Consider the following 60,062-nt stretch of genomic DNA (forward strand, 5'->3'; position numbering starts at 1 on the left):
ACTCCGGCGGCTGGACAGACGATTCCGCTGGGTGTGCTGGGCCGTCCTCCCTACCGCCGGGCTGGGACAAACCTGCAGCCTGGCAGCCGGTGCCGCCGCAGCTCCGGGGCAGCCGCTCCGCCCGGGTCGCCGCGGAAGGGCGGGGGCGCGCGTCGGGGGCGGGACGGGGGGCGAGAGCTCCGCCTGTCATTGGTGGGATGTGCCCCAGGGGGAAGTGACGCCGCGTTCTGATTGGTGCTCTCGCCACGGGGCGCGGTGCGGGGTTCGCTCTCGCGGGAACTGGGTGCAGAGCGGGAAATTCCTCCCGCGGCTCCGCTGACGTGCGGCCCAGGCCGGCCGGGATGGGGCTGCGGGACGGCGCCGAGCCCGAGACAGCGCGGCGGGGCCGGCGGCCAGGCGGGCCCTGGGAGCCGGCGGACGGCGCGGGCTCCGGCCGTGACGATGCTCCCGCGCTGTCTGCGCTCAAGCGCCTAGAGCGGGCACAGCGCACGGACCGGCTGGACGCCCTGTTCGGCTTCGAGCGGCCCACGGAGCCCGGTGAGCGGACGGGCTGGCTCATCAACATGCACCCGGTACGGGCCGGCGCGGCGGGAGGCGAGCAGGCAACAGATGGGGCACGGGGAGGTCCCTTGGGGAGACCCCTGATAGGGCCTGAAGAGGGGTTTCCCGCAGAGACATCCCAGCCGTACCAGGGATGGTAGTCCCACGGAGTTATCGCCGGTAGGGCTGGGGGCAGGGGTCCTATGGGGAGGCCCCCTATACAGCCCGGGGTGTAGAAGGAGTCCCACGGAGATACCCCCCATAAGGCGTGGGGAAGGGAGTCCCCTGGGGAGACCCACGGTAGGGCCGAGCGAGGAGGTTCCCACAGATAGACCCCGACCCGACTCGGGGGTGAAGGCCCAATGTCCCTACTGGGCCTCCCATGTTTCCCTGGCCCTACGGGGAGGGAAGTCCCGCACAGAGACCTCCGGTAAGCCCCGGGCAGAAAGGGTCCCATGGTGGGGTCCCGGGGGAGTCCCATGGAGGGACCTTGCTGAGTCCTCGTGCCCATGGGCAGACGGAAGTGCTGGATGAGGACCGGCGGTCGGTGAGCGCAGTGGACTACTACTTCATCCAGGAGGATGGGAGCCGCTTCAAGGTTGGTACCGGGAGGGACCAAGTGGGTTCGGTGTTCCAGGAAGGGAATCTGTCACCATCGTCTGTGTGCTTCTTCCTAGGTGGCCCTACCCTACAAGCCCTACTTCTACATCGCCACCCAGAAGGTGAGGAGGGGCAGGGCTGAGCTCCCCAGGGAAGGAGACAGTATCTTGGGGAGCTCAAGACCGCCTGGGCAGGTTGCTTGGGGATGATCTCCTCCCAAGGACAGGGACGCACTGCTCAGCCCCCGGCTCTCTTGACAGGGCTGTGAGCGGGAAGTGTCCTCCTTCCTCTCCAAGAAGTTCCAAGGGAAGATTGCAAAGCTGGAAACTGTCCCCAAAGAGGACTTGGACCTGGTCTGTATCCCTCTGTGGGGGTTTTTTGGACCTTGCACAGCTCTAGTGATGTAGGAAGGGATGAGCAGGGAGAGAAAGCAGCATGCTTAAGTCTCCTGGTGCTGCTGTGGCATCTCAGAAATGTGTTTATTATGGCTAATTGCTTATCAGCAGTAATTACATTCCTCTCCTTGAACATATCAGCTGTTTCAGACAATGTGTTCAGGACATTAATTTCTGGAATTAAAGTGGTTGGAGGAAGAAGCATACTGCAGGAGGGGGATGCTGCTCATGTTTGATCCATTCTTCATCTTTTTCCCTGGGTAAATCCCACTTGTGGGTGCCTGCACAAGCAGTAGGGCTAGCTGGGCTCTTGCTGTGCTGCTCTTGTGCTCTTGATACACCCACCAGAATCTCTCCTCGGTGCTTTACTGTCCCACCCATCAGCACCTCTTTTTTGGCCAATCCTTCCACCTCCATCAGTCTTGTTGGCCTTCCATCCCTCTCTCATGGTGCCCATCCCTGAGCTGCCATTCTCCTGCTGCTTTGCAGCCAAACCACTTGGTGGGCCTGAAGAGGAACTACATCAAGCTGTCCTTCAACACAGTGGAGGACTTGGTGAAGGTGCGGAAGGAGATCTCTCCTGCTGTGAGGAAAAACAGGGAGCAGGACCAGGCGAGTGACGTCTACACAGCCATGCTGTCAAGGTGGGAGCTCCCCGTAGGGGATTCAGTCAGTCTCTCATGTTAATAATTCATAGAACCATGGAATAGTTTGGGTTGGAAGGGACCTCTAAAGGCCATCTAGTCCAACCTACCTGCGGACACCTTCGTCTTGACCAGGTTGCTCCAAGCCATGTCCAGTCTGGCTTTGAACACTTCCAGGGATGCGGCAGCCACAGTTTCTCTGGGCAATCTGTGCCAGTGCCTCACCACCCACTTAATAATTAGACCCTCTTGATTATTTCCCAGCTGGCCTCAGAGGTGTTATCCTGCCTGCGTCTGACCCCAGCTCTGCCTCTCTGTCACCCATCTTCAGGGTGGTCCTTCCAGCTCTGTGGTGTACATCAAGAGGTCCCAGAGCTGATGGGATGGGATGTGGTGGTATCTCTGGCTGCCTGTCAAATAGTTTACCTGTTCCCTGTGAAAGGATCCAGAGAGGCAATGGGCAACCTTACTTCTAGTTGTGATCAAGACAAAAATAATCCAACGTTTTCTGTTTCTCTCCTGTCCCTGACTCCTGCTGCCGGTGTCACCAGTGCCACTGGGCGTCCTGGGAGACGGACACGTGGGTAAGGCAGCTGCTTCCCTCTGCTCTTCCAGTGCTCTGAGTGGGGGCAGTCTAAGCACAGACGAGCAAGGAGCCTCCAGAAAAATTGCCAACCAGATGGACAACATTGTGGATATGCGGGAGTATGATGTGCCCTACCATGTTCGCCTTTCCATCGACCTGAAGATCCATGTGGTGAGTAGAGAAGAGCTTTGCTTTCCAAGTCACACTCCTGAAATGCAGAAGAGTTTTTTCTCTCCAACACCTTTACAAAAGTATTGATGACAATGAGCTCATGTCTAGAGCTCAGTTCTGTTCTCCTGGGCTTCTCCTTAGTTAATGGCACACAGAAAAGCTAACTGATTAATGCATGGCCATAGTTGGAGCCTTTCTTCTGGGCGGCCTGTGATTGCCACAGTTCCATCCCCAGCAGCTGGACAGTGACATGGGGATGTGGCCCTGTCATAAGGCACTGCCCACCCTCATCTCTCCACAGGCTCACTGGTACAACGTGCGATACTGGGGCAACACCTACCCCCCTGAAATCATCCGCCGAGATGACCTTGTGGAGCGGCCGGTGAGCATTGGGCCAGCAAGTGTCCTCTGTGCAGATGTGTACCCCCCACCACTGGTTTCTGACACACTGCCAGTGTAAAACCATGGTGGCAGGGGGAACACTGGGCTTGGGTAGTGATTTTTGGGTTGATAAAGCACTAAAATGATTAATGGGGAGGTTCTAGTTCACTTACTGGGCCAACACTGGGTTTTATGGGAACCACCCTTCAAGTCAGTTCTGGAATATTTTCTAATGGATTTGGTCCTGCCCAGGATCCTGTTGTTCTTGCCTTTGATATTGAAACAACCAAACTCCCTTTGAAGTTTCCTGATGCAGACACAGACCAGATCATGATGATCTCCTACATGATTGATGGGCAGGTAAGGATACCAGGGTGGTTTCCTTCAGGCTTGGGCAGTAAAGCCAGGAAGCAGCCTAGCATTCTCCTCCAATCCTGCTGGCTCCAGGCTTGCCATGCTGCCAGCTGTATGATGTGTGGCTGTGGGAATGGCATTAAAGTCTGGGTGATGCACAGGAAACCGAATTTTGTGGAACCCAGCCCAGGTTGCTGGTGCTTCTCTGTGGGAGAGAGACAACACTGGTATCCCATGTTGTCTCTCCATGGCCTCCATTTCTGATAGTCAATGATGCTTCAATGGATGACTCCCAAAATGTTGTTCCTCCTTGACAGAAGCTCTGGCTTTCAAGAGGAAAGCATCCCATTGTTTGGACAGCATTTTTGAGTTGCCTGTTACCCCAGTCCTCCTCACTGCCTCCTTATCATCTCCTCAGGGCTACTTGATCACAAACAGGGAGATTGTCTCAGAGGACATTGAAGACTTTGAGTTTACTCCCAAGCCAGAGTATGAGGGTCCATTTTGTGTCTTCAATGAACCAGATGAGGTAAGTCAGTTCTGCTCTGCAGAGTTTTACCTGCCTGGAGCTTTTCTTGGCCAGAGAGCTCATTCCCTGGCAGATTGCCTTCCTGGGGAACATGGTAAATCCAGCAGGGCTGCTTGTGCTTTCATTTTTTGGGAATAAGGGTAAGAGAAGTCAGGTTCAGACTAGGTGCAGAGGAAGGGGGAAGGGTGGAACAAACTGTGTGGTGGTATCCACCGCCTCTCTGTGGAGGAAATGAAGTTCCTTAAAATACATGTCTTTTCTGTTTCATCCCAGGCTCATTTAATCCAGAGATGGTTTGAACATGTCCAGGAGACCAAACCCACCATCATTGTCACATACAACGGAGACTTCTTTGACTGGTAAGATCAGGGATGATGACTAAACTGTCAAGGTGTCACCTGAGCTAGAGGGCAGGGTCAGGTCCCATCCTCAACATCCTTCCATAGTTCAGACAGTATGGGGAAGCCATGTGGCCACATGCGGAGTGGCCATGTCCTGCACCTCACCAAATCCTGTGATCATTGGCTTGGCAGTAGGACTTTCTGAAGAATCCCATCCACTTGTGTGAGCTGCTTTTAAACCCTTGGCAATGTGGGAATGTCAGCATATGGATGAGCCCAGTTGTGGGAGAGCAGGGAGAGTGTCAAAAGAGACATGGAGGATATTGGAAGAGGTGTGAAGACAAGCCTGGGGAAGCAGGGGGAGAGAGACCACATGCCTCCCCCTACAGATGCAGGATACAAGCAAGCAGGTTTGCCTCTTGAACCACAAAATGGTTTGGGTTGGAAGAGACCTTAAAAATCATCTTGCTCCAACCCGCTGCCGTGACCAGAGACACCTTCCAATAGACCAGGTTGTTTCAAGTCCCACCTGGCCTTGAACACTTCCAGGAATGATGTGTCTACTTGTCCTGCAGGAAGTGTTCCCTGTGACCAGATACACAGATAAATCACAAGAAAAATTCTTTAGGCAGTTTGTAACAAAGTGGTCATGGAACCATTGTTGGAATGCAGGAAAATGGCTGTTCTGATCTTTCTCTTCACACTGCCTTTTTCCCCAGGCCCTTTGTGGAAGCAAGAGCAGCAGCTCATGGAATTAATATGTATCAGGAAATTGGGTTTCAGAAGGATAGCCAGGGAGAGTACAAGGCATCCCAGTGTATCCACATGGACTGTCTGAGGTACCGAATGCTGCCCCTCTACCACATAGCTTTGTCTTTATCTCTTCAGTTCAGACGAAATACCTACGGTTGTATTTGAATACTGTTATTACATTCTGTCTGTTGGAAGCTTTGTGTCACCTTCTTCAGCTGTGCAATAATCCATTTCTGTGTTGTCTTCTTCCCCTTGGCATGCTGCATCCCACAGGAGGTGCCAAGTCTTCTCCTGAAGGGCTCCCAGTGCTGACTCTTGTCCTGCAGCCTTGGGTGTTTGATCACTGATTTGGGAGGACAGAGAAAGGGAGAGGGAGTGGGTTAAGATCTAGCCATTGGAGCAGGGAAGGGGACTATAGCCTCCACCTACCAGCCTCCTGACACAGATGGAAGAGGAAAGGACACATGGGAAAAGAGAGAACTTTGGAGTTTTATGTGGATTTTTTTATATATTTAGTTTATATATTTATATATAGTTTATATATTTAAACTCAGCCCCCTGGAGCAGTCTGGGCTCTGGAGCACAGCTGGATGTCCCTGCAGTTCTGGTGGGGTCTTCTCCAGTGGTGAAATATTTATCTTAAAGCCACTGAGGGAGCTGGAAGGTGGAAACTATGAGCAGTGGTGGTGGGATGGACAGTGGGGTTTGTTCTGGTTGGGCTAGCTGAAGTTGGACAGCCTTGTACCCCACTGTTCTTGGATGCTGAGCTGTCCTTAGTGAGAGGTCCCTGTGGTAGCTGAGGTCCCCTTCCCAATCTTGAGCCTGTTTTGAAGGTGAGGGCTGGTTTTTCTGCACAAACTGATATTTTCCTGATTTGGTCCAGGTGGGTGAAGAGAGACAGTTACCTCCCAGTGGGAAGTCACAACCTGAAAGCAGCAGCTAAAGCAAAACTGGGTTACGATCCAGTGGAGCTGGACCCTGAGGAGATGTGCCGGATGGCCACAGAGGAGCCTCAGGTATTCCCTCCCTGTGCTCTATGCAGAAACAAGCCTAGAGCAGCTGCACTATGACTGAGTCTGTAAGTTAAAGTGGATTTTGAGAAATTAACTGAATCTGTCTCTCCAGACTTCCAATGCCTTAGAGCTCACAGGGAGAAGGAACAGGATTCCCCTGAAGTGTTTCTGGCCCTGGCATTTCACTGTACATTCTCTGTATTTATTTACATCAGTGTGGGGTGAAAAACACCACTGAAATCAGAAACACCACAAAGAACTGAGACCTGCTGGGGGAACAGGAGAGGGTTAGTGCTCCGGGTGTCACAGGCAGGAGGTTCTGCTGAGGCCTCTAGCAGCTTCCTGAGACCCAAACTGGGTGGATTCTTTGCCTTCAGCTCATCTTCCCTGTTCCTTGTCAGTTAGAGCTGACATGTTGCTGTTTGATTAGAGCTAAAGCAGGATGACCTCGGAAGCAAACACATTATTCTTTACAACCTAGGCTATGGAGAAATACACCTTTTCCTGCTTCCTGCTGATATGAGAATGTCCAGCAGGAAGCAATGAAAGATCATTGTTATTGAGCCACTCTGTCACATGGGATTGGGATTAATTTGCTTCTCTCGTTCCTTGACAGACCCTGGCCACCTACTCAGTGTCTGATGCCGTTGCTACTTACTACATGTATATGAAGTATGTGCATCCCTTCATTTTTGCCTTGTGTACCATCATTCCCATGGAGCCTGATGAGGTGCGGGCTTTCCCAAAATGATGATCTCTTTGCTGGGTGAAGTGCCATGTCTCCCATGCTGCAGGGATGCTCTGGCCACAGATCTGATTCCCACTGCCTAGACACTCTGCATGTGTGGCAGGGAGGAAAGGAGGGTGGATTTAGAAGCTACTCCTTTCACCTACAGCTGTGGGGTGTTTGGAGACAGGTTTTTCTATAAGAAGAAGATACCTGAGATTTGGCAGTGCAGGGCTGGAGCACAAAAGGATGGCTGATGTGCCATGCTCAGCCAAGTTCACTTGCAGTCATGGCCATGCAAAGCTGGGTCTCCTGATGGCTGTTGTCAGCTGTAGGGAGGATGGCTGGGAAGTTGTTGATGCTAAGCATGTAGAAACTGTTCCCACCTGGTTGAGCTGACTAAGGCACTTGACGGTGGAGTGGTGTTGCAGATGTGTCACCAACTGAAGCTGTCCAGCTCATTTTGTGACAGTCCAGTCTTGCCAGTGCTGGGACAGCACTTCTGCTGAATCACAGACTGGTTTGGGTTGGAAGGGATCTTAAAGATAATCTCGTCCACCCTCCTGTCAAGGGCAGGGACACCTTCCACTAGACCAGATTGCTCCAAGCCCCATCCAGCCTGGCCTCGAACACTTCCAGGAATGGGGCCGCCACAGCTTCTCTGTGCCAGTCCAGTGCCTCACCACCCTCACAGGGAAGAATTTCCTCCTAATATCTAAATCTACTATTTTTGAATTTTAAACCAGCTTTGGTTTCTCTTGTGCAGGTGTTAAGAAAAGGATCTGGTACACTGTGTGAGGCACTGCTGATGGTTCAGGCCTACCATGCCAACATCATCTTCCCCAATAAGCAGGAGCAGGAATTCAACAAACTTACAGAAGATGGACATGTGCTGGACTCGGAGACCTACGTGGGAGGCCACGTGGAAGCACTGGAATCTGGGGTTTTCCGCAGCGACATTCCCTGCCGCTTCAAAATGGTAATGGGTCAGCAGCCAGGCCCTGTCCTCATGGAGCACCATGGTGGGGAGGGATGACTCTTCCACTGTTGTTGGCATCTCCAGTGTGTCCCTGCTGGGCTTGGGCAGCACCTAGAATCACAGAATCAGTAAGGTCAGAAAAGCCCTTTGATGTTGCCAAGTCCAGCTGTTAACCCAGCATTGCCAAGGCCACCATTAAACCATGTCCCCAAGTGCCACATCTGCATGTTTTCTGGACACTTCCAGGGATGGTGATTTCACCATTGGCTCAACAGCCTGTTCCAATGCTTGGCAAACTCCAAGAGACCCTTGCTACCTGAAGCTGGGCTGGGCTGGGCTGGGCTGGGCTGGGCTGGGCTGGGATGGGATGGGATGGGATGGGATGGGATGGGATGGGATGGGATGGGATGGGATGGGAGGAGGTCTCTAAGTGGCCATCTGTGCTGCACTGGGAGAGCAAGTGTCACATACTGGAAGCATGCCAGAGCTTGTTGACAGCAGGGGATGGTAGTGAAATGGGGTTTTGGGCTAGTTTTTCAGCCAGTGGTTCTTGGAAGTTATGCCTCTGTAGCTTGGGGTCCTGTCCTCTCTTCCAAACTGAGCTTCTTCTGAAGCCTTCCTGAGGGTCTTTTACCTGTTTCTGGATTTGACTGCTAACCTCTATCACCTCCCCCAGTGCCTCAACATGTCCCTTACAGCCTAGAGATTCCCAAGCCAAGCAGGGACAGGGGTGCAGGGTAGGACCTGCCAGCCTGCAGCCAGGGACAGCTACCTATGGCCTCACTGCCATCTCCATGTCCCTGTAGAATCCTGCTGCCTTTGACTTCCTGGTGCAGCACGTGGAGAAGACCCTGCAGCACGCCATCGAGGAGGAGGAGGGTCTGCCCTTGAATCAGGTCACCAACTTCCAGGAGGTAGAGCACCCACAGCACAGCTGACCTGGGCAGGAAACTGGGACTGCAGCTCTGAAAGTCTTGTTTGGGTTTGGTTTATGCTCAACAAAGAGAGACTAAGAAGCCCATCTACAGGCTGAGTCCTGCAGCCCAGCCTGGGGATGAGAGTCTCTGCCCCATCTGAGGAATGCAGCTCCTGCTTTTCCCATCACAGGTTCAACCAGGAGCAAAGCTCTGAGAGAGCTGGGAAGGAATTTAGGGAGAAGGCAGACCCCTCAGATATCCCAAACACTCTTGTTCCTCTTGTTCCCCACTTCTTATCAGCTACAAAAGTGCAGGTTGCCCCTCTCCAAATCAAAGTTTGGAGTTTCTTGGAGGGCAGCACTAGACTGGGAACCTGTGGTCTTTGCCATTGTCTCCATTAACCCATTTGCACTGAAAAGGTCCTTGATCAAGTCATATTTAGGAAGCAGCTGCTCCTACTTTCCAGGTATCCCTACAGAAAAGCTTGCCCTGGAGGTTCAAATCAAAACCTAAAGCACCAGTGGTCAAGGAGTCCTTCATCTGCTCTTTTGATCCTTTAGATCCATCCCCAGAGCCTGTGGCAGGTGTCCCTGTGAAGAAGAACCAAATTTAACAAGTATTTGGCTCATTAACTCCTTCCTGCCCTAGTTTCACTTCTCTTTATTTCACCACAGGTTTGTGATGAAATCAAGGTCAAACTGAATTCCCTGAAGGATGTTCCCAACAGAATTGAGTGTCCTCTTATCTATCATCTGGATGTGGGGGCCATGTACCCCAACATCATCCTGACCAACAGGTTGCAGGTGGGTAATATCAATCTTGTCTCTCCTAATCTGACTTCCAGATGACCTTGATGGTTCCTCTGGATCCCCTTAACAGCAAGGGCTGAGCTTTCTGCACAGGGCAGGGGAAGCAGATAAGGCTGGGTGTGAAATTTGGTCAAGCTGCCATGGAATTGTGGAATCACAGAATTATTTTGGTTGGAAAAGCCCTGTAAGACCATTGAGTCCAACCACTCTGCCAGCATTGCCAAACCACCACTAACCCATGTGCCCAAGTGGCACATCCACATGGCTTAATCCTTTCAGAAGAATGCCACTCTGGGCAGCCTGTGCCAACGTCTGATCACCCTTCCAGTGAAGGATTTTCCCCTAATATCCAACCTAAACATCTTCTGGCACAACTTGAGGCTGTTTCCTCACTTGTTCCCTGGGAGCAGAGCCTGACCCCCACCTGGATCCACCCTCCTGTCAGGGAGTTGTAGGAGCAAGAATGTCCTCCCTGAGCCTCCTTTTCTCCAGGTTGAGCCCCCCAGCTTCTTCAGCTGCTCCTCATCAGACTTGTGCTCCAGCCGCTTCCCCAGCTCTATTGTCCTTCTGTGGATGCACAGGTCTTCATAGACTCAGCTACAGCTTTAGCTAGAACTCTTCCCAAAAACCCAGCTGTTGTTTTGAGGGGTGTGTGCTCCTGAAAGGCTCTGGAAAGGGGAACTCACTGAGTACCATCTCTGATGTTCACACCTGTGCTCTCCTGCCACTCAGCACCTGTTCTGGCATGAGTTCTCATTTGGGGACCTGTCCCTTCTAACACCTGTGTGTCTGTTACCGCATCCAGCCCTCGGCCATGGTGGATGAGGCCACATGTGCTGCCTGTGATTTCAACAAGCCGGGTGCCAACTGCCAGCGCCGGATGACATGGCAGTGGAGAGGAGAGTTCAGTAAGTACAGGAAGGACCATGTAGTCCAGCCCACAGAGATTAAGCCAAATTCCTGCTTCTCCCCTGGGAGACTGATCACTGCTCTTCTCTGCAGTGCCTGCCAGCCGCAGCGAGTATCACCGTATCCAGCAGCAGCTGGAGTCAGAGAAGTTCCCTCCCTTGTTCGCTGATGGACCACCCCGTGCCTTCCATGAGCTCTCCCAGGAAGAACAAGCCAAGTATGAGAAAAAGCGCCTGGCAGGTAAAAAAAACAAATCAAGGTCATGATCCTGGCAATGTTTTGCAACCTGGACTGTGAGTGGTGTTCAGCAGTAGTGACCCCTCCTAGGGCTGTGGGGTGAGGTCAGGCTGGTCTCAGAACTTCTCCAGGATCCCAACAGACTCATGCGTGCTTCCTAAGAGGAGCCAGGCACTGCTACCTCTGTCAGTGTTTCCCTTTGTCTTGGAGAGCCACAGATTTGAGCTGAAATATGAATGGCTCAATTTTTTGTAAGGTTGCTAATTAAAGCCAGTTAATGAAAGGGAAACATCACATTATCCTATCACCTGGAGGGATGCTGTCCAGCAGAACCACCCAGTTGGCTGGAGGCAAAGCCTGGGTTTGTAGGTGGGCCATATGATTAGTTTGTTTTCCCCCTTGCCCTCCACCTCCATGAAGAGGTGCTGCTTCTTTCCATACTGGGATCTTCCTCCCCCTTTGCAGTAGGACTCTCCCCCGCTTACCCATGCCTTATGCTTAGCTGCCTGCCTCCCTATCCCTACTGTGCCCATCCCTCTGTAGCAGGGCACCCATCCCTGAGAACCTCCCTCTTCCTCCTCCCTTAACCAGATTACTGCCGCAAGGCATACAAGAAGATCCATGTTACCAAGGTGGAGGAGCGAGTCACCACCATCTGCCAACGAGAGAACTCTTTCTATGTGGACACAGTGCGAGCATTCCGGGACCGCCGATATGAGTTCAAGGGGCTGCACAAGGTATCAAGCTTGGGTGCTGGTCAAATTTTCTTGCCAAGCCTGGACACCTCTTGTGCCTTGCTGAAAACCTCAGAGAATTACTCTGTTGGCTTCGCAGTGGTAGAGAGCAGGGTTGTATTAGTTATTGGGAAGAAACTCTTCCCTGTGACGGAGGTAAGGCGCCGGTTGACCAGAGAAGCTGTGGCTGCCCCATCCCTCAAAGTGTCCAAGGCCAGGTTGGATGGGACTTAGAGCAGCCTCGTCTAGTAGAAGGTGTTCATGCCCAAGGCAGGAGGTGGGATGAGATGCGTTTAAGATCCCTTCCAACCCAAACCATTCTAGGAGGCCCTGGGGCTCTGTGTCTGGCAGAGTTAATTAAAGAGCCTGTTGCTTTGCAGTTCCTCCCAGCTGCCTCTTTTGCCATGATTCCCAGGGCTAGCAGAGAGGCTTTTTCTACACTGGTGGTTCTGCTGTTAGCCAGGCATCATGGATTGCAGCAGACAGTGTATTGCGTTCTTCCCTGCACACATATGGTGCAGCACAGCTGATGCTGGTTGAATTCTGATCAATGGTGGAAGCTACAAGTCTTTTCTGACAAGTGACAGAGCACCTCTGGCCAACCCCTCCCGTGCTGCAAAAGAAAATGGGATGTTCGACTCATGATGCTGATCTTCAGCAAAGATACTCCTGTAGAGCTGCAATGCTATACTGGGCCTGACTGGAAACCAGTTGGGTGCTACCAGTAGTGATATGTGGAATTGTCCTGACTCTGCCCTTGGCATGCAGGTGTGGAAGAAGAAGCTATCTGCAGCAGTGGAGGTGGGAGATGCCTCTGAAGTGAAACGCTGCAAGAACATGGAGATCCTCTATGACTCCCTGCAGCTGGCCCACAAGTGCATCCTCAACTCCTTCTATGGATATGTCATGCGGAAGGGGTAAGTCTCCCCTGGGCCATCCAGGGTCCTCTAGAGAGGACCCTTGTAAACCAGGATTGTCCTGGTGAGGTAGTCGCTTCCTGAAACACCAAGATGAGAGTAGGTCCTGCCTGTAACACTCTCCTCTTGCTTCTACCCATTACTTCTCATCCTGAAGACTCTTACCAGACATTAAATGATGGGAATCTTGTCTGTTAGTGGGTTTTCAGCTTTTCTGGAGCATCGTAAGTAGAGGACTTCATAGGAGAACAATGTTCCAAGGCCCAGTGTTGATGTGTTTCTTGCCCTCCTTCCCCTAGAGATCCTCCTGCCCTTCCATAGCTGGGTTTTGGAGGGATCATGTAATGATCTTAACTGTAACTCCTCTGCTCACAGAGCTCGCTGGTACTCCATGGAAATGGCTGGCATTGTCTGCTTCACAGGGGCAAATATCATCACCCAGGCCAGAGAGTTGATCGAGCAGATTGGGTGAGTGTGTGCTGAGCTGGGGAAGGTCTGTCTGCTTCTAGGACAGGTGTGGGAACATGTTAAACACTCGAGTATTGAGAGGGATGGAACACATTTCCTATGAGGAAGGGCTGAGAAAGCTGGGGATTTTCATCCTGAAGAAGAGAAGGCTCCAGGGAGACCTTAGAGCTCCTTTAAGTGCTTAAAGGGATTCCCAAGAGAGCTGGAGACAGGCTTTGGGCAATGGCCAGGAGTGGTGGGACAAGGGGGAATGGCTTCCCACTGGCAGACGGCAGGGTTAGATGGGATATTCGGAAGGAATTCTTCCCTGCACAAGTTGCCCAGAGAAGCTGTTGCTGCCCTGTCCCTGGAAGGGTTTCAAGGCCAGGTTGGACAGGGCTTGGAGTAACCTGGTCTAGGGGAAGTTGTCCATGCCCATGGCAAGGAGTTGTTGGATTGACATGAGCTTTAAAGTCCCTTCCAATCTCAAGCGCTCTGTGATTCTTTGATTCTAGGAGCATTCAGATTCCTGACACTGCTGTATTGAATTTGAGGGTTTGCTTTGCAGAAGGGAACAGAGTAGATGCAACAGGCTGCTACTGTCTTCATGGGGGAACACAGAGCTGATCCTCATCTCTCATCCACTCTGCTCCTGACAGTAGCCTTCCTTCCTTAGGAGACCTCTGGAACTGGATACCGATGGGATTTGGTGTGTCCTTCCCAACAGCTTCCCAGAGAACTTCGTCATCAAGTCAACCAATATCAAGAAGCCAAAAGTGACCATCTCTTACCCAGGTGCCATGCTGAACATCCTGGTGAAGGTGAGTCTGGCACCTGTCTAGGCCAGCTCTGCAGCCTGGGAAAAGGAGGTAGAGAGCTGATGACTGGGGAGAGCCCCTTTTCCATCTCCACTTCCCTTGTAGTGAGTGAGATGTCGGGGATGATGGCCCTGGAGAGCATCTGAGTGGAGAAAGAGGTTTGATATGCCCCATCAGAGAGGGGGTCTGTAAGAGGCCAGGTTAGGTGCATGCTTACTTGTGCAGGTAGGGAGTCCAGAGCAAGGTCTAAACCTATCCTCTGCTCACTCCAGGCTCTCTAAGACAAGAAAATATCATTTTAGGGTCCAAAGACTTTCTTCTCAGCAGGCAGGACAGGTGTTTTGACTTTTGAGTCCTAACTTGTGCTGCAGCTCTCAGAGGGGTGCTCAGGGGTCCCTTTGGGCAGGGTGTGTCCCAGGGGCTTCCCCTTGTGTGACCAGACAGCTGTGGATTGAAGCTGTTCTTCTGGGGCTGTGCCACAGGAAGGCTTCACAAATGACCAGTACCAAGAACTGCAGGATCCAGCCTCACTCACATACATCACGCGCTCAGAGAACAGCATCTTTTTTGAAGTGGATGGTCCATACTTGGCCATGATCCTTCCAGCCTCCAAAGAGGAGGGCAAGAAGCTGAAGAAAAGGTGAGATTTCAAAGCTTGAAATACTGTCTCTTTCCCTGAGCTAACAGACTAAGGATCTCGTTGCCTTTGCGCATGTGGGGCATGTTGGTCCTTGCCCCTAGAGCCAGCAGCACTTGACTCACTGGCTTTAAATGGCAAGTTCCTTACATCAGATCATCTTCAAATCCAGCTACTATGGCAGTAAATTTTAGCAGATAACAGCAACATGACATTTCTCCGACCTGGTGCCCAGACATCTCCCTGTTTGGCTCTGAGGTGTGCAGGAGAACTTTGACTTTCCTTCTGAGGATTTCTAATACTGCTTGTATTCAATCTAATCTGTTTAAACTTAGCAGTTCCTACCTTCCTATCTCAGGAGTTAAAAGACTTCCAGTAACACTTCTCCTATGTGTTTCCCCTTCCTTCTCTGTCTGTAAGTAGGACTGGGTTCTGCCATTACCGTCAAATTATAGGATAGTTTACCCAAACTGTAGTGATTTCTCAATGACCACCTCCTAACCATGAACATGAGCTAGAGCAGTAGCATCCATTATTTTGGGGGGCAGACCTGGATATGACTCAAAAAAATGCTGTTGTTATCCCCAGCACCCTCTGTCCTCACAATTCTGGACTTTTTTGTGCTTAATCCCTGACAGAAGGAGGTTCAGCACACACCATTCCCTTCCAGTGCCCCTCCCCAAGCAGTCAATGCCTTCTTCAGGAGTCAAAGTGTTGCCCAACTCTGAGTGGGCTGTGCTCGTAGGACTCCCCTCAGGTCCTCTGGATTCCTATAGTTTGGGGATGTTAGAAAGGGCATTTATTTCCTGGCCACTCTCCAAGCACAACAACCTGGAGGTGGCTGCAGGCACCATGGTTGGTGGAGGAAGGAAAGGCTGTGCTGATGGGAATGTGGGCAGGTGGGAGAAGGGCTGGCCAAGCAGGTTTGAGTATCCCCTCTCCTCACTGATCATTCCCACAGTGGTGGTTTGGGGTTTTTTTGAGACATACAGGTAATTTTCAGGGCTGTGAAAGGCAAAACAATGCAAGAGAAAAGGCAAGAGGGAGGAATGATCCCTTAGGTGTGTCATGGCTGCATCCAGTTTCAACCCCTCTGCCAGCAATGGTGTTTACAGTTTCCTTCTTTCTAAATCTCTTCCTAATATCTTCATTTCCCCGCTTGGGCTCTCATCTCCCCCCCTTACTTATATGCAGTTAAGGTCACTCCTCCACCAGTTAAGGTCACTCCTTACCCTCAGTGCTGCATCAAGGTTTGGCACGCTCAGCACAAGAAAACGTGGAGCTGCAGGATTGAGTCCAGAGGAGGCCACGGAGATGCTCCAAGGGCTGTAGCCCCTCTGCTCTGGAGCCAGGCTGGGAGAGCTGGGGGTGCTCACCTGGAGAGGAGAAGGTTCCAGGGAGACCTTAGAGCCCCTTCCAGGGCCTAAAGGGGCTTCAGGAGAGCTGGAGGAGGACTCTGGACAAGGGCTGGGAGGGACAGGACAAGGGGGAATGGCTTCAGACTGCCAAAGGGCAGGGATAGATGGGATATTGGGAAGGAATTCTTGGCTGTGATGGTGGTGAGACCCTGGCACAGGTTGCCCAGAGAAGCTGTGGCTGCCCCACTGTGTTCCACGCCAGGCTGGACAGGGCTCGGAGCAACCTGGTCTAGTGGAAGGTGTCCCTGCCCATGGCAGGGGTGTGGGACTGGATAATCTTTAAGGTCCCTTCCCCTGTGGTTTGATGAGTCAGTGTAGATGAGCTGGTGCAAGAGCTGATGTCCTTTTCCAGACCAAGGTAAAATGGTTGCTAGAGAAGCTGTAGATACTTGAGATTATCCAGGTGCTGCTGTGGCTCTTTTGAACGTGCTGGATGGTGGCACAGTGGCATGGGGAGAAGCACCCTGCAGGAGGGACACCACCGGCACCCTGGGGGACATGTCCTTTGGTGCAGGCCAGGTTTATTCATGCTCTCTCCTAGGTACGCTGTGTTCAACGAGGACGGGTCCCTGGCTGAGCTGAAGGGGTTTGAGGTGAAACGCCGGGGAGAGCTGCAGCTGGTGAAGATATTCCAGTCGTCTGTGTTCGAAGCCTTTCTGAAAGGCAGCACCCTGGAGGAGGTCTACGCTTCTGTGGCCAAGGTGGCTGATTACTGGCTGGATGTGCTCTACAGCAAGGTAGGCACAGCTCAGCACATCTGTGCTCTGAGGTGGAGCCTGGGGAGGAGCATCCAAGCTGGTCGGGCACTGTGGGAGGGTGGACTTTGCTTGCAGAGTCAGTAGTCCCCTGTACTTCTTTCACCCTCAGTCACTTCACAGATGACACTGAGCTGGGTGGGAGTGTGGATCTGCTGGAGGGCAGGAAGCTCTGCAGAGGGATCTGGACAGTCTGGATCCATGGACTGAGGCCAGTGGTGTGAGGTTCAACAAGGTCAACTGTTGGGTCCTGCACAGGAGTCACAACAACCCCACGGAATGCTCCAGGCTGGGGACAAAGGGTCTGGAAAGGCACCTGACAGGAAAGGACCTGGGGGTGTTGATCAGCAGTGACTAAACACGTGCCCAGGTAGACAAGAAGGGCAATGGCACCTGGCCTGTACCACCCATAGCATGGCCAACAGGACCAGGGCAGTGACCATCCCTCCAGTGCTGGACACTGGTGAGGCACCTTGAACCCTGGGGTCAGTTTTTGTCCCCTCATGACAGGAAAGACATTGAAGGGCTGGAGCATGTCCAGAGAAGGGAACAGAGCTGGAGAAGTGGCTGGAGCACAAGTCTGATGAGGAGCAGCTGTGGGGGCTCAGCCTGGAGAAAAGGAGGATCAGGGAGACATTCTTACTCTACAATTCCCTGACAGGAGGGTGGAACCAGGTGGGAGTTGGGCACTTCTTCCAGGGAACAAGTGACAGGATGAGAGGAAATGGCCTCAAATTGCAGCAGGGGAGGTTTAGGTTGAGTAACAGAGAAAATTTCATCTCCAGAAAGACTGTCCAGCTCTGGCACAGGCTGCCCACGGCAGTGGTAGAGTCCCAATCCCTGGAGAAATTTAAAAGCTGTGTGGATGTGGCACAGGAGTACATGGGTTAGTGGTGGTTTTGGCAATGCTGGGGGAATGGTTGGACTCGGTGATATTAGAGAGCTTTTCAACCCAAATGATTCTGTGATTTTATGAGACAAGGGGGTGGGAGGGAACAAGAGTCTGACTGGGTCCTTGTCATGATTTACTGGTCAGGTTGAACAAAGACACCAATCACGTGTCAGGAACTCTTACATTTTATTGTACAGTTGCTGTAACTCCAGCAACCAGCCCACTGCTTAGACTCAAAAGGTGCTGGCCAACAAGCCAATTCTTACAATAGACTTCCACAAGAGTGGAAGCAAGCGAGCCCTTAATTTTGTACAGAACACTTCAAGAAGTTCTCAACTCCCACCACAAGCTCCTCAAAAGGCACTGGCTCACAAGCTGCAATAGACCACCAATATTCAAGGGCACTGGCTAACAAGCTGCAACACACCATCACACAAAGGTGCTGGCACATGAGTCAAAACTACTGCTACTCAAAGGTCCTGGCTAACAAGCCACAACACACCTTTACACAAGCTCCCCACTCCCACAACAGGGTTCAGTACAAAGTAAGAAGTAGAATATGATGGCCCTGCTTTGCTCAGGCAAAGCAAGGGAACAAAACAAATAGTATCACCAGTCCTTAGATCTGTGTTGGTGTTGCTTTGGTCATGCCACATGGATGGTCCAGAGCTAGGGCAAACAATGAGACAAAGTGGAAGAGAGAGGAGAAAAAGAAAAGAGAGAGAGGGGACCTATTTTCTCCCTTTCATGCACAGCCAGCCCTTCTGGATGTAAGCTGGAGAGGGGACTAAGCATAAGTCTTAAGGCACAGCAGGGAATTGGCTCAGAACAGCACTGCCACACCTCCGCGGGACCCTCTCCTTCAATCACACCTTTCCTGTAGCAATACTCAGAATGTTTGAGACAAAACATGCTTAGTTCTGGTCCTCTACAGTCCTTCATTTTGTGATGCTGTTTTACAACACATTCTTGGTGAGCCCAACTTTGTGTGCACAACACAAAGCTGTGCTGCCACAGCCCAGCCATGGCACAAACTGGTGCCAGCCTGAAACCCAAGCGCCCTCTTTTCTATAGATCCCACTGGCAGCTGTAACAGGAAGCAATTCCCAGGCTCCCTGTGAAGAGACATCAGCTGTGTGTGGTGCTCCCTGTTCCTGACAGCAGCAAAGTTTGATCATTAGTTCTTGCTAACTTTGGGCTTTTCCCTGTCTTTCAGGCTGCCAACATGCCCGATTCAGAGCTGTTTGAGCTCATCTCAGAGAACCGGTCCATGTCACGCAAACTGGAAGACTACGGGGAGCAGAAGTCCACCTCCATCAGCACTGCCAAGCGCCTGGCAGAGTTTTTGGGGGACCAGATGGTGAAGGACGCAGGACTGAGCTGTCGCTTCATCATTTCCAAGAAACCAGAAGGGTCTCCAGTCACCGAGAGGTAACCCCACCTGGAGGGGCCAGGGCTTCTGGCAGTGTGGGAGAAACCAAGAGGGGATGGGCAGGTAGCAGGAAGGGAGGGAGCTGAAATACGTGGCCAGGTGATCACCTGTGTCTGGCACAGGCCATGAGCAGGGCAATGGGTTACACTGTACAGCCTAATGGCCTTGCAGGGGTTGAGAAGAAGCCTGGAGGATCTCCACAGGCTGGGAGAATGGATCGTGGGGTGCTAGGACATTGATTCCCTGCCTTCCCCAGGGCCATCCCCCTTGCCATCTTCCAAGCCGAGCCCAGCGTGCGCAAACACTACCTCCGAAAATGGCTGAAGAGCCCATCGCTGCAGGACTTCAACATCCGTGCAGTGAGTGAGGCATCCCTGCAGATGGCCCTGCATCTGGGACAGGGGCTCAACCTTTTGGAGGCACAACCTGGGCAGTGGCTTCCTGTGCTCACAAAGCAGGGGGCTGGGGTGCTACTGGGATGTTTGATCCTGTGTCTGGGGGCCCTTCTGCTTGGCTTTCTTCACTGCCCATGCTCTGTCCTCTTCCCAGATCCTGGACTGGGACTACTACATCGAGAGACTGGGCAGCACCATCCAGAAAATCATCACCATTCCTGCAGCCCTGCAGCAGGTACAGAGCAGTGGGGGGCTGGACAGGAGGAAGGATTTGGGCAGGGGACTTGGTGTGATTTTGAGCTACTCTGCAGGTGAAGAACCCAGTGCCACGGGTCCGACACCCAGACTGGCTTCACAAGAAACTCCTGGAGAAGAATGATGTGTACAAACAGAAAAAAATCAATGAGCTCTTTGTTTCAGAAGGCAAGAGACAGGTAAAGAGGGTGAGGGGAAGGTGCTGGCAGTGCCAGTGTGACTTTTCTCTTGCAGCCCACATCCTCCTGCTCTCCTTGCTCCCTCAGGTTCTTGCCTGCCAGCCTGCAGAGGGGACACCCAACTCACAGGTGGGTGACATAGAAGACTTTGGGGCTGTCAAGATCCCTCAGCCACTGGTTCCCATTGCAAATAAGCGGAAGCGCATCCCTGCAGCAGAGGAAAGCCAACAGCTGTCCCAGGACCTGGAGCTGTCCCAGTCCTGGCGGGAGATCCTGGGCCCACCTCCACCCCTTGGCACCACCAAGGTAGGTGAAGCAGACTGGGCAGGGGATGCCCCAGGACTGTACTCATCCATCCAAGCAGGTTGGGTGCTTCCAGGAGCAAGCTGTGTGTTTCCCAAAACACTCTGCACACACATGGCTCAGGGATACAAGGAGAAATATAACCAGCAGACATAAATGCAACCACTGGTAGAGAAAAGGGGGGTGGTGGCTTCACAGCTGGGGAAGGAACATGGTGTGGGATTGGGGCCTGGAGGGCTAGGCTGTATGGTGTGATGCTGTGGGGCTGGGAAGCTTTTGCTGGTTTCATGCTTGCTGTCACCCCACTCAGGAAGAGCGTCTGGTCTGGCTGCGCTTCCACCAGAAGAAGTGGGAGCTGCAGGCTCGGCAGCGGCAGGAGCGGCGGAAGAGGCGACGGCTGGAAGATGGTGGGGTGGTGGCAGGTGGAGGAGTGGTCCGGGATGCCCTCTCCAAAGGGCTGAGTGGCTATCTGCGCCGGACAGCGCGCAGCATTCTGGACTTGCCCTGGCAGGTCGTGCAGGTACTGGGGAGGAGACAGGCCACAGAGCAGCCTGGGGCACAAGCCTCACATTTATACTCTGTGGTCAGTCGGTCAAGTTCAGGAACCCTGACCTACCCCATGTAGGTGTTAGCCCTGGGGAGCCCAGAAGGGGCTGCAAAGCTTCAGAATCACATCTGGATGGAAACAGGTGCCCACAGAGGCGTTCTTGGTGACTCGAGGATGCGTGGGTAGGTCTGCTGGTGGGGCAGCTCTAGTTCAGCCCACGGGCAGCATTGCACAGTCACAGAATGCCAAAAACATCAGTTGAGGCTGGGTCAGCTTTGGTGTCCCTCTGGTCCCACATCCTGCTCAGGCAGGGCCACCCAGAGCTAGGGTCCCAGGACCATGTCCTGGAATATCTCCAAGGATGGAGAGTGCCCACCTTCCCTAGGCAATCTGGACCAGGTTCACCTTTGCAGGGAAAAAGTTTCTGACATGCAGAGGGACCCTCCTGCATTATGCTTTGTGCCCGTGATATCTGGTCCTGCCACTGGGCACCATTTGAAAGAGTCAGGTTCTGTTCTCTCTGTACTTCCCTTTAGGTACATATATGTGGATGAGATCCCTCTGAGCTTTATCTGCTCTGGGATGGACAGTCCCAGTTCTGCCAGCCTTTCCTGATATGAAAGATGCTCCAGTCCCTTCCTCCTTGAGGCCCTTCACTCTATTCAGTATGTCCGTGTCCTGTGTTGAGGAGCCTAGCACTAGGCACAGGATTCCAGTGGTGCCTAGAAGCAGCCAATGTACAAGTGAAGAGGTGGGGTGGTGCCATCCAGGTGTTTTTACAAACCTTTGTTATGTGTGACCACCTAAGCCCAGCCCCTGTCAACCCACTTCATCCTCCAGAAGGGTCTCAGAGCTGCAGGTCCAGGACTTCAGAGTGACTTGAGTGACATTTCCTGGAGTTAGTTGGCCAGCCTGAGGCAGAGTTTTCTTCGTGGTACCCTGGGACAATAGCAGGACACAGGGACTCCAGAGCAGAAAGTGATGAGACTCTAAGCCCCCCCACTTTGTTTTTAGCCACCAGCTGACCATGTAGATCCCCAGAGCACTCAGCAGTGTTAAGTGGCACGTTGGATCTCCTGCTAACGCTGACCTCGTGCCCCATGTCCTGCAGATCGCCGAGACCAGCCAGCCTGGGCTGTTCCGGCTGTGGGCGGTGATAGGGAGCGACCTGCACTGCATCAAGCTGAGCATCCCCCGTGTCTTCTATGTCAACCAGCGTGTCCCAAAGCCTGAGGAGGGAACAGCCTACAGGAAGGTGAGGACCTGTCCATTCTGGAAGGGGATACAGCTGCTTGCACTGAGATAAGGCACTTCACCTCCCCTGTAAGCAGGAGTTACAAGCATCTGCCATGCAACACCTCATTCTGCCACCCCATTGATATCCTTCATCCAGGCCCTAATCCCTCTGCTAATCCCAGCCTGTCTGGAAATAGAGTTCTCTGTTACGGGAATTTGTAATGTGTGTGAGTGTTGCAGCAGGGTCTCCTGAAACATGCATTAGACAGCGAGGCCCGTGGAAAGAAATCGGGAGTGATTCTTGATAGAAGTTTCAGAGATCTTTATTCTCCAGCCACATGGCTGGGGGACTGATGAAGAACTGAGCAATCATGGGACAACCAAGGTCCTCCCCGGGCAGGGGAACACAAAATAACCAATGGGGAACAGTATTAGGGTACAAGGGAGCAGGGAGACCCCATGCCTAGGCCATGCCTTTACCCCAGGGTCCCCTCTCCCAGGACCCCATGGCAGGGGGGAGGAACCCCAACACATGAGCATAATCCACTGATTTCCTGAGAAGAGAGGAGCACCAGGAGCTGGCCTGGCTCAGAGCCTGGCTCCTGGTAGTGGTGCCATGTGGTGGGATGTGTCCCAATAATCCTGTCCCTTACCTTGGCAGGTAAACAGGATCCTGCCTCGCTCAAACTTAGTTTACAACTTGTACGAATACTCTGTCCCTGAAGACATGTACCAAGAGCACATCAACGAAATCAACGCAGACCTCTCTGCTCCGGACATTGAGGGAGTGTATGAGACACAGGTAACTCCTCCAGGTGCTCATCTTTAAGGGTTGCTGAGCAGTAGGTTGTTAGTCTGAGTTCCAGTGGTGAGACATCAAAAATCCAAGACCCTGGACATTGTCCGGGGAACTGGGAGTTATGCTTATATGGACAGAAATTCTGACTATCAGCGCATGGGTTACAGTATATCAAGAAAGGGACTTCAGTTTATTTGGCTTTAGGAAACTTTAGGGAAAGAAATGGAGAGCTTCCTCTAAACTAATCCAGAGCCAGCCTGCTGGTATTGGAACCAGAAAAGAGAAGGGGCATTTGGAGTAAAGCTGAGGAAAATCCCAACATATGCTGGAGTGGTGTGTAGGTCTGAGTGTCTGAGTGCCATGTCCTCTAAAACAAGGTTGTAAAAGCTTTAGAAAAAGAACAGCATACAACTTGAATGTTCAGGAAGAGCAAGAACAACCTAAATGAAATTCTGTAGAAAGCAATGAGGCTAAAATTCAATTTTCCAGTGCTGAAAATGAAGGTGGGAACCTGGGATGCTTGCTTCCAGTGAGGATACTGGTTTGTCCAGCAGATCAAAACCTGATGACAGGAATTTAACTAAGAAGATGTTGCAGTGAAAAGACCTGGCCTGTGTGGAAGTAATAGACGACACCATTGTAAGAATGGAGTTAAGAAAGCCTAAAGGCAGGTGAATTTGATACTGAAATGGTCTGTAGGATTATTATGGATGAAAAGTCATGAGTAGGACAAGCTTTGCTGTGAGCAGAGGTGCCACTGGCTATGAAATGCTTTCTGAGGTGCAGGAGGCTGCAAGGGCAAAAAGAGCATCACAGAGTTGGGAGACTTTTGCTACTGAAGTTACTGGTATAACCTGTGAAGCATTCCAGTGGGACATGGTTACAGAAAACTTTTTTATTCACCTTAAGCTTCTGCTTTTGAAAAATTTGAAGAAAGGTCTCTCAAGACAAGGCACAACTCTTAATGATTATGTGGAGCCTGTGAAATCCTGTGGTGATGAAAAAGATTGAACCATATATGCCATCAGCAATTGAAAATGGTGCCTACCAAACTGTACTGAGGTTTAGTAAGCAGCACCCAAAACTTACTTCAGATTACTTGTCTGAAGTGACTGGTATGTACCCAAATTCTTTATATCTATAGACCTTCCTCTAGTAAACATGAGTTCTCTCTGCTCTAGTCGTGTTTAATAAGTGGGAAGAGGAAAAATCAAGAACCTGAGGGGAAATTAAAATGAGCAGCTGAAGTAAAACAAAGGGCATGGAGAAGTTTTAAAGATATGAAGGAATTTAGATAACCATATAGCAGCATCTGAGGGGAGGCTGAGTGAGTTGGACTGTGCAGCCCAGAAGAGGCTCAGGGGACCTGCTCGATGGGAAGAGTGGAGAAGAGGAGCCAGGCTCTGCTCTGGTGCCCAGGAAAGAATGGGCGACAGTGGGCACAACCTAAAACATGAAAGTTGTGTGTAAATGTCAGAAAAAACTTCTGCAAGCATGATTGAGCAGGTTGCCCCACGGGGTTGTGGAGCTTCCATCCTCAGAGACACAGTTAACCCAGCTGGACACAGACCTGGGCAAGGAAAGATCTGTCTTGATCTTTAAATATCTGCAGTGCAGTTCTGATCATGATCCCAGAAGATACAGCAGGAGTAACACAGGAAGATGCAAGGGAGGGAACAGTTTGCCTTCAGGGATGGAACTTAGATGGGAATGCTTTACCTTGCTGAAGAGATGTGAGGAGCTTCTACAACTAAAACTAGCACAAGGGAAGAGTAATCAGACAAGAAATGCTTATTGCTTTTCACTAGTTTGGGACCAGGTTCCTCAGCAAGCCATTCAGGAGTCTCCTGCAGCAGTGGATTTGACAGCTACAGGGTTAATAACACAGGATGGATCTGTGGTAAATCTCCCACCATGCTGATTATATGGAGGTTCAGATGGAGCCCCTGCCTCGGAATGACAAACCACAAGTTGCAGAGCAGCAAGATTGGCCAAATATTGCTCCACACATCCTCCAAAGTACCTTGATGGTAGGATCTGGGCCTAGACAGGAATATGTGGATTTTGAGATACCTGTTGTATACCTTTAGCAAGGCTGGTAATACCAAACTTATGCCAAGGAACCTCAGATATGTGCTACCTGTGGGTTTTAATCTGGGTTATTCTAGGTCTGCAACCACCGAGAAGAGCTTAGTAGCAGTTGTTCCATCACATCTCTCCCCATGATTCCAGGTGCCGCTGCTCTTCCGTGCCCTGATCCACCTGGGCTGCGTGTGCATGGTCAGCAGGCAGCTCGTCCGGCACCTGGCAGGGCGAGAGGCTGAAACCTTCAACATCGAGCACCTGGAGATGCGCTCGCTGGCCCAGTTCACTTACCTAGAGCCAGGTGAGGCATTCTGGGAGAGGGGCTCCTGGGGCAGCTGGTACCCATGGGCACCACTGATGCTCTGTGCTCTGTGTCCCCAGGAAGCATTCGCCACATCTACCTTTACCACAGCTCCCAGGGCAGCAAGGCGCTCCTGGGCCTCTTCATCCCCTCACAGCGCAAGGCTGCCGTCTTCGTGCTGGACAAGGTAAGGAGGGCTGTGGAGGGTGGGGAATTGGGGGTGCTGGTGGGTGAGAGGCTGAACATGCCCTGGACACGTGCACTGGCAGCCCAAAAACCCCCCGTGTCCTGGGCTGATCCCCACAGTGTGGGCAGCAGGGGAGGGAGGGATTCTGCCCCTCTGCCTTGGTCAGGTGAGAGCCCACATGCAAAGCTGCCTCCATCCCTGGGGTTTGCAACATAGGAATGACATGGAGGTGCTGACGCAAGTTCACAGGAGGCCACGGAGATGCTGTGATGAGGGCTGGAGCCCTTCTGCTCTGGAGACAGGCTGGGAGAGCTGGAGGTGTTCAGCCTGGAGAAGAGAAGGCTCCAGGGAGACCTTAGAGGCCCTTCCAGTGCCTGAAGAGAATTGGAAAGGAACTTTGGACAAGGGATGGAGTGACAGAATAAGGGGGAATGGCTTCCCACTGCCAGAGGGCAGGGTTAGATGCGATATTGGGGAGGAAATTATTCCCTGTGAGGCTGGTGAGACCCTGGCACAGGTTTGCCAGAGAAGCTGTGGGTGCCCCATCCCTGGAAGTGTTCTAGGCCAGGTTGGATGGGGCCTGGAGCAACCTGGTCTAGCTGACCTCAAGTTGCACCAGGGGAGGTTTAGGATGAATGTTAGGAAAAACTTCACCAAAAGGGTTGTCAAGCCCTGGCACAGCTGCCCAGGGCAGTGGTGGAGTCACCATCCCTGGAGGGATTTAAAAGATGTGAGGATTTGGCACTTGGAGGCATGGTTTAGTGGTGGCCTTGGCAATGTTGGGTGGACAGCTGGACTTGATCTTACAGGTATTTTCTAACCTAAACAATTCTGAGATTATATGGTGTCCCTGTCCGTGGCAGGGGGTTGGACTAGACAACCTTTAAAAGTCCTTTCCACCCCAGACCTGGTAGGGCCAGGCAGCAGGAGGTTTCTCCATATATTGCACATCCCTGCTATGTTTTAGCAGGGCCCCTGGCACCACACATCCCACGGTTGCTCTCCCCCTGCTCTGACCTGATTCCTCTTGCACCCAGGTACGCAGCAACCAGATGCCAAACCTCACCACCTTGTTCTCAGCAGAGCGCACAGCTCTGCTGGAAAAGGTGGGCAAGGAGCTCCTGCCACCGGACAAACACACCTTTGAGGTGCGCGCTGAGACCGACCCCAAGGCCATCTACAGAGGTGTCCAGCGGCTGCTCTTGGGCTACAAGGTGAGACGAAAGTGGGGGGAATGTGGGACCATGGGGACTAAGGGAAGGATGCTGTGGAAGGCACTGGTGCACCAGTTCTAAGAACACCTGCTTGTAACTGCTGGACCCAAGGTCAAGAAGCTTGTTTTGCTTGTGGGGGTCTTACCTGGAGCAGTGCCAGCAGAAAGGCCACCTCAGGATCTCTCTCCATCCCTGCACTCAGCTGGAGAGCTGGTGGTGTGGAGGTGGGTGGGTGCTTTGGGAATGCTGGGGTGTGCTGTCCCAGGACCATGGGGACCTGCTGTGGGGATGGGGCACCTGACACCACCAGTTTCCTGCTGAGGTGAGAGGTGCACTAGGACATGTCCCTTTCTCTTTGGTGCAGGACGAGCGCCGGGGCCCCACATTGGTGGCTGTGCAGTCCAACTGGGACCTGAAACGGCTGGCAAGTGGGATCCCCATCATTGAGGAGTTCCCCTTGGTCCCCATCCGGCTGGTAGATGACATCAGCTACTCGGTCCTGGACTGGCAGCGCCATGCTGCCCGCCGTATGATCCGCCACTATCTCAACCTGGACACCTGCCTCTCCCAGGCTTTTGAGATGAGCAGGTACCCAGGGTGGCCATGTTCCCCTGAGGCTGGCGTGCCCTCAGTGGGACCACAGGAGCTGCCTCGTCCCTTGAGGGGACAGGCAGGGTACCTGTTTTCCCTGCAGCCATGCTCACGCCAATGACCAGACATCTCTGTGCCTCAGATACTACCACATCCCCATTGGGAACCTCCCTGATGACATCTCCACCTTCGGCTCTGACCTGTTCTTCTCACGCCACCTTCGTCATCACAACCACCTGTTGTGGCTGTCCCCCACGGCCCGCCCTGACCTGGGGGGGAAGGAGGCTGATGACAACCGCCTGGTCATGGAGTTTGATGAGAGAGCCTCAGTTGAGATCAACAATCCTGGCTGCTACTCCACAGGTGAGGAGGGAGGAGGGTGGTAGCACTGAATGGGGCAGAGCTGTATCCTTCTCTGAGTCCTGCAGAGGGGTGGATGCAGTCCCCAAAGAATCTCTATGGTAACAGTTGTAACCAGCAGCTTTTGGGTTTCAGCATCGATATGGGCAAGGTGGATGCAAGGGGCATGTCCTGGAGCAGGGAGGGCTCACCTGTAACATGTGCAGGCATCAAAATGGGGATTCTTTACTAGTGACCAATGACAGCAGCACTTGGCAGACCACCTGCAATGTGTCAGCCCAAGAACAGCTCACCTGGTCATCCCTGGTGACGCTGGGACATGTCTTTCTTAGGCAGCTTGAGTGTAATGAGTTCTCCTGAGGTCCACTGTTGCAGCTTCCAGGAAGAACAGTGGTCCCCAGAGGGTCACTAGGTCCAAGCCTTGTTGAAAGACAAGGCTCAGTCAAGACCTATGAAGGTCCAGTCATGCCTATGAAAGCATTTCTGCTCTGAGTGCAGCAGCACCTATAGATCACCCCATACCTGTGAAAAGCACTTCTGGCAGCAGCAGGGAGGATGTTCCTGGTCCTTTCCCCACCTCCCTGCTGACAGTTGTGTCTGCTCTTAGTGTGTCTGGAGCTGGACATCCAGAGCCTGGCTGTGAACACCGTGTTGCAGTCCCACCACGTGAACGACATGGAAGGAGGCTCCAGCATGAGCATTAGCTTCGATGTGATTCAGCAGGCATCCCTGGAGGACATGGTGACAGGGAACCAAGCTGCCAACATCCCAGCCAGCTATGATGAGACTGCCCTCTGCTCGAGCACTTTCAGGTGTGGCTTGAGAAACAGCAGGAGGTAGAGCAGGTGGTCTCCATCCTGGCAGGTCCCCTCAGGGTCCTGCTACATTCCTTCCTGGCTTTAGCCTTTCCTGAGCAATAGGGCTTGTAGGGTGCTCTAAGTATAAATCCAGGCCTCGAGTGCATGGCAGGCATCTTCTCCAACACATTGGAAGATCCTCAGAGCTGCCTGGTGCCTCAGCCAGCAGATGTGTGGGGATGTTGCTTTCTCCTCTGTTCACGATCCACCAGGTTATAGAGCCAGCCACGTATTTACCCTGTGGCTCATGTGCTGAGGGCTGAACAAGGGAGTTCCTGCTCTAAATCCACTAGTGTGTCTGTAAACACATCTGTGTCAGGAACGGGTGGCTGGTGGGGTGATGCTGATCTCTGCTCACTGGCAGGATCCTGAAGAGCATGGTGGTGAGCTGGGTGAAGGAGATAACGCAGTACCACAACGTCTATGCAGACAACCAGGTCATTCACTTTTACCGCTGGCTCCGCTCTCCTTCCTCCCTGCTCTATGACCCGGCGCTGCACCGCACACTCCACAACATGATGAAGAAGCTTTTCCTGCAGTAAGTGAGGCCTGAAGTGTGCCAGGCTGGTGGATGGGGAATGGAGAGGTGTGATGTTAGTGACCAGGATGCTGGCACCCACAGTGATCTTCCAGAGAGGTGGGCAGTAGGGTGGACCTCATCTTCTTTGGGTGATTTCCCTTGCGCAGTGTTGCTGCATGTTGACTCCAGCTGATAGATCAACACATCCCCTGTGGGTTGCATCTGCCCCTCGGGCATTGCTTTCCCACCCGCCAACCTCACCCCATGTCCTGCTGCAGGCTGGTAGCCGAATTCAAGCGCCTGGGCTCCTCTGTGGTCTATGCCAACTTCAACCGCATCATCCTGTGCACCAAGAAGCGGCGCATTGAGGATGCCATCAGCTACATGGAATACATCATCAACAGGTAGGGTGCACCTGGAGACGGGGCTCCTGGGTGGTGGGGCTGGGGCAGGGCTCAAGGCCAGGGAGGAGGATGCTGACTTTTTGTCTTCTGATGTGCCTCAGAACTGAACTTATTACTTTTTTTGGCAAAGCTATTGAAGGGACAAAGCTTCCCAGTTTTCCTGCTGTCATGCCTGGAGTAGTGATCTGTCCTTAGCTGTCCTCTATTAGGCAGCATTCCAAGAACACTCATACAGAACCAAGTGTCCTTGGGCATGACTTCCCCTGGCAGGGGTTGGATGGGAAAGGGGACACCCCTCTCTCCTGGCCAGCACCACCTCCCCACAGTGTCCCATGGAGAAGAGATAGTGCTGACACAGGGACTGACTGTAGTTTCCTTCCTCCAGCATCCACTCCAAGGAGATCTTCCACTCTCTGACCATCTCCTTCTCCCGCTGCTGGGAGTTCCTGCTCTGGATGGACCCAGCAAATTATGGAGGTATCAAGGGAAGAGTGGATTCTCGCATCCACTATGGGGAGGTAAGAGATGGGAAGCACCCTGTCAATTGGGAGCAGGGTGCTGAGGTTGAGCAGAGTAGGGAAGTGTTGGCTGGGCATGAGAGACTGCTGTGGTATCTCTGGGTCCCCCAGACGGACACCAGCAAGAGGCAGGCATTGGAGGAGGACAGCGAGGAAGAGGAGGAGGAGGTAGCGAGGGAGGAAGGGGAGCCAGATGTGGAGGAGCTGCTGGAGAACAGCTGGAACATTGTGCAGTTCCTGCCCCAGGCCGCCTCCTGCCAGAGCTACTTCTTGATGATTGTATCAGGTGAGCAGTACTGGGAGATGCTGAGATCATTATGCCCCCCCCAGTGCCAGCTCTAGGCAGGAGCTGGAGCCTTGCCTGTCTCTTCCCAGCCTACATTGTGGCTGTGTACCACAGCATGAAGGAGGAACTGCGGCGTAACACCCCTGGGAGCACCCCCATCAAGAGGAGGAGCACCAGCCAGGTGTCCCAGGAGGCTCTGGGGGAGCTGGGGGCCATGCCTGGTGAGTGCCAAGCCCCAGGGCAGCCCTGCTGCAGGCAGAGAGCCACCCACCTTGCTTGTCCCTGTGTGCCATCAATCAACTCAAACACTCTCTGCTTCATCCCTCTAGGCATGATCACCTTCTCACAAGATTATGTGTCCAATGAGCTCACCCAGAGCTTCTTCACCATCACCCAGAAGATCCAGAAGAAGATGGCTGGTTCCCGCAATGCCACAGAGCCCTCAGACATGTTCCCAGTCCTCCCTGGCTCCTACCTGCCCCTCAACAACCCAGCTCTGGAGTTCATCAAATACGTTTGCAAGGTCAGTGGGGGTGGGCCAGGCCCCTTGGCTGAAGGATTGGGATCTGGACTGAAATTCTGGTCCTTGTCCATTGCTGCAGCTTTTCCCAGGAGGGATCTACAACGAGTTTATTGTGCCCTAAATCCATATGAGGGTCATAAGGATCTGAACTGCCCTGTTGAGAACAGTCTCTGCTAGTAGGCTCAGCTGGCTCTTATCCTTGTAGGTCCTCTCCCTGGATGCTAACATAACCAACCAGGTGAACAAACTACGCCGGGACCTGCTGCGCCTCATTGAGGTGGGCGAGTTCTCAGAAGCAGCCCAGTTTCGGGACCCTTGCCGCTCCTACGTGCTTCCTGAAGTCATCTGCAGGAACTGCAACTTCTGCAGGGACCTGGACCTCTGCAAGGACCCTGCCCTCTCCCAGGTGCAGCCTGTTTCCTAGGGACAATAGAGGCTCCAGTACAACAGTGCTAGAGGCCAGTCCATCACCTTACCTACTTTATTTCCCCTTTGTTTTGTAGCTCTGCCTGCTGCCCATGATTGCCCTCACCTAAAGCCAGTTTTCTGTTCATCTTTTCTAGCTGCCTGTGATGGGTCTGAGCATGCTTGGGCTTTGGCTTATGTTCTGTCCTCTCCACAAACAAGTTCCACCATCCCAGTGCATGGGACTTGTGGTGCTCACCTCCCTCTCTTTGCCCCTAGGATGGGTTGGTGCTGCCCAGCTGGGTCTGCCCCAGCTGCCAGGTGCAGTACGACACCGATGCCATCGAGACAGCACTGGTGGAAGCCCTGCAGAAGAAACTTATGGCCTTCGTGCTGCAGGACCTGGTAAGCACAGGGATCCCCCCCCCCTTTTTTTGTGGTTGTCTGAGCCTCAACACATTGAATTTGCCACTGGCAGAGGGGCTTGGCCTTATCTCCTGACCCACCTGAACCTCCTTGGCCTTCAGGTGTGCAAGAAGTGTCATGGCGTGAAGGAGACGCACATGCCCGTGTACTGCAGCTGTGCTGGAGACTTCACTCTCACCATCTCCTCCCAGGTACTTCAACACCTGCCCAGCAGCTCAGTGAGGGGCCCTAAGGTGCCCTGTGCCTCCTGTGCCTCTGCACATCCTCTGCACATAACTGCACATCCCCTTTCCCCTGGCACCTGCTGAGCTGCCCTCTGGCCAGCCCTACCTAGCCACTTCATCAGAGCCCCTGGCTGCCCAGGATGGATTCTGGGCAGCCTCCTTCCCTCCCTGTTCTCCCCAGGCCTTTATGGACCACGTCGGCGTCTTCCAGAACATCGCCCGGCACTATGGCATGGCCTACCTGCTGGAAACCATTGAGTGGCTGCTGCACACCAACCTCCAGCTCCAGCGGTGAGGGCTGGGCTGATCTTCCTGCCTTCTCCATGCTCTCACATCCATGGAGAGTGGTACTGGAGCCCTTGGCCATGAGCCAGACCCCAGAGACACCGCACACCCCTCCTGCAGTGAGGGAAGGGAGACAGAACCGTGCTTGGGACTGGGCTGTCTTTGCCCCCAGCTGCCTGGTGGGGGACTTGGGGCTTTCCAGTGGCTGGAGCTGGGCTCCACAGGTCTGTGCTTGGCCCCTGGTGTGGTTTTAATTTTCAGTTTCTGTAAATAAATGGGTGGTAGAAGGCAGGTGTAGTTTTTGGCGAGGGAGGAATCAGGGGCTGTTGGTGCCAGTGGCTGTGGTACCACCTGTGGCCTGTGGCATACTGGTGGCTGTGGTACCACTGGCTTCACCCCATCCTCAGCCCAGCCCTTGCCAGCATGAGGCAGGCAGTGTCCACAGGTGCTGCCCATACCTGCCAGCAGGTCCTGCCTGTGGGCAGCTGTCTGCAGTGGGGTGACTTCCCTGTGCTAATGCGCTTGGGCAGGCTTGGCCCGAGCGCTTGTCAGCTCTCATTAAGGTATTAGTGGGTCTGTCCAGTGAGGTGGGGGGCCTGAGACTCTATACACATCCCTGCAGCAGGACCAGCAGCCCATGGCTGGAGGCTGTACATGTCCCCACCATGGCAGTGTGGGGCTGGAGAATGGGGACACAGCCACCAGCTCTGACACCCGTGTCCCTCCATTCCACCACAGTGAGCAGCCCTAGGCAGGGTTTATTGACAGCCTGGGGCTGGCAGTGGTGGCAGGTGGGCTGTAGGACATGTCTCACTTCTCCATGTGTATGCTCCTCATGGAGGCAGAAGGTCCCTTAGAACTGGGGGCTACTGATGGTTTCTGGCAAAGCACGCATTATCCACCCTGCCACTGTGACCCTTTCCTGCTGTGGTGGTACCTGGAGAGGGATGGGATGGGATGGGATGGGATGGGATGGGATGGGATGGCCTGAGGCTGGAGCAACCACACAGTCATGTACCCCCACTGAAGAACCATCTGAGGAGAAGACCAATGGGCACTGTGATGATGGTGGGACAGGGCCATCACCTGTAGTTGTAGCCAGGGAAGCCAAAGTCGTTCAGGGTGGAGGTAGTAGGAGGAGGAGCATGGGCTGCACTGGCTGGTCAGACAGGTCCAGTTTGCACTTATGGCTGATGATTACACTGACCCCACACAGCAGCAGGGACCGTCAGCCCTCAAATGCCATGGGTACAGCATCCCAAAGGGCACAGGCCCACCACAGCCATAGCCTCTTTGTGGGCATGGCACCAGGACCTTTTGGGCACCTCAATACAAGAAGATACAGAACCTGAGGGAACAGGTGGAGCTGGGCCAGGGCTCAGGCTGGAGATCAGGGAAAGGTTCTTCACCCAGAGGCTGCTGGGCACTGCCCAGGCTCCCCAGAGAATGGGCACAGCCCCGAAGCTGCCAGAGCTCCAGAAGTGTTCGGACAACATTCTCAGGATGTCCAGAGTGGGACTGTTGGGAGGTCTGTGCAGGGCCAGAAGTTGAACTGGATGAGTCTTCTGTGTTCGTTCCAACTCAGGATATTCCATGATTCTATGAAAAGCATTGACGGGGTGCCAAGGAACAGCTCGAGTCCTTGGAGGATCCCAAAAAGGGGGAAGAGCTCTGGGCTGGGCAGACATGGAGGCAGGATGGAGCAGCACTGCGGTTTTGCTGGGATGGGTTCTCTCACTCCTGGTGTGAGGCAGGCAGGGGGCCACTCTGCGGGATGCTCTGCTCCTCTGTCCCCTCCCGTGACCTGGCTCACACCAGAGGCCGTCCCAGGGTGACACCACCGTGCTCCTGCTGTGCCTGATGCCTGCTTCCCCCACAGTCACCCCACTGTGGCTCCCAGGGACCCTAGCAGGGGCAGGAGGGGCCCGAATGCGGGGCCAGGGCTGCCCTGCACGCAGGGGACACTGCACGACAGCACCGACTGGCTCAAGCGGAGCAGCTCAACTGCGTTCGACTGGGCTCGGCTGCATTCGACTGGGGTAGTAACGCCACTGGGGGCTCGTCACCACAAGCCCCGGCGTGCCCTCGGGCAGAGGGGACGCAGCGTTGGCCTCCACAACGTCCTCGCTGGACGGCTCAGTGGAATCAGCGTGAGATGGGTGCGTGCGCTGGCTCCTCCTCAGAGGATGCACGTCGGGCAGCCGATGGTCAGGCTCGCGTTAGCCCGGAGGCAAAGAAGGCGGGAGGGGCTTCTGGTGTGAGTTCCAACAGGTTTATTTGCAGGAGGGACCAGGGACCAGCGACGCCCCGAGGAGACGCGGGATGCCCCTTTATGGGGGGGTGGAGTAAGGCAGGGAAAGAGAAAACAACCAATGGGGTACAAGCAGAGGGGAGGATACAATTTTTCAGAACAAATGGGGAAAACAGGGAGGCAGGAGTCATAACAGGGAACCAATTAATAACTACAAAAGGGAGAACTTTCTGGAACAGGGGGAGGTAATTTAGGATTGGGAGCCACCCAGGGGGAGGTAACCTAAATCTCAGTGATCTCTTCTGGTGACTGACGTTTGATGGTTTCAGCCCGAGAGCAGGCTGACCCACCCCAGCAGGCTAGGCCAGACTGCGCTCAGTTGTGTTTGGCTGTGTTCGACTGGGCTCAACTGCGTTTGGCTGCATTCAACCAGGCTCAGCCGGACTGGGCTCGGCTGCATTTGGCTGGATTCAGCTGAGTTTAGCTGGGCTGATTTCAGCTGCATTCAGCTGGGCTGGGCTAGCCAGAGTTCAAATAGATTTTTATTTCTACTTATTAAAGCCCTGACGTCCTGGGTAGCAGCCCAAGGCTGTATCTCTTCTGGAACTAACTATCCTAGATGATCCAAAGACTCCTCCCAGTCACCTCCTGAGGCTTTTGGATCTGTGATTACAAGACCTTAAATCCCAGGTAGCAGACCCAGACTACTCCAGAGAAGCTGCCTGTAATGTTTTCGCTCTTTGGTAGAAGCTTTCTGTTCGAGGATCCAGCTGAGACTCCTCCCAAGCATCTTAAAGAGTCTTTTCACTAATACTGATAAATCCTGACACCCTGACTAGCAGTCCTAGACTCCTAAAAGGAAGCTGCCTGAGATGATTTTGCCCTTTTGAACAAAAATGTGTCTGCTGGAATCTCCCTGAAACTTCTCCCAGGCATCTCCCAGTCTTTTCATCTCTAATTTAGGCACTTGGGATCCCAGGCAGCAGCCCCAGACTCCTCCAGGGAAGCTGCCCAAGATGATTTTTCTCTCTTTGGAAACTGCATCTACAACATGAGGCACCTCCCATGCATCTCTGGAGTCTTTCTGTCTTTTATTTCTGTGGCTTTTGTCAAGGCAGACATAACAGCACACACTTGTCGTAATCCAAAGTCAAGAGAGAGATAGAGATTTTTTATTTTCTCTACTGCTATTCTTATACCTCTTCTCAATTGCTGTGACCTATTAAGATTGGCTGCTTAGCAAACAATGACCATTCAGGCAGTAAAACAATCAGCTATACAAGCAAAGGTATAGTTGCTATATATTATCCACAAGTTCTTCCTTGTACACACTTAACGTCCCATAACAAGAACATTCTCTCCTTGTGTCCAGAACATCTTCTGTCATTTATCATCTTCTTGGCCTTCTCTGTGGGTTTCACTGAAGCTGCAAAATTTCACTGTAAAATTCTCACGGGTAAATTCTGACCAATTTCAGGTCAGGCTCTGTGAGGCCCCCAGACCAGCTGTCAGCCTCATCATATTTCAGCACCTGAAATCCCAAATAACAGCCCCAGATTTCTCCAGGGAATCACCAAGATGATTCTTCTCTGTTCATGGGACCTACATCCTCAAGGACCCACCCGAGATTCCTCCCAAGTATCTCCTGAAGGCTTTACACAGCTGCTTTAGTCACCTGAGAGCCCAGTAGCAGCTCAAGGCTCCTCCAAGAAGGCAACCTGGGATGACCAGTTCTTGTTTGGGATGAACTCTCTCTTCTGGGATCCACCCAAGATTCCTCCCCCTTCTTACAGTGCCCTGTGGTCATAGGTAACAGCCCCAGACTCCTCCCAGGGAGACCTCCAAGATGATCTTTCTCTTTTGGAGGACTCTGTATCTTGCATCTGGCTGATGCAACACTGTGGATCATGCGCAGTCCTGTGGTTGAAGGCCCCAGAAATGAGTCGGGGGGCACTTGAAGGGTCTTGGATGGTTTATGGCACTTTCTAAGACGTAAAGCCTCCTCTCACATCAGTGTGGTTGAGCCAGTTATGCCCCATCAGAAGAAATTAATACCCTCAGGCCATGGTGTGAATGTCCTGCTACTTTCCCAGAGCTGGGGGAGCTTTACTGACCTGAACCACTTGTGTAAGGGAGGACATTGGCATGATAAAAAGCATTATCCCACCTCCCTTCCCTGGCTTAAAGCCCAGCTTGCACCCCCTCTGCCCCTGTGCTGTTCCCTTGCACGATTGTCAGCAAAGCACTCAGGATTATCTGCTCCACGCCCTTCCCAGCCACCAAGGTCAGGCCTGGAGTTCCCCAGATCCTCCTTTTCACCCTTTTTGTAGAAGGACATCACATTTGCCAACCTCCTGGTGAGCCAGGACTGCTGATAGATGATAAATAAAAAAGAAGACCACTTGCTTAAAGGACAAGATTCTTTCCTAAAGTTAAAAGAATGCCTGTGCCAGTTAAAATTAAATATATTTTTCTTTAGATTTAATTAAATTATTTACTTTATCCCCTAAAATTATTTTCCACAATGGATGCACAACTTGCATGTGTTGCCCATAATTCTGTAATGGCATTTTCCAGACTGAGAAATCCAAATACCTGTGTCCATGCTGTGTCTTCAACCAGCTCAGCTGCCCTCACAATGACACCATCACATGGCCACTACCTGGGGGTCTCTCTGTTAATGATTCATCAGTCACTTTTCCTCCTTCTGAGGTCTGTCCTACCTGTCTAATTCTTGGCCAGATCTCCTCTACTGATTCTTATCTGTAATTCAACTCATCTACCTGTCCATCCTCCCATGTTCACATGTTCCTGTTTGTTTGTGTCTCTTGATTGCATGTCTACCTGTGTCAGGCTGATTTACAGGTAGTTTAGGGTTGGATGAAAACATTGAATTTTGGGGGTTTTTAAACATGGCGTGGCATTTGGTACATTTTGATTTCTCCTGACGCTGTGTTGTGATTTAGGAATGGTATTCTCCAAGTTAGTACTCCCACTAAAACCATGTGTCCCTCCCCTCTCCAACTGGAGGCACAAAAGGTAAAGGTACCAGGTTGAGGGAAGAACAATTTAATGCAAACAGCAAAGAGATAAGAATTTACAGAATTCACAGAATGTCTGGGTTGGAAGAGACCTTCAAGATCATCGAGTCCAACCCATGCCCTAGCACCTCAACTAGATCATGGCATCGAGTGCCATGTCCAGTCTTTTTTAAACACATCCAGGGATGTGATTCCACCACCTCCCCAGGCAGTCAATTCCAGCACTTTATCACCCTTTCTGTAAAAACTTTTTCCTAATATCCAACCTATATTTCCCTTGACACAGCTTGAGACTGTGCCCTCTCGTTCTGTCAGTTGCTGCCTGGTGAAAGAGGTCAACCCCCACCTGACTACAACTACCCTTCAGGAAGTTGTAGAGAGCAATAAGGTCACCTCTGAGTCTCCTTTTCTCCAGGCTAAACAACCCCAGCTCCCTCACTCATTCCTCATAAGGCTTGTGTTCCAAGCCTTTCACCAGCCTCGTTGCCCTTCTCTGAATGCGCTCCAGCAGCTCAACGTCCTTCCTAAACTGAGGGGCCCAGAACTGGACACAGCACTCAAGGTGCGGCCTCACCAGTGCTGAGTACAGGGGAAGAATGACCTCCCTGCTTCTGCTGGCCACACGATTCCTGATACAGGCCAGGATGCTGTTGGCCTTCTTGGCCACTAGTATTACCGCAGGCCTAGGCCCTAGGGTATATCACTGTGTCCCACAGCCATAGGGAAGAGGAGGAGAGAAGATCCAGCAGGCAGGAATTGTGCAGCAAGATTGATTTATTTAATTATTTGATTATTTTACAAACTCTTTTATAGACTTTTTTCTTCATAGTCTAATTGGACAAGGATCAGCCACCCCTTGGGGGTGATTGGCTAAAATCCTAAAACATCCATTGTCAAAATATTTTTCTACTGTACCATAAACAAGACTTTTTGAGGTTGGAGGTGGTTTGGTTGTTTACATAACTCTGCTACCTCTTCTGTGAGAGAGAAAAGTCTCTCACGGACTTAGAAAATAGCAAGAAAATCCTTGCTAGCAGCATTTTTGTATCTACACACCAGGGCACACTGCTGGCTCATGTTCAGCCGGCTATCGACCAGTACCCCCAGGTCTCTTTCCACCTGGGCACTGTCCAGCCACACTGTCGCCCGCCTAAAACATTGCAGGGGATTATTGTGGCCAAAATGCAGTACCCGGCACTTGGACTTATTAAACTTCATCTTGTTGGACTCTGCCCATCTATCCAACCGTTCCAAGTCTGCAGAGCCCTCCTACCTTCCATCAGATTGACACATGCTCCCAGCTTAGTGTCGTCTGCCAATTTACTAATGAAGGACTCAATTCCCTCATCCATGTCGTCAATAAAAATATTGAACAGAACTGGCCCCAGGACAGACCCCTGAGGGACACCACTGGTGACTGTTCGCCAGCTGGATGCAGCTCTGTTCACCACCACTCTCTAGGCCCAGCCATCCAGCCGGTTCCTAACCCAGTGAAGAATGCTCCTATCCAAGCCACGTGCTGCCAGCTTTTCCAGGAGTATGCTGTGGGAGACAGTGTCAAAGGCCTTGCTGAAGTCCAAACAAATATCCACAGCCCTTCCTGCATCTACCAGGCAGGTCACCTGGTCATAAAAGGAGATCAGGTTGGTCAAACACGACCTACCCCTCCTAAACCCATGCTGGCTGGGTCTGATACCCTGGCCGTCCTGTAAATTCTGTGTGATGACACACAGTACAAGCTGTTCCATTACCTTACCGGGTACTGAGGTCAGGCTGACTGGTCTATAGTTACCAGGTTCCTCCTTCCTACCCTTTTTGTAAATGAGCGTCACATAGGCCAGCTTCCAGTCATCTGGAACCTCACCAGTAAGCCAGGACTGCTGGTAAATGATGCGGAGTGGCTTTGCAAGCTCATCTGCCAGCTCCCTCATCACCCTGGGATGGATCTCATCTGGTCCCATAGATTTATGAATATCCAAACATCCAAGCAGTTCTTTGACTGCCTCCTCCTGGATAACAGGGGGACCATTCTGTTCGCTGACACTATCAACCAACCCAAGATGACAGTCTTGAGGACAAGCCATCTTTCCGCTAAAGATGGAGGCAAAGAAGGCGGTAAGTACTTCTGCCTTCTCCTCATCTGCAGATACTAAGTTCCCTCCCTCATCTAATAAAGAACAAAGGTTGGTCTTACCCTTCCTTTTACCATTAATATATTTGTAAAAACATTTTTTATTATCCTTTACAGAATTCGCCATCTTAAGTTCAAGCTGAGCTTTGGCCTCCCTAATTATTTTCCTACATGCTCTGGCAGCCCTCTTAAATACTTCCTGAGAGATCTGTCCCTCCTTCCAAAGATGATACATCCTTTTTTTATTCCTAAGTTCCTCCAAAACCTCCTTGCCCATCCAGGCTGGACGTTTACCTTGTCGCCTCATCTTTCAGCACACAGGGACAGTCTGTTCCCGTGCACTCAAGATCTCTGTTTTGAAGCATGTCCACCCTTCCTGAACTCCTTTGTTTTTAAGGGCTGCTTCCCAAAGAACTCTCTGAATAAGTCTCCTAAATAGGCCAAAGTCTGCCCTCTGGAAGTTCAGTGTAAGAGTCTTATTGATGCTCCTGTTGATATCACCAATTACCGAGAACTCTATTATTTCATGATCACTCTGCCCCAAGCAGCCTCCAACCACCACATCTCCCACCAGCCCTTCTCTATTTGCGAACAACAAGTCTAACATTGTCCCTCCCCCGGTAGGCTCACCCACCAGTTGCGACAGAAAGTTGTCGTCCATACATTCTAAAAATTTCCTGGACTGCTTCTTATCTGCTGTATTAAGTTCCCAGCAGATGTCTGGCAGGTTGAAGCCACCTACAAGAACAAGGGCTGATGATCCTGAAACATTATCTAGTTGCTTATAAAATAAATTGTCCACCTCTTCTTCCTGGTTGGATGGACAATAACAGACTCCCAGTAGGATGTCAACCTTGTTGGCCTTCCCCTTAATTCTTACCCATAGGCATTCAACTTCATTAGTTTCATTAGCTATGGCATCAAAAGCCTCCTTAATATAAAGGGCCACCCCTCCTCCTCTTCTCCCTTTCCTGTCTCTTCTGAAGAGCAAAAATGAACAGTAACAGCAACAATACTAATAACAAAATGTATAAGAAAAGAAATTATTCACATGGGAAAACTCTTCACTAATAGATACAACAGATGTTTTCTCAACTGGAAAGAAGCCCTTCTCAGAAGAGAGTCCCTTTCCCCTGCCCCCAGCAATGACATGAGGTGGTATAAAATAGCATCAGGGTCCTGGACATGCCCCCTACCAGCTATTGCAAAAATGACCCCTGTCCTGGCCTTACAGGAAAGGCACTGGACAGACCCAAAGCCCTCAAGGGATGTTCCCAGGCTGTGTTCCATTGTGCTCTGGCAGGGGTCTGTGACAGAGGAGATCTCACCAGATACAGCTTAGTCCTTGCTGCCTGAGCAGGAAAACAACCAGCTCCAGGCTGGCCAGAATCTACTTTGCCTCAGGGACTGTTGTGCTACCTCACATGGGACAGTGTCAGATTCCCCAGCAGAGGCAGAGATGGATCACGCTCATTTGAAGCAGACCAATTTAACTTCTCGGACAAAGAAATTAAACAGTTTCCTTTTGTGCTCATTAAAGCCATGATTCCTGGAGCCCTTCGCAGAGGACAGCCTCACCTACTAGCCGGGCTCTGGCTCTGTGGAGAATTTCAGGCAGTAATGAGCTCACCATGGTTCCTGCACTCTGAAACTCTTGGGGGTAAATCAGACATCATGCAGAGGGTGAGGTGGTGTAAGGATGTTTTAACAAGGTCTGCTGAGAGCTGATGGTGATAAAGCTGTTCCAGGACACCAAGGCGTCCCTGCAGGCAGGTTAGAACAGAAAACCAGAGGCACAAACTTCTGGATGACAAAGAATGGAGGCAGATAGGGACAGGCCAGGGACAGGTGCCAGTCCCGCCCCAAAGGGTGACCCTTTCTGCCATCCCTCAGCCAGAGGGTCCCTCTGGTTAGCAGAAGATGGTGGGCACATGAAGGGCACTGACCCAGCACCAAAGGGGAGCAGCAATAAGGCTGTGACACATGAAAGCAGCTCTCACTCCTCTGGAGGTGCCAGCAGCAGACGCTCTCAGAGCTGTGAACAGGTTAGGTCTCCTCATGTGTTGCACCTCAACAGCCCCCTCTCTTAGAACAGCACTCCCAGAAACTGCTGCTCTACCTGTGGTACATGCCAAGTTTTAGGGGCGCAGCTCAGTAGGACCTACAGACCATGACAACCCTCAGAGGATCCCTTCACATGACTCTCAGGAAGAAACTCAGTCCTAAGGGTCTCCCCTTGCAGGTGACCAGAAGTCTGGCCCAAAGAGAAGGTTCCTACCCACTTTGACAGGAAGGGTAGGGTGGGGCGAGACAGGCAGCACCACTCACTCCTTACTGTGAAAAACAACCACTTTATTAAACAGCAACTAAGAACAGGTACCAAGGTAAGCTCATGAACCCCAACATCAAGGCAGAGACTTGAAACGGCGCACACACAATGCCAGGTGCCCTCCCTCACTAGTGCAAATGGGCAGAGGACCAGGTGCTGAGCCTCAAATCAGTTTTTATACCCAGTCCTTTGTGTCTATTGGTTCATTTTAGATCCTTCATAACATTGGCTCGTTTCTCCTGCTGCCATTGGTCCATTTCAACGATGCCTTTTTCACCAATCATTTTCTGAGAACCTCCACCGATTGGTTCGTGCTACATCCAATCCGCATTCTTGGTGACATCACCCTTATCCGTTGGAACATTCTGGAAACCTTCTCCTTTCTACCTGGTGTTGAGTACGCCACTTGATGGTTACATGCAGGTATTACACCCAGTACACTGCCCCCAACTTGATACTACAGGATAATTAACACGGAAAACATCAATCAGCCCATTTCCCGCAATTAACATGTTTGCAAATTTTCTTAAGTAATTCTAGAGAACTAAAACCCATTTATAACACACTCTCTTAGTTTGAAAGACAGGTGTCTGCCAAGGAAGGCAGGAGTCTCCCTTGGAATGGAAAAAAAAATTGCAACCCCCTTCCCTCCAAATTATTATAATTTTGAATTAAGGGGCTTTCAGGCAAAGATATGAGGAACAAGAATAACAGCTCTTTACTAATATATATCTATATGTGTATAACCAGTGAAACAAAACAGCAATAACTATGGCAGTAACAGCAAACACAAACCCAGTCCCAGCCTTCTCGGCTGTCAGGCCCTTTCCCCTCGGGTGCAGTTCCGCTCGCAGCCGGCAGGGGCGCTGGCGGCTCCCGGTGAGCAGGGCAGGTGCGATGGTTCCCCCGCGGCTGCAGGGGGCGCTCCGGAGCGAGCTGGGGGAGCACGCGGCACCGGTGCCCCGGGATCCCGGGAAGGGATGGAACAAAGGCTTCACAAACCCCTGGGCAGCCGATCCCGGTGTCCGGCCGGACCCTCGGGAGCAGCAGGCTGGAACGGCAGGGACGAGCACAAATCCCAGATGGCAGACGAGATGTATCCAAACGGGGATCCCCCCGGATGTCTGGGCAGGCAGGCTGAGCAGGGCTACAATGTAGCGAAGGCTCGAAGCAAGGGCGGGAGCAGGATAGCCACAACCCTGCTCCCAGCAGGGCGGGGAAAGGCAGGCTTGGGAATCCCGGGGTTTCTCTGGTAGAAGGAAGGCAGCCAAAGAAGCAGCCTCTCTCTCTGTCCAAACGCTGGGGACTGACTGCCCAGAAACCTAGGTGAAAGAGATGCACCCCTCCTCCTGTGGCCAGGTCCTTTATTTTTCTTAAGCACACAGTAATTTGTCCCCCTGGCAATATGTATGGGGAAAAATCGTTTAAGAGAAAAAAAAGCCAGGAGGAGAACTAAAACCCCAACACACACTTTGTGTGAAAGCTCATCCATACCCAGCGCAATTCCCCACTCACCAGACCCCACAACTGGAGTGGTGCTGCTCAGCTGTAAATCCTTTACACTTGACCCTTTTATCCACAAACCTTTCCTCACCAGAGGCTTTCCTGGGCAGCAAACACCTTTTCCCTAGCTTCTGTCTCCCCTGTAAGGTTTCCAGAAATGGAACAGGGTTTTCAAGCCATGGAGACTGTTTTTCAAGCCATGTTGCTGTAAGATCAATCAGCATCAGGTTTTGATGGCTAAATACCAGTGAGTCCCATCTTCAGCCTGTCTCATGCCTGAGGTCTGTGTGTTTAACAGCCTTTCAGCAAGCTGTTTCCTTGTGAAATCTACCCAAAATCATGACAAAATCAACACTGAAAATCAACTCTGTAAACAGATCATTTCAATCTTTGGTGACTGCCTAGAAACAGACAGTTGAACTTAGACCTTTTCTTGATCATCAGGATGGTGTTTCTTTATTTGCATTGTTTGCTTCTTATAGGGCTGAAGGAATAGTGACGTACAGTTGTGGAAGCATCTGGAGAAACAAAAAGCAGAATACCTCCAAAACCAGCACATGCTGATAGCAACCATATTAGTAGCCCAGCAAAAGATCCCTGCATGTCAAGTGCAGCTTCTCAACATACTCAGATAACGGAACAGGGAAGGATAGAGTGGGGAAACAATAAACAGTCTGGTCTCAGATGGAAGAAATCCTCAAGCCATTAAGTGTTGAGGTTGGGAAGGTAAAGAGCTGGGCAGGAATTTGTCATGGGTTAGCAAGCATAGTCCCGGAAGTGATGTTCTTACAAAGGGGTGCTTACAGCTTCCTCTATGACCTAACAGAACCTATTAACTGGTTAGTTTGAATATTGACAACTTTTTAAGCCACTTAAAATTTTGACCGCCTCTGTGATCCACACTTAAGAATAGACACACCCCAGGCAGAGCTTGCTCTCTTGCTTCCGGCCAGGGGACAGGTAACTCGGCTGGGCCTGTGCGGGGGCCTAGAGGGCCCTACCGGGCCCTGCCGGGACCTGCTCAGGCTGGGCCCAGGCCAGGACACAGCCATCTTGGAGCCGATGGACCCTGTTCCACCTGTGGCCCCCCTTCACATCCCTGCTATGTGCAGATGGCACAGCCCAGCTCCCCCTCTCCAGTGCAGCCAAGATTCAGCTGAAGCTGCCCTGCTGTTCGGCAAAAGATCATGTGGCCAACAGCGATAATTGAAATTCCAGCTGCAAGGCCTGGGTGAGATTAACCCTTTTAGTGCTGTAAATGCATGTAAAGAAAGAAGAGCTGAAAACCTGAGGGAAGAGAAAGAGGAGATGCTTAAAGCTGAAAATCTGTTGTAAAGCTATTGTGGTGATAAACTATGACATATCAGAGTACCCGTTGTAATTTCATGAAAGCATGGGGGGTGGAGTGTTCAACTTGTACTTGTGAGCAACAGCACCTATGCTGGAATAAGCAAATGCTGAAGCAGCTGTAATTTGATGAGAAGTTTGGACAGGGAGAGATGGAAGCGATGAGGACTCTTGCTCCAATTGGAAGGAGAAGACCTCTGTTCCTAGAAATACTCCCAGAGATGGTCCTAGAGATGAAGATTATGAGGACTCTTTGCTCCCAGGGAAAGGGAGGGCCTCTATTCTTAGAGATGAAATGCTCCCAGAGATGGGTGAAGAGAACTTTTGTTTCTGAACGGCTCAACCTTAAAATGGTACCCATTAGCTCAAGATTGGACCCTCGAAAGCAGCTGTGGGAAAAGCTGCAAGTTGTGGGAAGGGACTCCCACATTATGCGAGCAGAAAACCAACCCAGGCGGCTGTCTTGTGATACTGAAGTGAGCAGAGAACCACAGTATGAGCAACAGAGACTCCTCTTCCTAAATGAACTGAACAAGGTTATTATGGAAGTGGTAAACAGACTGAACATCTCAAGGGTTGTCTTTTTACATTGTCAGTGGGAGAAGGGAGAAAGGTGGGGGGAGGAGAAGTGTTCTGAAGGTGTGGTGTGATTTTATTTTGGTTTTTTTCTTCCTCCTTTTTGGTCTATTAGTAAACTTCTATATATTCTCTCAAGATTTGTACCTGCTTTGCTTTTCTCCTAATTCTTATCTCACAGAAGGTAAACAGTAATGAGTATTTTGGACCAAACCACTACAGAATTATAACACACACAGACGAGAAGGCTCAGAACAGCAAAGCCAGTCTGTCTCAGAGATGAGAGTCAAGGACCTCTGTGAGAGGTGCCTCTACCTGAGAGGTACCAGAAGGGAGACTGAAAACCAGAACGTGACTGCCAGCCTAGGAAGAGCCCAGGAAGTGTGGGCGTGATGGAAAGCCTGGCATTCCTCACCTCAGATGTCATCACAGGGGATCTGGAAGCCTCACAGACAAGGTGAATGCTGGCACTGTGGGGTCTGGCTATTGGGCAGGTTCCTTGGAGACACCCTCCCTGAGACTAGGGAGCAAGACAGAAAGAATATGCGTGTGGGAAACTCTTTCTCCTTTAGTTCAGTTTTAGAGCAAAGCTACCTTCTCTTCTAAAAGCCCTTCCATTAAACTCTGTAATCTTGTTGCAATTTTGCAATGTTGTTCTCTACAACTTTGTCAACTCTAAGAGATTTATAATGACTTCTGTTCCAAATCCCTGGCAGAGATGGGAACTCCTGAAAGTGAACACAACTCTTTTCACCATTCTGGAGACCCCTTGGACAAACACAGATGCTATTCAGATGAAAAAAAGCACTGCAGGAGTGAGGTGGAAAATTTCCTGATCCCCATGAGCAGTACAAATACAACCCCTGATTTCAGGACACCATAACAGGAGAAGAGTGTAATTCTCAGCAGACAGTGACTCCAGGGGTTTAGGCAAAGAAATTAAATAACACTGTCTCATCCACTTGTGCACTTGGCCTGGATGAAGTGAACAGCACAGTCCCAGACCTTCCAGTCAATAGATTTAAAATAGGCCAATAGACTACAGTTTAAAAGGTGGGGAGAGGAATGGAGGGATTGGTGTGTGCAGGCATGAAGAATGGGCATACAAACTGATGGATGATGTGGGAAATTTTGCAGCCATTAAAAGAACTGTCTTTTTTTGGCAAAGCTTTTACAATCTGCACTTAAAATTGAATGGATCAAATATATTAATTTTTTTTCTGATTTCTGGGGTTTTTTTCTGTCTTCTCCCTTGGGGCATACCTTCAAAACCTTAAATGAAATCCCTTTTGACTTTAGGCTATCTTAAGGAAAGGCTAGGGGAGAAGAGTGATTGTTAAATACCGAGGTTTGTTTCTCTCTTATTTTCTTTACCTTGGTCTGTTAGAGAGCAAATGTTGAACTTGCTTGGGTTCTGCCCAGCTCATTACAGGCGTCAAGAGCTTATTTAGCTCCATCACAAGTTCCTCCATCTGAGACAGTCTGTGATGTCTCCTCATAGCTGGTGAGCAGAGATCCAGGCTGAGATGTGATTCATTAGCCAGCAGCAGCAAAGGGTTTGGTGGGGAGCCAGCTGCAGCCTAGAAGTGGCCGTTTCTCTCCCTTGACAACGACCAGCTCTGAAGAAGAAGACATCATTGTCCCATCTCATATCAAAGTGCCAAAGCCATCATAGGCTGGAGCAGGTATCAACTCTGTGACATTTATGCTGGACACCTTGTTCCCCTTGACACCAAGGGAGCGTGAATCAGGTTTCTCCATGGTTGCCTTTGCTTTCTGCATCCCCAGCCCCTGGAGTCTGTGGGGTTTGCTGTTTCAGGCTGAATGTGTAACAGAAGTCACACCCAAGTGAAGGAGTTTATCCTGTTTGGATTCCTTAGCTCTCAACACCTGCAAGTGTTCCTGTTTGTCTTCTTCCGCTCTGTGTATGTCCTGACAGTCATGGGCAATCTCTGCATTATTGTGTTTGTGAGTACTCACCATCCACGCCACCACCCTATGTATTATTTTCCCTGCAATTTTGCCTTCCTGGAGATCTGGTTCACAACTGCCTGCATTCCAAAGACACTGGCCAATCTTGTGTCACAAAGCCAGTCCATTTCCTTCAACAGGTTGCCTCCTTCAGATGTACTTTGTCTTCTCGTTTGGTTGTACAGAATATTTCTTCCTTGCAGCCATGGCATATGATCGCTATTTGGCTGTGTGTTACCCCCTGAGCTACAGCACCATCATGACCAGCACTCTGTCCAGGGGGCTGGCAGTGGGCTCTTTGGGTGGGTGGTTTCCTGGTCATTTCAGTGCCAGCGCCTTTGACTTCCAGGTTGTCTTTCTGTGGCTCTAATATCATCAACTATTTCTTCTGTGATATCTCTCCCTGGATTACTCTTTCCTGCACAGATATCACACTTGTTGAACTGGTGTGTTTTGTCCTGTTTGCCATTGTCATCCTCGGTTCCTGTGTCATTACCCTGATCGCCTATATTTCTATCATCTCCACTGTACTGAGGATCCCATCTGCTCAAGGCTGGCAAAGATCCTTCTCCACTTTTTCTTCCCATCTCATTGTAGTAATTATTTGGTACTGCTTCACCATCTTCCTCCATGTCAAGCTGTCCATCAAAGCTCCATTGGAACTGAAAGGAATGAGAAAGAGCTGTCTTTACAAACAAACTGTGGGCCTGATGGTAGATAAAGCCAGATACTGAGAGGTGAAAGAAGCAATGGGAGGAACCATAAATTCCATAGGAATTCCACTAATGACACAGACTGTTATTCACTCAAGACTGTGCTAATCCCTGGATTTAGAGAAAAAGAACAGAGACACAAGGAAAAGAATAGGGGTGGGGTACACCTTAGAAAGGGGGTTTGTATTAAGCGATTTGGGAAGTCTGTACCTCTCAAGTACCTCAGCCAATGGGGAAAGAGAGAAGGAAATGCGGCCAGGAAATTAGGATAAAAAGGAGGCTGCGTTCTCTTAGCAACTTGAGAGACCCCATGGGAAATGCCCATGACCTCTCCCTTTATTTGAATAAAGTAACAGAACTCCTCTGTCTCCTTTTTGGACATAAACCTTTGGTGTTTGTGGATTAATTTTCCTGACAGAAGTGACCAAAACAGTCACCATCTTAAACAGAGCTGTAACATCACTACTAAACCCCTTCATCTACACATTCAGAAACACAGAGGTGAAGAACATCTTGACAAAGGCTTTATCGAGGTAGACAAACAACTCTGTCCAAAGGTCTTGTCCAGGACTGTCTTCCCCAGTCTAGCAAAAAAGCAAAGCTTCAGAGACATCTCAGACTCCAAAGAAACACTTCTGTTAGAATGAAATGGAACTGTTCTCAGCTCTTAGCTAAGATAATTAGCATTAATATAAATATTCATTACACAATCTTCACAAACTTCGCTTGCATCAACCAAAAGAATTTCACTCATCAAAGTGAAAATAACCACCACAACTGCCTAGAGGTGGAAAATTTACACACTCCCCACCCCTGACCTCTCTGCCACAGTCATAATACAGCAACTGGCCACGTCCAACCCTCTGGTGTTCAGGACATGCCTATGCTACACTTCCAGAACACAATAAATGTGTGCCAGCAGTGCAGCCTCAAGGTATCTCTGAAAATAAACCAAGCTGTCTTTCCAGAAGCCATTTGTGCTGCCAGATTGGCAGTGAGTCCCTGTTACCATTGGAAATTCAGGTGATGATGGAAAGCTCTTTCTCCCTTTCCAAGTGGACCAAATGTGCTGTTTCTTTTGCTTCTGTCTCAGGCTACAAATACAATTGTATTTGCCTGTCTCTTCAGGCTGTGAACCAAAATTATGGAAGCAGGTAGCACACCTTAGCCTTGCCTGTCCTCATCTTGGAAAGCACAGGCAGCAATTAGTGAAAGAAAAAAGAAAAGTGGAGAAATAATAGTAATAAGGATAATAAAAAAACCCAGTAGCAACTGTAAATGTTTCTCCTTCGATCATTCTCATCCCTAAAAGCTTCCAATTATTTTAACAGAAATCTCCTTTCCCTCTTCTTTCTTTTCTCCATCTTTTTATTTCCCACTGACTTGTATTTTTATCCCACGGCCCCACTAGTAAGGCACTGGGAGGAAAATGACCGAGGAAATTACTCTTCTCCCTGATAGATTTATTTCTGCAGCAAGAGCTGTCTTTGGACCAGGGCTGTTACAACTCACCCCCAAAGCCAACAGTAACATAGGTTCTTGTTAATTGATTCCTTGTGGCAAATTAGAGTGAAATGACACTGAATGATTGGTGTTTGTAAATATACACATGTAGGGTTTATTGTGGAAAAATGTGGTTGCACAGGGAAATGGTTGTTACGTACAGTAATATGACAAGAATAGAAAGATCTCATCATCCATAGGCCTCAAGACAGACTTGGTCATTGTCTTGGGGTGACTTGATGTTGTATTCCCTATTGCTGCACTATGCCCAGAAATTTATATATATACCTTTCTATGCTTTTAAACTGAGCCGGAGAGGGGGGAGGAAAAACTGAGCAAAACTTTTTCAAAGCCATTTGCAGCTTATTCAAGGTCACACAGAGACTTTTTTCAGCTGTGGCAGGAGAGCGAGAGTGGGGAAAGCACCCAACTTGGTCAGTTTTTTCAGCTCCTGTTTCTTTCTCCAGAGAGAGACGGAGAGTTGAACTTTTGTTTTCCTGGGACTTTGTTTTTTCCTTTTTTTTTCCTCTGCTGGTCTGTTTCAACATCAGACTACATCGGGAGGAATTTCCACCGAGGCCTTGGGCCTGGAGGTGGGCCCACCACCCTGTCCCAGCTCCAAGGAGGGGGGAGAGAGAGATCTACGGAAGGACTCTGAAATTTTCCCAGGTTTCTCTCAGCAGAGCGAGAGGTTTTATCATTTAGCATTATTATCCTTTTCCTGTGTGTTTGTTAAATAAATAGTTTTTATCTCTTTCACTTTCCTTCGAGGAAAATTTATTTTTTCCTGTGATGAGCAGAAAGGACTCCACTACTAAGTAAGTAGTAAAGTAGGTATGTTTATTCCAGCTGGGACGCACGGGGGATAGCTCCTCCAAAATCATGCGTGCCGACAGCTGCATTCAGCTCAGTATTTATCGGGTTACAAGTTCCATATTCATAATACGTTTATACATATTCATCACCTAGCCCCGCCCAGCCTCGCTTCATATTATAATGAACCCAAAAGTCATTTACATCCGCGTTGCGCTTGCGCAGTGTTGTTTGGTGGTTTTGGTAGGGGTCTTCCGAGGGTATTTTTGATGAAGTCAGGAGTCTTCCTCATCCTGAACTTTTCACCTTTCTTCCCTGCGCATGCTCTTATATACCCCTGGCCTGGGTTTAAGCTTTGAGACTGGTTTGAGCTAGTTTTGGGTTGAGCGCAGGATGTCTGTCTGAGACTCCCCCTGGTCTTATCAGTGGTCTCTTATCTTTTCTTCCTGCTCTGGTATGCTGACCAAGCTAGATGCATTGTTCCTAACCTTTGCTTCCCATCCCCCTGATTCACCTGAACCTGGTGGGGGAGGGCTGGTTGTAGCCTGCCTTCTCTCAGAGGATGTATTTCTAAATTTGGCCAAACTGGAACAGTCATATCAGATCAGAGGTTGGCCACACCCAAAAGCTCTCCTCCTCCATTTCAACAAAGCACCCTGGCATCTCTCACATGGGAGAATGTCTTGAGTCATCATGCCTTCGAAGTTCAGTCTCTCACAAGGGGCCTCCTGGTATCTGGAGTGCAAGATGGCAAAGGAATGTTCTGCTCAATCCTGGACTTGTCTGTACTCCCAAAGCCCTTTCAGACCACAGGGCTTTGGATGATGTCCCCAGACCACCTGCTGTTGCCTCCCTCCCCATCGATCATTACCCTGGGGCTCTGGGCATTGTCTGCAGAGGAGAAACCCCCACCAGCAGTGCAGAAGGAGACCTGAGCGTCTGCTGAAACACGGGACTCCTGTAATATGTGAAACACAGGACTCCTTTAACATAAGCACCTTAATATACCAACACCTTAGTATTGAAAGGAATGAGGGACTTGTCTTTACAAGCAAGCTGTGGGCCTGCTGGTAGATAAAACTAGTTCTGAGAGATAAAAGAAACAATGGGAAGGATTCCATTGATTGATGAATGGAAAGAAAGAGATTTGTCTTTACAAATAAATTATAGGTCTGCTGATAAATGGAATTGGATATTGAGAGATGAAAGAAACAATGGGAAGGACCATAAATTCCATAAGAATTAAAATAAAAGGGGGAGGGTTATACATTAGAAGGGAGTCTTAGGTATTAGGTGTTTCGGGAAGTCTGTACCTCTCAAGTACCTCAGCCAATGGGGAAAAAGAGAGGGAAATGCAGTCAGGAAATTAGGATAAAAAGGAGGCTGTGCTTTCCAAAAATTTGAGAAACCCCAGGGGAAATGCCCCATGGCCTCTCCCTTTATTTGAATAAAGTAACAGGACTCCTCTGTCTCCTTTTTGGGCATAAACCTCTGGTGTTTGCGGATTAATTTTCCTGACAGTATAAAGTATAGATTAATAAAAGTTAAGTGTTAGTTGCTATGCTTAACCGCAACTGCTTCTGCAGAGCAAGCTGCTTTTGCAAGACAAGAAGCCTAGCCCTGGAAGGGGTTATGATGATAAGAGAATAGATGCTATGCCTAATGCTAACTGCTCTAGAAAAAAAACAAACCTGAATGGACTAAGATTATAAGGGAAAGGAATACAAGCTAACGTGTCTGAATAACTGCTTTTCTGAAGAACAAGGGCTTAGCCCCTGCAGGCTAAGCAACAAGGAAGAAGAAGCATGGTAACTGCTGTTTTAATGACAAATGGGAGAGCTGTCACAAAGGGTAGAAAAATGTGATTTTTACATGTAATAGAGAATTGGAACATAATCAATACACATTAGAGAGGAATATGTAGAGAGGAATAATATAGTAATAAAGTGTGTAATAGTAAAATTAAATGTGTATTAGCAAAATAAGTGTGTGATGAATGTATTAGATAAGAGTATCATGCCGTGTTTGTAACCCTAAGATAAGGAAACCACAAGTTATGTAAGACCCCAACCATTAAGACTGTAAGTTTTAGATAAATGAAGAAAAAAGGGCAGATGCCAAACTTGTAGACGTATAAATAACCTCTGTAAGATGAGCATGGCAGACATGCATATGGAGGTGCTAACCCCTGCATGCTCCCCCGAGGTGCTAACCCCTGCATGATACCCCTGGCTGGGCCAATAAAGGTGTGCTTTACATTACAGTGCCTTACTGTGGAGTGGATTCCATTGAATCACTGGCCATCCCAGCACCCATCTGGGACACAATAGGAAGCTGGGGCTGTTTTTTAAAGTAGGTTTTCCACCTCTGACATCAATGCCAATTAGTTTCTTGAATGCCCCTTGTTCTTTGCACCTGAACTAGCCACCTTTGTAGTCCTGCTTGTGTCGCAAAGGCAGGGCGAGACAGAAGAGGTGGCACCAGCTCTCTGAGCAAAGAGCAGGTGGCCCATCTCTATGGCCCAGATTGCAGGTTCAGCACATGGTACAGTGGATTTGGGGCAAAGGGACACTAGCAAACAGTCACATCCAGTGCTGGTGGGTTCTCTGGCACAGCTTCCTTGGCAGGGACTGAACTGGAGGTGGCTGCAGGTGAGCCTTGGCTCTCCTGGGGGCTGGTGGTGATGGGGGGCTGGTGGGCAGGACAGTGCTTCCCAGGGGTGGGGTGGCAGCCCTGCATACCCACGTCCTTCCAGCGGGCACAGTGCTGGTGCTGGTTTGGGGGTGTGAGAAACAAAGCCCACCCTTCTTTTTTTTTGATTTATAAATTTAATAAGGGACAATAGGGGACAAAGGTCACTTGAAGCAAACATAACACCACTGGGTGCATAGCTCATAACCAGAGGCACACCCACTTATACAAACTTCTCAGTTATATGCTTTAACATTATGCATATCAATAAACCACATAGTTTTTCTGAGAACTAATTTACATTTCCTTAGGAGGGATTAACATAGTTCCTCCCTTGATCTGCCTTTTTAGAGCATGCGTAATGTGATCATGGGGGTCTTCGGGGGTCTTCTTCAGTGAAGGCTCCAGTCTTCCTCACATCTTGAATTTCTCAACTTTGTCTTCGGAGCATGCGCAGTTATGGTGTTCCTAGGTCTTTCTAGATCCAACCAGTTTAAATTCTGTACTTTGTGGCTAAGTGGCTTCACTTTTGCCAATTTCTCATTAGTATATCCTGCTGCTCCTCTATCTAGCTATACTTGTCTATTTTTGAGATTATTCACCTGGCGAGTTTCCATTTCTTTAAGCATTAAGCGATTAGTTAACCATATACTAGCTATTATATTGTATAGAAAGTTATGATTCAGATTATATAGGTATAGAAAGTTATGATTCAGGTTATATTGGTATCTTATAACTCAAGCATCTTGTAATTTTGACCCCAGTTATAATGTTAACTAGTTAATATCTGCATAGCAAAGTTGTACTTAACATATTTGTACATAATATTTTCTAACATATTCTGATACATAATATTTCTTACATTTCACTACCCATGATAATAGCTGTTTATCACAGGGGTGACCCCTGAGCAGGTGTATTTGTGCCTCAAGCTGATTGAGAACAGAGCCAGCATGCAACCCAGTCCCTGCTGTGTGCCCTGGTACGTGGTCAGGGAATAGTCTCTGCAGTGTACATGAGGAGAGCTGTCCCATGTGGATGCCAGGGCTCTCCTGGCCCAGCCAGAGCTGCTTCTGGAAGAATGCCAGTGGAGGGGATGCCCAGCACTCCTCAGGCAGGGATGTGACTGTGTCAGGATCGTCCTAATTAGAGACACCGTGTCAGAGCCCCTGGCTCTGCTCCTGCTCAGCAGCACAGGGCCACAGTACTTACACTACTGGACTCTGGACATGTTCCTGGGGGTACTGGGGACTGGTCCAGCTGCACGTGGGGAAGGGGGATGAGTCAGAGTGGGATGGGACATGGCACAGAGCGCCCTGGGTGTCCCAGGTCTGCACAGCCCCTTTTCCCCGAGGGGCCACACTTGCTGGAGGTGTAGAGGTGGCATTGCAGGTGTGAAGGAAGCTCTAGGAGACCTCAGATCTGCCACAAGGGAGGCTGGGGATCGATCCTGATAGGAAAGATGAGTGCTAATGTCTTTACAAATGACTCAATGGGTGAGGGTCTTTAGGAAAAAATGGAAGTTAATGTCTCTACATCAAGCTGCAAGTTTGTTGCAGAACCCAGACAATTTGGCCCAGACAGTTTGAACTTCTGAACTTCAGGGTAATAGGAGAAATGGGTCCGCACAAGTCTATTGCAGAACCCAGACAGTCTGAACTTCCAAACTTTGGGGAAAAATGTCGATACATGTTCAAGAGGGAATATGTGGTAGGCAGTTCAGGAAGGCTCTATCCTCCTAGTTCCTCAGCCAATGGGGAAGGGAAGAGGTCAACATACAGCAAGGAGTTTAGGATAAAAGGAGGCTGCATTCTCCAAAACCAAAAGAGAAACTGCACAGGGGTATGCACCAGTGGATTCTCTTCCTTTATTCAAATAAAGTTGCAGGACTCCTCTGTGCCCTGTATGGATACTGGCTTTTCATGGCGTGGCTTTTCTGCACAATCCTCAGCTGCTACAGCACCTCCTTCTTTTCCCTTTCTGCCCCACACAGCTCCCTGCTCCAGCTCTGTTCTGGGCCAGCTGGGGTTGCCTCCCTCTGTGGCAGATCCCCACAGCCACGTGCACTGGCTGCTCCTGCTCCTGCTCCTGCTCCTGCTTCTGATGAGCGGGGAAGACTCCACTACTAGAATAAGTAGTAAAGTAGGTATGTTTATTCCAGCGCTGGGACGAATGGGGGACAGCTCCTCCAAAGTCATGCGTGCCAACAGCTGCATTCAGCTTGGTATTTATCGGGTTACAAGTTCCATATTCATTGAGTTTCCCAATACTCCTATACATATTCATTGCCTAGCTCCCACCTAGCCTCGCTTTGTATTACAATGAGCCCAAATTCCGCGTTGTGCTTTCGAAGTGTTGTCTGGTGGTCATGGGCAGGGGTCTCCAAGATGAAATAAGAGTCTTCCTCAGATGAAATAAAGGGTCTTCCTCATCCTGAACTTTTCACCTTTCTTCCCTGCGCATGCTTTTTATGCCCCTGGGCTAAGTCCAAACTTCAAGACTGGTTTGAATTAGCTTTAGGTTAAAAACAGGATCTTTGGTCAAGATTCCTTCTCTTTATCAATAGTCTCATATCTTCTCATCCTGCTTTGGTAGGCACAGTAAGTGTTGGGCAAGCGGTATGCATTGCTTCTAACAAACCAATTCTTAGTAAATCATTTAATCTCTGCTTCCCCATCCCCCTGATTCACTCCTGCTGCTGCTGCTGCTGCTGCTGCTGCTGCTGCTGCTGCTTCTGCTGCTCCTGCTGCCTTTTGGGTTGTGGAACACTTTGAGTTCCAGTGCGAGACCAGAGTTTCAGAGGAGCTGGCCTTTAACTTGTGACAGGTCTTGCCACACCATACAAAGCGTGTCAAGTCACCATTAATGTTTGATGACTAATGACAGTCCCTTGACGGTGGCCCTGGTAGCTCATCCCTTTTTCTCCCAAATTGCAATGATGAATAGGCAGAGATCTGCCGGGTTGAACCACGCTTCTCACAGAGATATGATGGAACTCCATTTATTCTATTGTTAGACCCATAGTTATACCCTAATTCCCCAAGCACGCATAAGCAAGCTCCATACTATTGGGTTACAGCTACTGTTCACGCAGCCTTTAATAGCAAGCGATTGGTTACAGATTAATATGCACGCGACTAACTAACATAAGTCTTTCTCTTTCTATGGTCAGCATCCCCCTCCCCAACATCCTGTTACTTGCCACATCAGCATTGCTCTTCTCTTTTTTCCCTAGTCAAGAACAGTTCACTAATATAGCTTGGATAGTGCACGTATACATGTCCCTGTTCACTCAGCCATTTCTCTACAATGATGTCAGGTTTTCTCATTCTTGGTTTAGTCACTGTTTATTCAAAGATTCCCAGAGACTGTTTTCATTCCTCCACTGTGCACACAGTGATTCCTGGAGGGCTGCAGAAATGCAACAGCAGCATCAGTCTCCTCTGGGATTTTTAGAGGGAACTCTCTCTCAGAGATCTGTCCTGAGCCTTTCTGCAGGCAAGGTTTTACTCCTAAAAAAGACACAACTGAAAAGCTCCAATGATCAGTGACTTAGCTGAGCAGTGATCAAAAAAACCAACACTTTTTATCCCATTGAACCCTAATAGTGATGTTTGTTCTGAAACAATGAAAAACAGTGTCCTGATTCAAAGGAATTTACTCCACAGCAAGGTACTGTAAAGTAAAGCACATCTTTATTGGCCAGGCTGGGAGCATGCAGGGGTTAACACCTCCATGTGTGTGTCCGCCATGGTCATCTTGCAGAGGTTATTTATACATTTACGAGTTTGTAATTATACGTTTACAAGTTCATCATCCGCCCTTGTTTTGGTCATTTATCTGAAGTTACAGTCCTAAGGGATCTTACATGACTTGTGGTTTCCTTATCATAGGGTTAAAAATACAGCACACTATTCTTAATACATTCATCACACATCTATTTTGCTAATATACACTTAATTCTATTATTACACACTTTGTTGGTGTATTAGTTATACTTAGTTTATTATTGTGTATTGATTATATTCCTATTCTCCTATTACATTTTTCTACCCTTTTGTGGCAGTTCCTCTGTTTGTCATTGTAGTGGTTTGGCCCAAAATACTCATTACTGTTTACCTTCTGTGAGATAAGAATTAGGAGAAATGCAAAGCAGGCACCAACCTTGAAAGAATATAAAGAAGTTTATTAACAGACCTAAAAGAAGGGAAAAAAAATTATACCACCTTCAGAACTCTTCTCTTCCCCTCACCTTCCTCCCTTCTCCCGCTGACAATGTAAAAAGACAACCCTTGAGATGTTCAGTCTGTTTACCACTTCCATAATAACCTTGTTCAGTCCATTTAGAAAGTCTCTCTGCTCATGCCATGAAAACATTATCACAACGAGACAGCCGCCCACTTCCAAATAACTTTGTTCAGTCCATTTAGGAAGAGGTCTCTCTGCTCACAAGTGAGTCCCTTCCCCCGACTTGCAGCTTTTCCCACAACTGCTTTCGAGGGTCCACTCTTGAAGATTTTTGGGGTACAATTTTAAGGTTGAGCCGTTCAGAAACAAAAGTTCTCTTCACCCATCTCTGGGAGCATTTCATCTCTAAGAACAGAGGCCCTTCTCCTTCCCTGGGAGCAAAGGGTCTTCCTCATCTTCATCTTTAGGACTATCTCTGGGAGCATCTCTAGGAACTGAGGTTTTCTCCTTTCCCATTTGGAGCAAGAGTCCTCATCACTTCCATCTCTCCCTGTCCAAACTTCTCATGAAATTACAGCTTGCGTCAGCATCTGCCTATCTCAGCGCAGGTGCTTTTGCTTACGAGTTGAACACTCCACCCCCCATATCTTCATGAAATTACAACAGGATACTCTGATATATCATAGCTTCTCAACAGAATTTCAGCTTTAAGCATCTCCTCTTCCCTCAGGTTTTCAACTCTTCACAGCAATAAAAGGGTTAATCTCACCTCGGCCTTGCAGCTGGAATGTGGCTTATCAAAGTGGAGAGGGGGGAGAGCCAAGCCGCTCTGGCTGCCCCCAGCAAGGCAGTGGGGGGTGGGGGTCCACGGGTGGTACATGGCCCATTGGCTCCAGGATGGCCGTGGCCCGGCCCGGCCTGGCCCGAGCAGGGCCTGGGCCAGGCCCACTGGCCCCCGCATGGGGCCCGCAGCCACCTGTCCCAGCACCGGAAACGAGAGAGAGAAAGTCTGCCTCAGGGTTTCTATTCTTAAGTGTGGATCACAGAGGCGGTCACAATTTTAAGTGGCTTAAAGAATTGTCCATTGTTGGGGAAGATGAAACAGGAAAGCCTTGGAAATATGATTGCCTGACAAAAGATTTTGGGAATATGAAAACTACAGGCAACATCGAAATGAAAGCCACTTTTGAAATACCAGGTCTTAGTTACTGAACAACTAGAAAACAATGGTATGGCCGACTGAAGTAATCCCCTCTTGATGGAACAATACCCTCTGCTTGCAAACAGGTCCAAGGGTCAGAGCAGACCCTACTAGCTCAGCAGAAGGGGTCCAAAGAGTAGTTTTTAGAAGTTAAGATGTAACACTCTATGGTAATATAAGAACTCTTATAGGCTGTATGTAAATGCTATAGGATTTGTATCTTGTATTAGATTGGTTAGTGACAATTAGAATATTCAGTACAGAAGATGATTTATTGTATTGTAACCAGGACTTCAGACATTCTCATTCTCTCTCTTCTATTCATTCACATTCTCATTCTCATTCTCTCACTCTCTCTCTTATTCTCATTCTCAATTCTCATTCTCAATTCTCTCTCTCTCTCTCTCTCACCCGTTCACTCTCTTGCTCTCTTGGGCCTGCTCAGAGCTGAGTCTACCAGCTCTGAGCAGTGCCCCAATACCCACGCCCTTTACAATAAACCGGCTGTGTCCCAAGACCTGCCTATAGAGATCTCTCGTCTCCATCCGTCACCGTCTACGTCCGGCCGTCCCGACTGGACCCCCAGAACCCCCGTAACCTACAGTCCATATTCAAACTGGCCAGCTGATAGGTTCTATCAGGTCACAGAGGAAACTGTAAGCACCCCTTGGCAAGGACATCACTTCCGGGACTATGCTTGCTAACCTATGACAGTCATTAAAATGGCAGTTAGCATGCGTCTTCCTCCTTATTGCTTAGCCCACAAGGGGTTAGGCCCCTGTTCTGCAGACAAGTGGTTAGCCAAACCCATTAGCTCACATTCCATTCCTTTATCATCCTATTCCACTCGGGTTTGTTTTTCAAGAGCGTTAGGTATAGCATCTCCTATTCACTTATCATCATAGCCCCTTTCCAGGGCCAGGCTTCTTGTCTTGCAAAAGCCGTTGTGGTTGAGCATAGCAGCCAACACCCAACTTTTATTAATCTATACTTTATACTAAAGCACTTGTGTTAAAGGAATTCTATGTTTCATATGTTAAAGAAGTCCTGTGTTTAAAGGAGTCCTGTGTATCAGTCCCAGTAAGTTCTCATGTGCCAACCACAAAAGTTTGGGTACAAAAGAAGAGGCTTCTGATTAACCAAATAAAAATGTAAACAAGCAACAAGAGCAGATATTGCTCTGCCTTCTTGGGGCAGGAAGTAAGAATGTCCCTCTGCTCTGTAAAGGACATCCTTCTCACGAAAATGAAGAGCTCTGGGATGCACCACCAGGCAGTCAGTGCTCACCAAGCTCTGACAGCAGTCCAGTTTGGGCAGCTCAGCTCAGATGAGTGCTTACACCACTTCAGTGCTCCCAAGAAGCATCTGGACCCCCACCTTCCTCTCAGGAAATGTCTATAGATCCCAAATGTCATCCTCATTTAAAAAAAAGAAAAAAAGTGGTGTTCATGTTGAGCTACAGGGAATGGGAAGTTCTTAAGTTTCTGGAATAGCAATTCTTTAGCTTCTGAAGTAACAACTTGCATTTTATTATCCAAAAGCACTGTAGAGTGCAAGCAGAGACAGAAGGCAAAGTGAATGTGGAGCTCCACAAACTATGCTCCGCCCTGGGGAGACCTCTGTGGTGCTGTGCCCAGTCTTGGACTCCAGGTAAATACATAAAGAACATCACTGACACACAGAAGTAAATCAAGTGCAGGCCACCAGGATTGCTGGAGCTGGGAGTAAGGGATGCATGAGGGGAGGGGGGAACTGGGTTTGTTCATTCTGGAGTATCAAAGGCTTTGGGGATCCCAGTTGCTGCCTTCAGCAGCACCCACTGAATGAGAAGATGCCAAGGGGAGAGCACTGGGTCCTTAGAGGTGCATGGTGATAGGACAAGAGTTGATGGGCACATGATAGAACATAGGGAATTCCAGCTGGGTACATGAGAGAGAAAAACTACCATGAGATAGCTCAGGTACTGGAA

The 60,062-nt window shown here is 50.1% G+C and overlaps 2 protein-coding genes across 4 annotated transcripts; both read left to right on the plus strand.

Moving 5' to 3' along the window:
- The first annotated feature begins 319 nt into the window (after positions 1-319).
- On the plus strand, positions 320-32,126 carry POLE (DNA polymerase epsilon, catalytic subunit). Of its 3 annotated transcripts, none has more exons than XM_048323146.1 (48): positions 320-572; positions 1,058-1,138; positions 1,218-1,262; positions 1,401-1,493; positions 2,025-2,179; positions 2,795-2,936; positions 3,238-3,318; positions 3,570-3,677; positions 4,090-4,200; positions 4,474-4,559; positions 5,261-5,380; positions 6,178-6,310; positions 6,924-7,037; positions 7,801-8,013; positions 8,820-8,927; positions 9,605-9,733; positions 10,545-10,647; positions 10,742-10,888; positions 11,477-11,622; positions 12,388-12,536; positions 12,912-13,004; positions 13,660-13,804; positions 14,284-14,441; positions 16,398-16,593; positions 18,720-18,934; positions 19,192-19,294; positions 19,485-19,565; positions 19,642-19,764; positions 19,852-20,070; positions 20,378-20,587; positions 21,726-21,869; positions 22,512-22,652; positions 24,882-25,035; positions 25,116-25,222; positions 26,260-26,436; positions 26,801-27,024; positions 27,170-27,390; positions 27,995-28,199; positions 28,609-28,782; positions 29,043-29,168; positions 29,554-29,686; positions 29,798-29,972; positions 30,062-30,193; positions 30,302-30,495; positions 30,701-30,901; positions 31,180-31,305; positions 31,428-31,517; positions 31,690-32,126. In XM_048323146.1, exons 1-48 carry the CDS (start codon positions 342-344, stop codon positions 31,843-31,845), a joined length of 6,918 nt encoding a protein of 2,305 aa, XP_048179103.1. In that variant the 5' UTR covers positions 320-341; the 3' UTR covers positions 31,846-32,126. The 3 variants fall into 3 exon arrangements, with proteins under 3 accessions (XP_048179103.1, XP_048179104.1, XP_048179106.1); XM_048323147.1 differs by having other exon boundaries at positions 31,732-32,126; XM_048323149.1 differs by lacking the exons at positions 30,302-30,495; positions 30,701-30,901; positions 31,180-31,305; positions 31,428-31,517; positions 31,690-32,126 and having other exon boundaries at positions 30,087-30,175.
- Positions 32,127-47,011: 14,885 nt separating this feature from the next.
- Positions 47,012-47,718, plus strand: LOC125335493 (olfactory receptor 6F1-like). The gene is given in 3 exon segments (XM_048323162.1): positions 47,012-47,122; positions 47,124-47,282; positions 47,284-47,718. Coding segments are annotated over 3 exon segments (705 nt in total).
- Positions 47,719-60,062: the final 12,344 nt, after the last annotated feature.

The sequence above is a fragment of the Corvus hawaiiensis genome, chromosome 18, assembly GCF_020740725.1.
Source record: "Corvus hawaiiensis isolate bCorHaw1 chromosome 18, bCorHaw1.pri.cur, whole genome shotgun sequence".
In the NCBI taxonomy this organism is placed as follows: domain Eukaryota; kingdom Metazoa; phylum Chordata; class Aves; order Passeriformes; family Corvidae; genus Corvus; species Corvus hawaiiensis.

Coding starts and splice junctions, on each gene's coding strand:
- POLE (XM_048323146.1), top strand. CDS start 342: ATGGGGCTGCGGGACGGCGCCGAGCCCGAGACAGCGCGGCGGGGCCGG. Junction 1,263..1,400: donor TCTACATCGCCACCCAGAAG/GTGAGGAGGGGC, acceptor CTCTCTTGACAG/GGCTGTGAGCGGGAAGTGTC. Junction 5,381..6,177: donor ATCCACATGGACTGTCTGAG/GTACCGAATGCT, acceptor GATTTGGTCCAG/GTGGGTGAAGAGAGACAGTT.